Source organism: Lolium rigidum, chromosome 5, assembly GCF_022539505.1.
Source record: "Lolium rigidum isolate FL_2022 chromosome 5, APGP_CSIRO_Lrig_0.1, whole genome shotgun sequence".
Classification (NCBI taxonomy): domain Eukaryota; kingdom Viridiplantae; phylum Streptophyta; class Magnoliopsida; order Poales; family Poaceae; genus Lolium; species Lolium rigidum.
Window position 1 is genome coordinate 54,231,013 of NC_061512.1, and position 72,089 is coordinate 54,303,101.

Consider the following 72,089-nt stretch of genomic DNA (forward strand, 5'->3'; position numbering starts at 1 on the left):
AGACAAAAAAAAGTATCATAATCAATTTCTACAAAGGAAATGAACTGGAATCATGAGTGATCCAAGTACCATAGAACATGACTGAAATCTCACATGGCCAGTTTAAATTTCTGAAGATAAATAAGTAATAATATCAGAATCAATTTTCCAACGTGCAGATTATTTAACCAAATAAATATGTGACTGGAAATCCAGAAATTGAATAGTATTTCAATAGGAGAGGGGAAACAATAGAGTTCAGACATCATGAACAATAGGAACAACCAGAATCAATTTCCCAACATGCCGATCAAATGTACACCATTGTCGCACATCAAATGTCCACCATTGTCACTACCTAGAAGCATTGATAAATATATGAAACAGTGCATGATAACGACCAAGACCTCTCATCTTCAGACGATGCCATCAAGGCAGTACCATGCCTAAGCATAATTTTGAGAAGAGGGAATAAGCATGAACAATTTCACTATCTAGAATGCATTGAAAAATATGTAAAAACTGCGCGAAAAGGACTGGGCCCTCACATCTTCGGATGATATCATGAAGGCAATAGCATGCCAAGGCAGAAAGATAAAACTTTGGTCATGGTGCATTTTAAAAAGTGACGTTTAAGATAACTAACCTACATTTGTGGTTTCTGGTGCTTCTCATGGATGAGGCAAAGAGTGGCTTCAATTGCTGGATTACATGGACACTCAAATATTGTGCCTTTATCAATTTTTCAGGTGAGGGGAAAAGATGCTGCAGTTGAACACAACCAATCATCACTATGGAACTAAAACCATACTAAACAAAAGGCATGATACCGAGTAGTTTACCTTTTCTTCATTTTGCAGCAATGGCACAACCTATCAGTCATAAATCGTCACTCAGCAGTCACTCACTTATTCAGCAAGACCATCAGCAAAGCTCCATCAAGGCCATCAGCTAAACTGAGCCATAAACTCCAATTTGTATTATACCTATATTTGTGGATAGTAAGCAAGCACATTATTAAGATCCTTATTCTGATCTCCTCAAACCGCTGGACTGCAAGTGACTGGAATGAGATAACAGTATAACCAAGAAATGGCTGACTGATCATAGTAAAATATAAGATACTAATGCACCAATAGGTGCTTGCAAGGGAATTAACTGAAAATGCATTGAGTCGTCTGTCTATGAATAAATTAATAGCAAGAAAATGTTTTGTCAGGGAGATATGGCTTTGTCTAGCTAATCCTACGTGAATCAAAAACACGTTGACTTGCGTAAAAAATACTTCTGCATGATTTCAAGACACCAAGCATCAAAGATATAGTGAACCTAAATATTTCTGCTACTATAAATCATATTGCATTCTTCTGAATGAATTTTAAGAAAATTCGTTCCAAGATATGGTTAAAATACCGACCTGGAAAGCATATCGGCCTATGCTCTGACTATCAACACCGAGAGGAGATGCCATCCAAGCCCTACTATCAATCTGGAAGTGGTACCATATAAAAGTGAGTTACAAATAATGGCGTTCCTGGCAAAATCGTGAGGCTCAATCATGATTTTATCCAACCAACTTTAGACTATGATATCATATTCAACATAAGCAATAATTTTTTTTAACTAAAGCAAACTTTGCTATTTTCATATGGTCAGCTGCATTTTGTTTTAAAATCTGTAGTTGCAACATATCCTCATATGTGATGGAATTTCTATTGTTTTGTATTCTTCTTTAGGCAAGTGTAGAATTTCAATGGGTTCAGTAAACTGCGACACATAGATATTCATATCTTCCATTCTATAAGCTTGTTTTAAAAAATAGATTACCAATACGTAGGTAACCACACTCTATCAAGTAACAAAAAAAAGGCTAAATGCCAAACATACTTCTATTATATGGTTGAATAAACTGGTACCTTCATCTCCGAATGGTACTCCCAACCAGGAAAGCATCAATATTTGGAGGACACATCAATATACTGAGCAGAAAGACAACCATGATCAAGAACGAATTTACAATGTAGAAGACAAAATGAAGATGGAAAAAAGGCACATGAGGGCGGTAGCACAACCATTTTCAACATCGCCATCTACCCACAAGGTAACACTCTTACAGCTTTAGAAAAACTGACACAAATGCAGAATGAGGAAGGAGGCCTTTACCTGGGTATATGCCAACAGTGCCAGATTGCCCGACCAGCACAAGTGTCGCAATGGCGACCAACACCTGCTCCTCGTACCAATCGATCTCCAGGGCCGAGGTTCCATGCAGATATCAACTCCTTGAACACATGGATGTTGATGCCGATGCAATTCCAAGAGCTGATATGTAGGTTCACCTCTTCCTTCCGTTGCTGCTTCATATCGTCCATTGTTCCTTTGCTGAATAAGAAATGGAAGGACAATGAATAAGAACTGGAAGGACAACGTCAAAACAACATTAAGACAATGTGAAGTAGACGATTGTCACTAATTTGGTGCATTAACAATGGTAAATATAATTCTAGATAAACATATTTAAGAATTCTAAGCCTTACCTACCAACCTGTGCATATGGCAGATAAGTAACAAAATTAATTTCCAGTTGAGACACAAATACTAACAAGGCACTACTGCTAGGCAGAGATAAATAATCCTAGTTCATATATGAATTTGTCAAATTAAAATGCTCAGAGGACAACTTAGAGAAATAAACTACATACGTACATGTAAGCAAAAAGGCCCCCAATGGAAATAAGCTGTTTGACAATGATTGTACCTTCATATACTTGTATAAAATGGAATCGAATCAACCTATGCCAAAAATCCCAAGAGATCTATAACAATAATTGATTCTTCCTTATATTTTTCCCTAAATAAACAGAGCAAGAAGGAAAGGATTGTTGGTATGGTCAGAACCTAAATATACACTATGAAATTAAAAGAAGCATACGTATATGCTTATGAGAGAAAACAGAGAGAGAGGGAGTGAGGACCCTGTAGTATCTAGGGTTTCGAAATTTTGGGCACCAACGCCATGGAGGTAAGGGAATCACCTGCGGCCACCCCGGCAACCTCCACCTTTTCCCGTCACAAGGGGTTCAGAGAGAGAGAGAGAGAGAGAGAGAGAGAGGGAGAGGGAGAGGGAGAGGGAGAGGGAGAGGGAGAGGGAGAGAGGGAGAGAGAGAGGGAGAGAGAGAGAGAGAGAGAGAGAGAGAGAGAGAGAGAGAGGATGAACATGCCACGGAGATGAATTGACGGGAGGGCAGATTGAGGGAGCACCAGAGCGCTCGAGGGACAGACGCAAGAAGCTGCTAAGCAGCGGCCACCTGCAGCTCCTCCCGTCAATTTTGACGATGCGAGGTGGCGAGAACGAGCGGCGACCTGCGCTCCGTCTCCCAGCCATGGCGAGTATGACGAACTCAACCTCAGCCATGAGATGTAGTGGAGTGGCACTGGATTGGTGGAGGAGAAATATGGGATGGGATTAGGGAGCACGGACCAAATAGTCTCCCAGCCATGGCAAATAGGCGAGGCGATTGGGGAGCACGGACGAGGGAGAGGATTGGAGGAGGAGGCGCTGCAGGGGATTGTGGAGGAGGAGGGGGCGACGGGATTGAGAGCTGACGGCGGCGGCGATGGGAGGGGCGCGAGGGGGAGAGGAGGACGTGCGAGGCGGGTGAGAGCAGAGCGAACGGGCCGCGCGGGCTTTCACACGACCCGTGGATAAAACACGGGTTCGTGGGAGGGCCTCGCGCCCTGGACGAAATCGACGGCGGAGATCGCGCCACGTCAGCTCGATCTGACGGCCAAAAATCCAAAGCGTTGTGAGGCCCCCTATGGGGGGCATCATATACACCTTTAGATGTGATGTCAGCCTGTGGAAAGTATGGTAGAAAGATAATTTCAGGGAAGATAAAAATTGCAGGTCTGTAGGAGATTCCTGATCGGTAGAAGTGTTATCCACGCCTGCCAATAAAAAACAAAAGAAATGGTGAAGTTGGCGATTGCTTCAGACCACGAATGTATAACAACAAGGACGCCATTCAGAAATATTTACATTGTCAAACGAATGATGCCATTCACAGGGCCAAAGTTTATGCAATACTTGCAAAGAATTAAACAACAGCACAAACGCAATATCGTGAGAAGTTAGCCTGCCGGACCAATAATTAGTGGAGTGGGCTTCTTGAGTGACATCATCAGCGGACGATCTGTGCCTTCAGGATGCGTCTTCTCGTAGATCCAGGCCACATGCTCCCTCCAAAACACAGGAACATTTAAATAACCGCCTACATGCCACACTTTGACCTATGAACTTAGGCGAAACAGTTCGTGTAAAATCCTAGGATTCAGAGGTGCGTACCTTATGGATAGAGAGGCAACACCCATACTTCCGAATGCCATTGGTGTGCTCCGGATGTATACATCGTGGAGATGCTATTGGGGGAGATCCATAGCCACGCAGTTCCGGTGACGGGTGAACGGCGACTCAGGAGTCAGGAGCAGTTCGCGACGGTTCGGAATTGCAGCGAGGCAAAAGAGGCGATGGCGCGTAGAGAGGGTTCGCGAACAGCGCAGAAGCCGTCCTGACATGCATCGCGCCGGCGAGCTAGGTCCCGTCCATGGAGGAAGGAAGCGGTAAGGCGACGATAGGGGACGGTAAATAGGCCGCGGCGAGGGCGCACAGGTCATGGACAAGGGGAGAAGAGGCGGCGCGGCGAGATGAGCGGATGCGTCATGGCTGGGGAAAATAGTACACGAGACAGAGGAGCGTTCTTGGGCCAGATTCGTGTAGAGCGCACTACATAAAGGCCCGGTCAACGACAGGTCGCCAAGATCAATTCCCGGAGTAGAGGCCCTTTTACGTTGGCCCGTCCACTTCATGCAGAATCACACAGTAACAAAGGCCCGTGTTGGTGCTGCGGGACAACCAACAGATCCTGTCCGCCCATGAGCTTAATCGGACGGCTGATGATCCTAATTGCTGTGGTAGTTCCTAGCTAGATCCATTTTACTGTTTACTAATTCTCTTTGAAGATCTTGATGTAAAAAGAGAGAGTTGTATCCTACATCTTCTGTCGTGTTTGCATCTTTTACAGCCCTTGGCATCTGCTCGATCGAGACCAGCAACGTTATTTATTTCAGCCTTGCTTAAGTATTGCTATTCTTATTGACACTGCGAGAGAAGAAAAAATAATTTAAGGCATACCGAGGCACCACCTGATAAGGCTGATATGGACCGAAACACAAGCACCAGTTCTAGTTAAGCGTGAGATACTCGCTTTTTATTCAGAATCCCAGTAGCTGCACATACATTTCACGGTGCTAGGCTGCTAGCTATCTCCACCGTGGTCGATCGGATGGCATGCATGCTGCGTACACGAAAGTATGGATGCATGGCAGCTTGATGGATCCATCAACCGGCCGTCACTACGTGGCTTCTTTTACAGTACCTTTTACTTCTCATCTAGAAGGGAGAGGTAGGATTTTATTTAACGGTTAGGATTGAGTGTGACAGATTCGGCCCGGCAGCCCAGCAAGATGTCAAAAACGAAGAAAGAAGAGAACAATTTAGTACTATTGGGCCCAGTCCATCAATTAGCTAGTAATAGAGTTGACCAAGGAAACTTGGCAGACGAGCGAGCGCCGCCGCCGCCACACCAGCGACAGGAACGCCGCCGCCTCATCCACTCCGCCCTCGTCACACCAGCGATCGAAGCTGCCTCCGCCAAACCAGCGATCAGGGACGTAGTCGCCTCATCCCCTCCGCTGCTGCCACACCAGCGATCGTCGCTGCCTCCGCCACACGACCAGGGACGTCGTCGCCGCCACACCAGCGATCGATGCCGCCACATCGAGCAGGTACGCCGCCGCCTTATCCACTAGCGACTCCACCGCCCGCCCCATTCACTCCGCTGTCACGTCTACCAGCGAGCGACGCAATCGCCACATCGATAGGGTTAGTGTGCGCAAGCATTGACAGCGACATCAGACCTCCTTGGAAAACAGTCCATGAACGATTGTTATTACAAGCTCACATGATATGATCTGTGAAGCAGGACGTCACATGTCCTTCTGATAACAGTCCATGATTGATATAAAAAAGCTACAGCTCAACTCCCTCCTGGCTAATTCCTCTCGCGATGAAACTTCATGATTCTCGAATCAGGAAGAGCAGACATAATTGCACAGCTAATTGGAATCTGTAGCTGTTATTTCTGAGCAAATAATCTGGTATATTATAGAGCTTTTTTTTGTAATGAAGAAACAAAGTATTGTACTGATACATTTGTGCTGTGTTGAGTGGAGTATATTATAAATCTTTTTTGTAAGACATGATTTATTTGACTAGTAACATGAATTTTATTTTTATGTTTGTGGTTATCAGACATGGATTGTCAAGGCAATGGCGAGGAGGAGCAAGTATCACCTTGTGGTTAGCAAGACCTTTAGAAGTGAGGACGAAGGATATAGTTCTATAATAAGCACACAAAGGTCAAAGGTTTCAGTGTTTGGAAGGAGGAGGTGAAGTGTTTGCCAGCATACGGACTCGATTCAGGCAGCTTTACACGTGCTTTAAAGAAGGATACCGTACATTGGGGAACTTCGAAAGACCTGAACCAAAAAGAACTTCAAAAACGATCTGAGCTGACTGCGAGTACCGGAGAATGGTCCGTGAAGGATTTTGAGGAAAAGCATAACCATGCACTCGTACTTGTGGTAGCAGTTTTGCAATGTTATTACATGAGATCTATTTGTTGCTGAAACTAAATGTGCTTGCAAAAAATTCTACTTATTTAGCTTATTGTACTTGGTACTTATTTGCTGTCAAACATGACATTTGGAGCGATGTCAACCGCGATTATGTTTCACATATGGTGCTGTCAAAATAGCTTTCCTTTTTATTTGTTGTCAAACAAGACATTTTGAGTGGTTCAGCTTATATGCAGTCAAAATTTGGCCCAACTTCAGAATTTGGCTCAACTGGAACATCAGAATAGGTCAGCTTACCGAACTCCAAATTTAATTTACATATTCCCAGGCACAATGAAAATACAAAAATGAATAATATGAATTAAACAAACTTAGCTGCCAGCTTTCTATCTCAAACCGAATGACAAATTGGATTAAACACTAGTACCAAACTGAATTAAACATAAAAAAGTACCAAACATTACAAACTGAATTAAACACCGGAGAGAAGTTGTTCATAGCAAACTCCAATCATGCCTCGCCATGAAGACCATGACCTGTGTCGTCGATCTTGCCACGCCATGTCAATTTTGGTGCAAAGATGAGTAAAACGAGCCGCTCCATGCATGTCAACACAAAGGTACCTATACCTTGATTTGGCGGAACAAACATTGATGATGCGGCCACACTAGCAGACTGAATAGATGATGAAACAACAACATTTGTCACCCAACTAGTTAAAGATGGACCAGCAGGAGGAGGCTGAAATGGCTGCGTTGATGAACATACTGGATGCAAGAAACAAAGCACTGATAAATCAGACATTAACATGAAATTATTTCTAGAAACATACATGTTGTGGAAACATTTGAAAAAGAAGGAACACCAGGGCCTTCGACAACATCACATCGCCCCACTACCATCCCTACTCTTCCAAAGCCGTGTCCTCTCACCTATTTTCCTAACCACCACACGCCGCTGTGTCCGCGTGAGGACACGGCCGCCCTGGTTCCTGGCACAAGGAGCACAATTAAGCAACTTGCAGCATTCAACGGTTAAAATGATCTGCTCAGATATCCCATCACCAAGGTAAATTACAACTACTGAACTCCGTGTTTACTTCTAATTCTCTATTTCATTCAAACCATGGAGGCAAATACGCAGCTTACTACTACAGTAGTACACCCTTATCTATGTCATGCCATTGATTTTAATTTTCAATAATAATGATGAATTGGGCCAGGGCAGCAAAACCAAAGCTATTTCACAGTGTTATGACATTCGGTGACAGTGAATACTAGCGAAACAAGATGAAAAGAATATGTGGGTTCTGTTTTCATCTTAGTGTGCTTAATCCATGGAACATTTGCACTACATCACAACTATGCAAGGTACATATGGCTACTAACTCGATGCAAGGTAAATGCTCTTTAATTTTCTATACTGGACTATCCCCTGAAGTTTTGAGCAACTGTGATCTCCTCTTGGTGATACATAATTTTAGCCAAAAGGCAAAAGTACTTCAATGATCTAGCAGCATATTATTATATCGTATTCGGTATACCATGCTAGTTGACTAAGTACAACTAGTGATCACTTGTTTTTTTGTTAATAGTGTTGACGAGGATGCTCACTCAGCTACAGGTTCATTTTAATTCAGGATATACCAAATGATTGAACAATGTGATTACTGATAACAGACAAATTGCAACCGCAGCAAGCATAACAGTTCAATACTATATAATATGTAAGCAAAACGCTCTAATTAGAAAGATGTTTGTGTTTCAAACTACAATTCGGTAATAAATCTGAGGCTAATGGTACCAACCCTTGATGCTATGGTTCGTACATGACGATCACAAATCTGTAAGAGCCTAGATAAAATGGACGGATGATTAGTTGCTTACCAGGTCGTAGCTGGCGGGCTCGACGTAGCCAGGGGACCCCTCCTCCCCGGTGTGCAGCGGCGTGTCGCAGCACACGCACCAGGTCACGCCGCAGGGCCATGAGGAGCAAGAAGGACCGACGCTGGAGAAGGATAAGCATCAGCGACGCCTTCGACCACCAAAACACGCGCCGGGGACGCCTCCTCCTTCCATTCCGCTTCCCAAAGTTACTTCGTCACCCTCCTACCGTCTCCTGCGCCACCGCAGAGCCGGTACGGGCGGCTCGTCGTGATGAACGCCAAACCCCGCTCGTGGAACCGCGCAACGAAATCGGCCGCCTTCGCGAGCGAGGACGCCGTTGCCGAGGATCTTGGATCGGCTGTGAGGCAAGGACGCGCGCGGCGGGGACAGGTAAGTCATGGGGAAGGAGGCGGCGGAAGGGGGAGGTGGAGATCCCGCCAAGCATGGCGGCTGTAGGGGCCGCGGCGGCTGCGGCGCTGGAGTTGCGAAAGCGAATGATCGTCGGCGGCATCCCAACCAACGAGCTCACGGAAGAACAAGGGTTAGTGCAATCCCGTCCCCTCCAGCGCTGCCCAGGGATTGCACATGGGCTGGGGCGTCTACTGGACTGGGGCCCGGCTACGGTCTTTTTCTTTTTTGGTACCAAAATTGGCAGAGGTATGATACATACTGCTCACGTTTTGGAGAGAAGTATGAATTTTTTTAAGCCTTTAGATGGACGTAAATGGAGGACTATTATTCACTTGAGGGTACACTACAGGAATGGCTCGCTGCGCCGACGGCCGTGGCGTACGCCGACGGCCAAATGTCGGGGCCGTCGGCGTACGTCCGGTCCATGGCAGCGGCCCATCGAGCCCCTCGGCGTAGAGAGGGCTACGCCGACGGCCACCCTCGGCGTACTAAAGGCCGTCGGCGTAGCACTAGCATGTGCTCCGGTCCCGCTCCGGCCGTGACGGCCCGGTCACGGCGTCAGCGAGGCGCCGAGGGCCACCCTCGGCATAGGGCATCACCCACCTATGCCGACGGCCACCCTCGGCATACATATTTTTTTCTTTTTTTCTTCTCGGTCATTAACTTTATATTATGTTTGTTTTATTTATGTACTAGTATGAATTATGTAAAAATAGTTACTTTTTTAAAGAAAAAAATGGTAGATGGCTTATGTAGATCCCACGAGTGACGCTCTTCGTAGACGGGTCGACGGGATCCAGTAGGCCCAACATCTGCTATCGATGTACATATGTCCTAAAACAAAGGAAAAAAGTCCATTGCTAACCCTAACTCTAACCCTAACCCTAACCCTAAGGGTAGATTTGCGGGGTCCAATCCCCCTAGGGTTTCCCTAGATACAAACCACCGGAGCGTCCGAATCGCTGGAAACTCCTGCTACGGCTCATCCGGGGCCTATTTCATTCCAAACCTATGGTTTCCATGTGCATATGTCCTAAACAAAGCAAAGAAATTAAAAAAATCCATTGGTGAACCCCGGCACGAAAAAAGCTATAGGGGTAGATCCGCAAGGTCCCGGCCTAGGGTTTCCCAAGATACGGATCACCGGAGCGTCGGAATCGCTTGAAAACTTGCATTTGTCCCTAACATATGTGTACAAGTGTGATGTAAGGTTTGTCTAACCTTGCATGTACCCGGCGTTGACGATTTCCGCATACATGGGCCCACGCTTGGTAAAATCCGAGGATTTGTATGTGGAAACTCCTGCTACGGCTCATCCGGGGCCTATTTCATTCCAAACCTATGGTTTCCATGTGCATATGTCCTAAACAAAGCAAAGCAAATAAAAAAATCCATTGGTAAACCCTCGCACGGAGAAAGCTATAGGGGTAGATCTGCGGGGTCCCCGCCCTAGGGTTTCCCAAGATACGGATCACCGGAGCGTCGGAATCGCTTGAAAACTTGCATTTGTCCCTAACATATGTGTACAATTGTGATGTAAGGTTTGTCTAACCTTGCATGTATCCGGCGTTGACGATTTCCGCATACATTGGCCCGCACTTGGTAAAATCCAGGATATGTATGTGAAAACTCCTGCTACGGCTCATCTGTGGCCTATTTTATTCCAAACCTATGGTTTCCATGTGCATATGTCCTAAACAAAGCAAAGAAATTAAAAAAATCCATTGGTGAACCCTCGCACGAAAAAAGCTATAGGGGTAGATCCGCAAGGTCCCCGGCCTAGGGTTTCCCGGGATACGGATCACCGGAGCGTCGGAATCGCTTGAAAACTTGCATTTGTCCCTAACATATGTGTACAAGTGTGATGTAAGGTTTGTCTAACCTTGCATGTACCCGGCGTTGACGATTTCCGCATACATGGGCCCACACTTGGTAAAATCCGGGATTTGTATGTGGAAACTCCTGCTACGGCTCATCCGGGGCCTATTTCATTCCAAACCTATGGTTTCCATGTGCATATGTCCTAAACAAAGCAAAGCAAATAAAAAAATCCATTGGTAAACCCTCGCACGGAGAAAGCTATAGGGGTAGATCTGCAGGGTCCCCGCCCTAGGGTTTCCCAAGATACAGATCACCGGAGCGTCGAAATCGCTTGAAAACTTGCATTTGTCCCTAACATATGTGTACAAGTGTGATGTAAGGTTTGTCTAACCTTGCATGTACCCGGCGTTGATGATTTCCGCATACATGGGCCCACACTTGGAAAAATCCAGGATCTGTATGTGAAAACTCCTGCTACGGCTCATCTGTGGCCTATTTTATTCCAAACCTATGGTTTCCATGTGCATATGTCCTAAACAAAGCAAAGAAAATAAAAAAATCCATTGGTAAACCCTCGCACGGAAAAAGCTATAGGGGTAGATCTGCGGGGTCCCCGCCCTAGGGTTTCCCAAGATACAGATCACTCGGAGCGTCGGAATCGCTGGAAAACTTGCATTTGTCCCTAACATATGTGTACAAGTGTGATGTAAGGTTTGTCTAACCTTGCATGTACCCGGCGTTGATGATTTCCGCATACATGGGCCCGCACTTGGAAAAATCCAGGATCTGTATGTGAAAACTCCTGCTACGGCTCATCTGTGGCCTATTTTATTCCAAACCTATGGTTTCCATGTGCATATGTCCTAAACAAAGCAAAGAAAATAAAAAAATCCATTGGTAAACCCTCGCACGGAAAAAGCTATAGGGGTAGATCCGCAGGGTCCCCGCCCTAGGGTTTCCCAAGATACGGATCACCGGAGCGTCGGAATCGCTTGAAAACTTGCATTTGTCCCTAACATATGTGTACAAGTGTGATGTAAGGTTTGTCTAACCTTGCATGTACCCGGCGTTGACGATTTCCGCATACATGGGCCCACACTTGGTAAAATCCAGGATTTGTATGTGGAAACTCCTGCTACGGCTCATCCGGGGCCTATTTCATTCCAAACCCATGTGCATATGTCCTAAACAAAGCAAAGAAAATAAAAAAATCCATTGCTAAACCCTCGCACGGAAAAAGCTATAGGGGTAGATCTGCAGGGTCCCCGGCCTAGGGTTTCCCAAGATACAGATCACCGGAGCGTCGGATCGCTTGAAAACTTGCATTTGTCCCTAACATATGTGTACAAGTGTGATGTAAGGTTTTTCTAACCTTGCATGTACCCGGCGTTGACGATTTCCGCATACATGGGCTAGCACTTGGTGAAATGCAGGATCTGTATGTGGAAACTCCCGCCACGTTAAAGCAAACGGAGCCAAAAAATCGAGCGGAGCCGCGTGGCATCATTTTATGTGTCCTAGTAACCACTGCAAAAGACGGAACTGGGATACGGCAATTATCTTGGAAAACCCTTCACGAACAGGGCTATCTCGTCCGGAGTTCTATGGCTTTTAGGGGAAATGAGTAGGAAACGGCCCGTTTCACCACATAGTTTGTCGGAACGAGGCCATATTAGGCACGTGCGTGGGCCTTAGGATGGGAAGCAAGGCCCCGGTCGCGGATTTCCAATCCGAACCACGGGCGACGGTTTTTCCATTTTCGGGGTGCCGGAAGGGCTTTTTTTGTGAAGCAGCTACATGGTGCGCATTTCAGTATCGCGCGGGACCTCCGCGCAGCGGTAGGATACCTCCTACGCACCACCTATCACATGCCATATGCGTGCGGAAGCCATCTGGGAATCCCACCCGCTTCCTGCGGTGCCCCGCCGAATCCGCTGGAAACTGACCGGATTTTAACTGGGGCGACACTTTCCTTCGCTCAATAAATGGAGGGAAAAATGTTTTTAGGTCTAGGACGCGTCATTTTATGTGCTAAATGTTTTCCGTTTCGCGCGTTGGCGGACGGGTGCACGCGCGCGCCCGTACGGCCATACCGCATGTCCCGGTGGCCCCGTTTTGCGCAGGTTGGAAAAGCAAACGGAGCCAAAAATCGAGCGGAGCCGCGTGGCGTCATTTTATGTGTCCTAGTAACCACTGCAAAAGACGGAACTGGGATACGGCAATTATCTTGAAAAACCCTTCACGAAAAGGGCTATCACGTCCGGAGTTCTATGGCTTTTAGGGGAAATGAGTAGGAAACGGCCCGTTTCACCACATAGTTTGTCGGAACGAGGCCATATTTGGCACGTGCGTGGGCCTTAGGATGGGAAGCAAGCCCCGGTCGCGGATTTCCAATCCGAACCACGGGCGACGGTTTTTCTATTTTCGGGGTGCCGGAAGGGCTTTTTTTTGTGAAGGAGCTGCATGGTGCGCATTTCAGTATCGCGCGGGACCTCCGCGCGGCGGTATGATACCTCCTACGCACCACCTATCACATGCCATATGCGCGCGGAAGCCATCTGGGAATCCCACCCGCTTCCTGCGGTGTCCCGCCGAATCCGCTGGAAACTGACCGGATTTGAACTGGGGCGACACTTTCCTTCGCTCAATAAATGGAGGGAAAAAAAATTTAGGTCGAGGACGCGTCATATTATGTGCTAAATGTTTTCCGTTTCGCGCGTTGGCGGACGGGTGCACGCGCGCGCCCGGTACGGCCATACCGCATGTCCCGGCGGCCCCGTTTTGCGCGGTTGGCAAAGCAAACGGAGCCAAAAAATCGAGCGGAGCCGCGTGGCGTCATTTTATGTGTCCTAGTAACCACCTGCAGAAGACGGAACTGGGATACGGCAATTATCTTGAAAAACCCTTCACGAATAGGGCTATCACGTCCGGAGTTCTATGGCTTTTAGGGAAAATGAGTAGGAAACGGCCCGTTTCACCACATAGTTTGTCGGAACGAGGCCATATTTGGCACGTGCGTGGGCCTTAGGATGAGAAGCATGGCCCCGGTCGCGGATTTCGAATCCGAACCACGGGCGACGGTTTTTCCATTTTCGGGGTGCCGGAAGGGCTTTTTTTGTGAAGGAGCTGCATGGTGCGCATTTCAGTATCGCGCGGGACCTCCGCGCGGCGGTATGATACCTCCTACGCACCACCTATCACATGCCATATGCGCGCGGAAGCCATCTGGGAATCCCACCCGCTTCTGCGGTGTCCCGCCGAATCCGCCTGAAGCCGACCGGATTTGAAGCTGGGGCGACACTTTCCTTCACTCAATAAATGGAGGGAAAAATGTTTTTAGGTCGAGGACACGTCATTTTATGTGCTAAATGTTTTCCGTTTCGCGCGTTGGCGGACGGGTGCACGCGCGCGCCCGGTACGGCCATACCGCATGTCCCGGCGGCCCCGTTTTGCGCAGTTGGCAAAGCAAACGGAGCCAAAAAATCGAGCGGAGCCGCGTGGCGTCATTTTATGTGTCCTAGTAACCACTGCAAAAGACGGAACTGGGATACGGCAATTATCTTGAAAAACCCTTCACGAATAGGGCTATCACGTCCGGAGTTCTATGGCTTTTAGGGGAAATGAGTAGGAAACGGCCCGTTTCACCACATAGTTTGACGGAACGAGGCCATATTTGGCACGTGCGTGGGCCTTAGGATGGGAAGCAAGGCCCCGGTCGCGGATTTCCAATCCGAACCACGGGCGACGGTTTTTCCATTTTCGGGGTGCCGGGAAGGGCTTTTTTGTGAAGGAGCTGCATGGTGCGCATTTCGGTATCGCGCGGGACCTCCGCGCGGCGGTATGATACCTCCTACGCACCACCTATCACATGCCATATGCGCGCGGAAGCCATCTGGGAATCCCACCCGCTTCCTGCGGTGTCCCGCCGAATCCGCTGGAAACTGACCGGATTTGAACTGGGGCGACACTTTCCTTCGCTCAATAAATGGAGGGAAAAATGTTTTTAGGTCGAGGACGCGTCATTTTATATGCTAAATGTTTTCCGTTTCGTGCGTTGGCGGACGGGTGCACGCGCGCGCCCGGTACGGCCATACCGCATGTCCCGGCGGCCCCGTTTTGCGCAGTTGGCAAAGCAAACGGAGCCAAAAAATCGAGCGGAGCCGCGTGGCGTCATTTTATGTGTCCTAGTAACCACTGCAAAAGACGGAACTGGGATACGACAATTATCTTGAAAAACCCTTCACGAATAGGGCTATCACGTCCGGAGTTCTATGGCTTTTAGGGGAAATGAGTAGGAAACGGCCCGTTTCACCACATAGTTTGTCGGAACGAGGCCATATTTGGCACGTGCGTGGGCCTTAGGATGGGAAGCATGGCCCCGGTCGCGGATTTCCAATCCGAACCACGGGCGACGGTTTTTCCATTTTCGGGGTGCCGGAAGGGCTTTTTTTGTGAAGGAGCTGCATGGTGCGCATTTCAGTATCGCGCGGGACCTCCACGCGGCGGTATGATACCTCCTACGCACCACCTATCACATGCCATATGCGCACGGAAGCCATCTGGGAATCCCACCCGCTTCCTGCGGTGTCCCGCCGAATCCGCTGAGACCGACCGGATTTGAACTGGGGCAACACTTTCCTTCGCTCAATAAATGGAGGGAAAAATGTTTTTAGGTCGAGGACACGTCATTTTATGTGCTAAATGTTTTCCGTTTCACGCGTTGGCGGACGGGTGCACGCGCGCGCCCGGTACGGCCATACCGCATGTCCCGGCGGCCCCGTTTTGCGCAGTTGGCAAAGCAAACGGAGCCAAAAAATCGAGCGGAGCCGCGTGGCGTCATTTTATGTGTCCTAGTAACCACTGCAAAAGACGGAACTGGGATACGGCAATTATCTTGAAAAACCCTTCACGAATAGGGCTATCACGTCCGGAGTTCTATGGCTTTTAGGGGAAATGAGTAGGAAACGGCCCGTTTCACCACATAGTTTGTCGGAACGAGGCCATATTTGGCACGTGCGTGGGCCTTAGGATGGGAAGCAAGGCCCCGGTCGCGTATTTCCAATCCGAACCACGGGCGACGGTTTTTCCATTTTCGGGGTGCCGGAAGGGCTTTTTTTTGTGAAGGAGCTGCATGGTGCGCATTTCAGTATCGCGCGGGACCTCCGCGCGGCGGTATGATACCTCCTACGCACCACCTATCACATGCCATATGCGCGCGGAAGCCATCTGGGAATCCCACCCGCTTCCTGCGGTGTCCCGCCGAATCCGCTGGAAACTGACCGGATTTGAGCCGGGCGACACTTTCCTTCGCTCAATAAATGGAGGGAAAAATGTTTTTAGGTCTAGGACGCGTCATTTTATGTGCTAAATGTTTTCCGTTTCGCGCGTTGGCGGACGGGTGCACACGCGCGCCCGGTACGGCCATACCGCATGTCCCGGCGGCCCCGTTTTGCGCAGTTGGCAAAGCAAACGGAGCCAAAAAAATCGAGCGGAGCCGCGTGGCGTCATTTTATGTGTCATAAAAAGGCAGAGTAAAGTCACGGGGGCAGCTGTCATCGGACGCCGGTCAAAGGGGTAGATCTGACTCTCGGCATATCCCCACGCGCCTTAGCTAGATCTATTATAATTATATATTATTATTATTATTATTATTATTATTATATTGACCTATTCTTAACATATATATTAGTATATTATATTCATATGAGCAAGGGAGTCAATCTTTCGACGGGAAAAGTCACCGGGCTCAAGAGTCACGACTATCATATATGGATTGAGCGGCTGATGCCGGTGATGCTTCGAGGGTATCTCCCCGAGAAAATATGGCGAGTGCTCGCGGAGTTGAGCCATTTCTTCCGCACGCTCCGTGCTAAGCGGATATGTCCTATGGTTATTGAGAAGCTCGCAAGTTCAAGTGCCGGAGTTGCTATGCAATTTGGAGATGATCTTTCCGCCAGTGCTTCTTTACTCCGATGGCACATCTCATTGTGCACCTCGCAAACGAGGCACTCTTGGGTGGCCCGGTGCAGTTTCGGTGGCAGCTTTGTATTGAGAGAGAGTTCAAGTATATTCGGAAGATAACCGGAAACAAAGCCAAGATTGAAGCATGCATAGCTCGAGGCAACGTGCCTTCGGGAGATGGCAGATGCCGCAACAACGTACTATCCTGATGAAGTTCCCACTCCGCATAACCCGGTCTCTCGTTACAATGTCGACGTGCCCATGAATGACCCCAAGCTTCAACTATTCCAATGTCCTGGTGGCAAGGCTGGTAAAGGACAAAAATATAGATTGGAGAGGGAAGAGAAGGATTGCATAATGCTCTATGTGCTTATGAACATGAAGGAAGTGGTGGGGGGACGACGATGATGGCGGTCACGATTTCATTAGGTAACATGGTGTACAAATTACTTTGTACCTAGTTTCGATCTCCTACGTGGTCTCGGTCTAATGCTTATTGTATCCTTTCAGCGAATTCACGGATGAACAGTGGTGGCGAACGACAGATCCCACGGGCGCGGAGTTGGACACTCTACTGAAAGAGGGTGCTCCCGGAGTAAAAATAAACTTTGTGTCTTGGTTCATGAAAAAAGTAATGTCTAAGATGTCCCTCTTACCTACCAATATGTGACTTGTCCCTGTTATTCCATGTAACTAATGCACACAACAAATTTGAACCGTGCTTGTAGGGAGCTGATGCAAACGTTGAGATGACAGATGAGTTGAGATGTGTATCCCAAGGTTGTAACCGTGACGTCATGAAGTATGAAAAGTATGACGTGAATGGGTTTCGCTTCCATACAGAGACACACCGAAGGGCCGGCGAATCCAAAACGATAAATACTGGTGTCTTCACTAGAGGATCCGATACCTTTGATTACTACGGGAGGTTAGAGAATGTATACGAGCTAACCTTCAATCGTACAAACAAACAACTCAATCTCGTTGTGTTCAAGTGTCATTGGTTCGACCCAAGAGGTGGACAGAGAGTTACCAAGTCCATTGGGTTAGTAGAAGTTAAGCCTTCCACCACCTATGCCGGAGCCGATGTCTATATTGTTGCTCACCAAGCCAAGCAAGTTTATTATTTGCCGTACCCATGCCGTAAAGCGGCACTCAACGGCTGGGAAGTCGTGTTCAGGTATCGCCACATGGTAACCTACCGATTCCCTCCGAGGACGATTACAACAACATTGACCCTGTAACATATGAGGGAATTTTCTATCAAGAGGAAGAGGACTTCGGGCACTTTGAGTTAGAATGTGTTCTTGAAGAGGACCTCAGGAACGAGAACGATGCAGAACCTCGTGGTGAGTCAGTGGTGGATCTAAAGGACATAGATATGCTCGAGAAGTTACAAGTGGAAGATGATAGCGATGATGAGCCTCCACCCATCTATCAGGCTCCAACTTACTACTCAAAAGATAGTGATAGTGATAGTGACAAGGAGAAAGAAAATGAGATTGTCAATGAGATTGATGACGGCTGGTGAGGGTCTTTTATGTGTTTATGCTTCTTATATATTTTTCAACATGCTTAATAATTGTTTAGTGTCTTTATGCTTAGTATTTATATATTTTTCAACATGCTTCTTAATTGCAAAGTGTCTTTATGCTTAGTATTTATATTTTTTTCAACATGCTTCTTAATTGTTTAGTGTCTTTATGCTTACTATTTATATATTTTTCAACATGCTTCTTAATTGTTTTCTCTTTCTCAATGCAGGTGATTGAACAATATGAGCGGCGGCAAGGAGGACTCGTCGAGCTTGCTTAAGAAGATGCAACAGTGCAAGAACAATGTTAGAAGGAGTGGGAGGGAACCGCGTCGCAATCCGCGTTACGAGGACGGCGCGGAAGGAGGAGGAGGACGAGGACGAGGACGGGGACGAGGTGGTGGAGCTGGAGGTCGAGCTGGAGGTGGAGGTGGCTTGGGAGGAGCTGGAGGTGGAGCTGGAGGTGGAGGTGGCGGTTGACAAGGGATTAACTTGTCAATGCCTATGGATTGTAGGCTAGGGTTTAGTTAGAAGTAGAGGGCAAGTAGATCTCGAAGGTTTCAGCCGAAAAGTACTCGACGAATATGAAAACTAAGGTTTGCGTACAATGATTCGATGATCTTTCGTCCCTCGACCCCCCTTTATATAGGTGGAGCCGAGGGATTCGTGCTATACAAGGATTACGAGTCCGGGATGGTTTCTAACTCATCCCGCCAGATTACAAATAACACTTCCTATTACAACTCTATCTTTTCCTTAAATACATCTTGGGCTCTCGAGTCTTCTTATTCTTCGGGTAGTGGGCCTTCAATAAACCCCGGGTACTATATTAGGCAGGCCCATTTGGGATGCCTATGTCAGTAGCTCCCGAGATTTTGCTTGAATCATAGAGTCGTGGAAAATCTCTACTCGTTTATTTTTACTCGAAAGCTCTAACTTTCATACTTTTTCTCATAAAATTCTATATTGTACAGGGATATTGGTAGTTGGGGCTAGTTCATCCGACGGATCGTGTACTAGTTAACTGCTCTAGTGGCAATCCGCAAAAACCTACTTCAAAATCACGTCCCCGGACATGATTTCGGGATACTGGTGTAAACTTCGACAGGCGCCGCTTAAGGTCTTACCATTCTGTCGAGTCCCAGTCAAATTTATCGAGTACCTAACGCGTCCGTTAGGATTTTTCTTCGTATCTGTTGATACGGATAAAAGTAGCAGAGCTGCAGTCTTTGGCGATGCCACGCCCAGCAGAATAGGTCCGGGGTCTTACCTTCGCAATTTTGCGGCATTCGAAATTGATCGCAACTTCGGCGTTCTGAGAATATATTGTCGAGTGCTTTTCCGGCTGTTGGAATGGCACATTTTATCGAGTAAAATATGACTTATATTGCTCTCCCGATGGGAGTATATGTAGAGTTAATTATAACTCGAAATATACTCTCTTGCTGTTTTTATTTTTCCTTTGTGAACTTCATCGGGCACGCGAACAGCGTTCCCGATGGGAGTAGCTCTCGAGGCTACAGCCAAGAACTTGTGCTTGGTTGTAGGCTCAACATTTTAGTCCACCTTGTCGCTATATTGCCATTATCTCCTGATATTCTTTCCTCCTTCTTCTTCTCTCTTTCTTTTTCCTCTATTTTTTTTTTTTTTTATATTTGCCGGGTGCGCAAACAGCGCTCCTGATGGGAGTAGCCCCCGAGGCTACAGCCAAGAACTTGTGCTTGACTGTAGGCTCAACATTTTCTATATTTGCCATTGTCGAAATTTTACTTTTATCGAAGTAGCCCCCGAGCATTTGGGCAAAAACTTGTTTCTGACCAAAGGCTCCCGATGCATTCTAATAACTTATCCTGTCGCCATTCTCCTTTCTCTTGTCGACATATTTTCCCTTGTCGAATTTTCTTCAACTCCATCTATTGCCGAGATTTTTCTGTTTTGTGGGTCCATGGTTTCCACCATGCTGACACGTCGTGCAAGTGGGGGACACACGTCCTCCGCTTTTTCTGGCGCACGTACTGTAACGCCTATCCCAGAGAAAATACTTTTTTGCCCTTGTGTCTAGAAGATCTATTCTCACCACACGATTTCCTCATCCAACGGCACACCGCTTCACCCAATTCTTATATAAACCTCGTCTTCAACCTCCGTTCATCCTTGCTTGCGCCGCTCACCTGTTCCTCTTCGCAAAACTTCCTTGCACCCAAGTCTCTCCGATTTTTCCGCTCTCGCATACATTGCTCAATCCGCCGCCGTGGATGCCACCGCGTGCGCGTTTGACTCGCCACAAGCACTCCGCAGTCCGCGATGGCCGCCGAAGATCTTGAGTGGGAGAGATCCAAAATCTCCAATCAAGACGCCAACCTCGATGAAAAGGCTTGGCCTCGATGAAGAAGGAAGGCGCCATCCGCTTTCCCAGTGAAGAAAGCTATCCCAAGCCTCCAATGGAGTATCGGGTTAGTTTTGTTGATCATCTTATCCGCGGCCTCTCTACCCCAATCCATGATTTCCTCCGCGGCCTTCTTTTCGTTTATGGGATTCAATTGCATCATCTGACCCCCAATTCCATCCTTCACATTTCTATTTTTATCACCCTTTGCGAATGCTTTCTTGGAGTCGCTCCTAATTGGGCTCTTTGGAAACGCATCTTCTGCATCCGCCGCAATGGCTCCCACAACGTCACTTATAACATAGGTGGCGTTGTTATCCGTGATTCGCACCGATGTCGATTATTTCGACGTCAAGTTTCCTGATTCTGTCCAAGGATGGCGCAAGAGGTGGCTTTACATTCACGAAGAAAGCGCCAACTCCGTTGAGCACAACATAATTCCCTTCGACGGAATGCCAAAATTCAGCGCCGTCGCTCCCGGGATGCCGAAGCTTCGAAGAAGAGAAAAGGCGACAGAGGCGCTCATGTCTCGCATTCGTCGCCTTCAAAATACTCGAGGCAAGGAGCTATCTCGGTGTTCAAATCACCGCCTACTTCCTTAGGATTAGAGTGCAGCCTCTTCAGTGCTCGCAAAATCCCCTTTGGACGTACTCGGTAAAAATGACGCCAACAGTAATCTCCGGTGACCTTTCCACCAAGGACTTGGAGAAGTTGGTTCGAAGACTTTCTCGCTCGGGCAAAGATCCAGTTCCTTCTTCTTGTCGCGTGGAACCATACAGCTCCACCAATCCACTCCCCAAGGTATTTTGTCTTTCCGCATTTTTATCTTGTTGCACCTTTTTTCCTGCATCTCATTGTATTGTCATCTCTTTACTTTTTCTTTGGTTTCTATTTTTTCAGGACCATCCTAGTATAACTTCCCTTCCTCCTCTTCCTGAGGGTGGAGAGGTCGAAGAAATGACCATCGTTGCCGACGATACTCGTGGCTCTTCTGTTCCTGAAAGTGAAGTCGCGGGTTCTCACAAATCTGCGGCTTCCCATGAGAAAGAAATTGAATCTGAGGCCAGTGAATCAACTGAGTCCCTTCCTCCTGCTGTCTCTCCCAAGAACAAAAGGAAAAGGACTGATGCCGAGGATTCTGGCATTTCTAAGGCTGAAGAAGTTGTTCCTTCTCATCCGAGGTCAGCTTACGATCCTTATGTTGAATCCCTCATCAGCTCGTAAGTCGATTTTATCTCTCCCCCTTTTTTTTGTACTCGAAATATTTATATTGTCTTGCTTTTTATATCGTCGACTTTTTTGTTCACTAGTGATGAGGAAGAAGAAGTACCGAGCCACCGACGTGGCTCCTCGGACAAGCACGTCACGTATCGTACTTGTTTCAGATACGCTAGTTGAAGGAGATGAAACATCGCCTCCTCAACAAAACGTCGTCACCACTACTCCACCGTCAAGCCCCCTTGTCCTTTCGCCAAAAAGGGCAAGGGTTGAAATGATCGTTGAGCCTCCTCCTCAATTGGGCAGCTCTTCCTCGCAGCTCTTGGATGATGTAAGTTTATCGAGATCTATATTTCCTCTATTTTGCTTTTGTGGACCCCTACTTTGTGTAATGCCGAAGTTTTCCCCTTCTTTCCTTCTTCTTTGACAGCCTATGATCAAGGATCTTATCCGCATCGGGTCCCAATTTATTGGGTACCGCGAGTATGCCAGCAGAGCCGAAGGTAACGAATTTTATACTTGCTGTTTTTCCTTGGTTTTTTACTCCTGCTGCTTGTCGCTATTTTTGATCTTTCTTCTCTTCCTTTTCTTTTCTCAACAGAAAAACTTGCGGAGGCTAACCAGCGTGCCGAGACACTTGCTCGAAAACTCGAGCAAAGTGAAACGGCTCGTAAGAAGGCTGAGCTTGCCGCTAGCGAAGCTAGAGCTGAAGCTGATGATGCTAAAGCAAAGGCCGCTAGTGTCGAAGAATTGCAGCAAAGGCTCAAAGATGCTGAATCTGCCTTACACGAGCAGAAAACTGCACAGGCTGCACGTGAGCAAGGGGTCATCAAGCGTTTGAAGTCGCAATGTCGACGTACGCTGAGTAATATCCTCAATTTCTTCTATTTTGTTGCATTTCCTGTGTCTTGGTTTTCGACTAATATGTTGTCTCGTGTGTCAGCCCAAACAGGCCAAGATTATGATCTGGAGAATCCCGTCAATGACTCTCTCCTTGACGCACTTTCTCTTTTGGAGCTCCATGGACGCGAGATTCGTGAAGGCGTGGCCAATGCCAGTGGGGCTTTGTCGGCGTTGTTCCCCTACTTCTTCCCGAAGAAAGAGGAACCGTCGACTTTCCTTGAAATTGCCAAGCTTTTCAATACATCAGAAGATCTTGGGCTGAAGATGCGCCATGAAAATATGAAGGTAGCTGTTGAAAATACTGTTGCTCTGGTTGCTGACAGTCAGCAGACTCTCGACTGGATGAAGGTTGGCGACACCGATCAGATAGAGCAGTCGAGGTGGAAGTCACTGATGAAGGCGGCCAAGCCCAATACGAAGAAAATCTTGGCGTATCTCGGGATCAAGCCAACGTCGACTCCTAGTTCGTCAAGGCCGGAGGTCTAGTTGCATGCCTCTGTTTTTCTTTTGCTTCTTTTGCTCTTGTCGCCAAAGTAGTCTTTTGGCGACACGTATTTCCTTAGCTCCACCGTAGTGCCCTTGTAATTATTCCCAAGAGATTAATGAAGAACTCTATCTTTGCCTGTTTTTTGATGTTGTTCTGTTTAAATTTCAGTTGATATTTGATAACTATACTCCAATTCCTACTCCTTCCAATGCTTCGCCTTCTTCCCGCGGAGAGAACTGCAGTACTGATACTGCACTCGTCGAAGATACCTTGTCGCAAGAATTGAATGATCTTCGACAACAACTTCAGTGATGCGAAAAAGCAAACACTTGTGATGATGGAGCAGTCTCGTAAATCATCCGAAGCCGAAAAGTTGCCCTTCAAGCAAGCCCACGAGGCTGTGGCTGCTAAGGAGATTGCTGTTTCTGAAGCTGAAAAAGCGGTCACTCGAGAAAATTTCATGCTCGAGTTAATGAATGAAGCCAGTGCAGATATGTCGGGTATGTTTGTCTCGTCTTGTGATATCTTTCATCTTCATGCTATTGTCTTCTAAAGGTTGTCCCTTCGTTGTGTTGATAGGTGCCTTTATTGATGTCACTGCTGAGGAAGAGAGGGTAAACACTAGGACAAACCTCCTTGTCAATCTTTCCTTGGACCATGGTTCTTTGTTTTGGGCCACTCCGGAGAGGACTCGCCAAATTACCAGATTTCAGGATCGTACCTCTCAAACCCGTGATTTCCTTCACTTCTGTACCAAAACCTTATCCATGGTTTACAACTCCATGTTTCCTCGGAATGTCCAACCAAAAACTCTTCCTGAATTGATGGAAAGGTTCAAGGATGCTCGCAGTATCCACGATTTTGTCAAAGCACAACTGGTAGCTGGTGCCAGATTTGCTCTTATCATGCTCCAGATCTGCCACTCGAAGCTTGACCTTGCCCAAGTTGTCGAGAGGGTTCATCAAAAGGTAAAACGTCGGAGAGTTGGTGTTGATAGGATTAACACGAAGGTTACGACCTATAGCCGAAGAAATGATTGAGGACCTTCTTCGGATGGATGCCGACTTTTTGCCGATGGCCATTATGCCGATTTTCTTGGTGCTACTCCTGAAGAGAACAGAGTTACTCTTGATGACATACTGAATCAAGACTAGTTATTTTCTTCTTGTAGAAATTTCTTCTTTGTAGTCCATGACTATATTGTAAAGCAACCATTATACTTCTATGTTTGTCTAGCCCCCGAGTGTTTCGGTGACTTTTTACTATATTTGTATATTTGCGAGGTTGTGGACCAAGGCATTTATATATTGAAGGCAAATATGAGCCCCCGAGCTTTTACTGGAGTACTATTTTGTATTTTTATTGACTCACGAGGTATTTGAATACCAAGGCAAGGTTTTTTTCTTCTTTTATCGATGAACTATATTGAAATTCGTCTGAGCGATGACTTTGGTCACGTTGATAAAGAAAAAGGTGATATAGCCACTATCTTTATTATATTGCAGCACCGCGAGCCCGCCTCATTAAAAACCTTCTCCGGCCCCACTCGGTGCCCCGAAAAGGAAAAGAGTGCGTCTCGAAAACTCGCGGGCGTTTCAGTACATTGAAGTTTTACAAGGACTATATTTCGACTCTAGGCGTAGAACCGCCCGAGTTGCGCCACGCTCCGGGGGTTTGGCTCCTCCACCCCTGTCTTCTTGTCCTTTATCCCGTATGCTCCTCCTCCGATTACTTCCGTGACGATGTAAGGGCCGAGCCATGGTGACTCGAGTTTTTCATGACTTTTTGCGTGAGCCGAAGAACTAGGTCGCCCACTTGAAAAGATCTTGGCCGCAAACGTCGACCGTGGTAATTCTTCAAGTCCCGTTGATATTTGGTTACTCGAGACAATACTTCATCTCGAGCTTCATCAAGTGCGTCCACATCATCTTCTAGCGCTTTTCTCGACGTTTCTTCGTCATACTCCGCGACACGTGGAGAGTTGTGCTCTATCTCGATTGGCAATACGCTTCGCTCCATGTACCGAAAAACGGAGTTTCCGTGTCGCTGTATTTGGAGTTGTTCGGATGCTCCACAACACACTTGGTAGTTCCTCGTGCCATGTATGTCGAGCTTTTTCTAGTGGTCCTAACAAGCGCTTCTTGATGCCATTGCAGATGATGCCATTGGCTTTCTCGACTTGCCCATTGGTTTGAGGATGTGCAACTGATGCAAAGTTCAGCTTGATACCCACCTCTTCGCAATAGTCTTTGAATTCATTGGACGTGAAGTTGCTGCCGTTGTCTGTGACGATGCTGTTGGGCACTCCAAATCTGAAGACGAGGTCTTTTATGAATTTTACCGCAGATGCTCCGTCTCGGTGAATTTATCGGCTTCGCTTCTATCCACTTTGTGAATTTGTCGACAGCTACTAGCATGTATTCCTTTCCTCCCGGCGACGATTTGTGTAACTTGCCTACCATGTCGAGTCCCCATTGTGCAAAGGGCCATGACAAAGGTATTGGTGCTAGCTCTGCTGCTGGAGAGTGAGGTTTTGCGGCGAACCTTTGACACGCATCGCAAGTTCGTACTATGTCCTTAGCATCCTCAATTGCTGTCAACCAGTAGAATCCTGCTCGAAAAACCTTGGCTGCGATAGCTCGACTACTTGCGTGGTGGCCACATATTCCTTCATGTACGTCCTTTAGAATTATTCTTCCTTCTTCGGGTGTAACGCACCTTTGCAAGACGCCTGAAATACTTCGCTATATAATTCTCCCTTAACCACCGTGAAAGCTTTGGAGCGTCGAATTACTCGCCTTGCCTCAACTGGATCATCGGGTATTTCTTTCCTGAGGATATATGATATGTATGGCTGCATCCATGGTATCTGTATTACTAGGACCAGGTCTTGCTCTTCTTCTTCTTCCTCTTGCTTCTCCTTGATAGCCCCCGAGGGTTTCTTCTCCTTCTTTTTGATTTTGTCGTCTCGATGGATCTCTCTGTTATCTCCTCCCAAAATACACCTGGTGGGACCGCAAGGCACTCGCGACCCGATGTTTGCAAGAACGTCGGCTTCGTCGTTGCTCAATCTGCTAATATGATTTACTTCGCATCCATCGAACAATTTCTCGAGCTCATTGTACACCTCCTTGTATGCCATCATGCTATCATTGACTCCGTCACATTGGTTCATAACTTGCTGAGCTACCAACTGTGAGTCGCCAAAGATTTTTAGTCGAGTTGCTCCGCAGTGCTTTCGCCATCTTCATCCCGTGTATGAGAGCCTCATATTCCGCTTCATTGTTAGATGCGTTAGGGAACGACTATCCGAAGGATGTACTTCAACTTGTCGCCTTCAGGTGATATGAGTACTACTCCTGCGCCAGCCCCTTCTAGCCTCTTGGACCCATCAAAATTCATAGTCCAGGTTCTCGATAAACTCGGGGTCTCAGTATTTTGCAACTCCATCCACTCGCGATGAAGTCCGGTAGTATTTGCGACTTTATTGCTTTTCTTTTTCATACGTGATGTCCCGAGGGGAAAGTTCTATTCCCCAAAGGGAGACACGACCCGTAGCTTCCGGGTTGTTCGAGTATATTTGATAAAGGAGCTTCATTGACCACTATGATCGTGTGCCGAAAAATAGTGGCGCAATTTTCGTGCTGTCGTGAACACTCCATATGCTAGCTTTTGGTACTGAGGGTACCTTTGTTTTGAGGGCGACAAGACTTCGCTCACGAAGTATACTGGTCGCTGTACTCCATGGATTTTTCCTTCTTCTTCTCTTTCGACAACTAACACCGTGCTAACCACTTGGGGCGTGGCTGCAATATACAGCAGGAGAGGTTCCTTTTCCTTAGGAGCCACCAGGATTGGTGGTGTCGATATTTTTCGCTTTAGATCCTCGAAAGCTCGATCAGCTTCTTCGTTCCACTGGAATTTATCTCCTTGCTTTATCAGCGCATAAAATGGTAGCGCTTTTTCTCCTAACCTGGCGACGAATCCGCTCAAAGCTGCGACTCGCCCAGCTTAGTCGCTGTATTTCTTTCAACTTCGTTGGCTTCCTCATTGTTACTATGGCTTGTATTTTGTCGGGATTTGCTTCAATCCCTCTTGCTGAAACTAGAAACCCCGTAAGTTCTCCCGCTGGGACGCCAAAAGAACACTTCGTCGGGTTCAGCTTGAGGCAGAATTTGTCGAGGTTGTCAAAAGTTTCTTTGAGATCCTCGATCAGCGTTGTTCCCTTTTTTGATGTTATGACGACATCATCGATGTATACTTGCACGTTTTTCCCAATCTGTGTTGCTAAACACTTCTGCATCATCCTCTGATATGTTGCTCCCGCATTTTTTAGACCGAAGGGCATTGTCTTGTAGCAAAACACGCCGTAAGGTGTAATAAACGCTGTTTTGGCTTCATCATCTTCTTTTAATCTGATCTGGTTATAACCAGAGTATGCATCCAAAAAGGAAAGACGTTCACAACCTGCCGTGGAGTCGATAATTTGATCGATCCTTGGGAGGGGAAAGTGATCCTTAGGGCAATGTTTGTTGAGACACGTAAAGTCGACGCACATGCGAAGGACCGTCGTGTTTTTCTTCGGCACCATCACTGGGTTAGCTACCCATGTGGCTTCGTAGATATCTCTCTCGATAAAACCAGCTTCCTCTAGTCGATTTATTTCGATAGCATGGCTTTGCGGTTTGGTTCCGAAAACGCCGCAAAGGTTGTCTGATTGGTTTCGCTGTTGGATCCAAATTTAGGTGGTGCTCGGCAAGTTCCCTGGGTACTCCTGGCATGTCAGCTGGACACCATGCGAAGATTTTCCAGTTCTCACGGAGGAACTCGACGAGCGCGCTTTCTATGCGATATCCATGTTGTTTGCAATGGATGTCGTCTTTTTTGGATCTCGTCGGGTGAATCTGCACCTCCTTAGAATTTTTCTCTCGTGTTGAAAGTTGATTCTTTATTTGGCCTTCCGACGTCTGGCAATACGTCGTAATCAGTCATGCTCTTCGACGCCAAGTATTCAGCTTGCATCCCGAAGGTTTCTGATAACCGATGGAAATCCTTGTCGCACTTATCAGCTAAGGCAAAACTCCCTTTGACCGTGATTGGTCCCTTGGGTCCGAGCAAGTCTCCATAACAGGTATGTATAGTGTGGTACTGCCATAAATCTAGCGTATGCTGGTCGTCCCAACAAAGCGTGGTATCGCGATGGGAAATCCACGACTTCAAACTCCAGCTTCTCGATTCTATAATTTTCTCGGGTTCCAAACTGAACGTCGAGGTTGATCTTCCCCAATGGGTAACTTGGTTTCTCTGGTGTGATGCCATGGAACCTTGTGTCTGTTGGCTTCAGGTTTGCTAAGGATATGTTCATCTTCCTCAATGTATCTGCATACATGAGGTTTAAGCTGCTGCCACCATCTATGAATACTCGAGAAACGTCAAATCCTGCGATAACTGCCGGCAGAATAAGTGCTGACTGCCCTGGTCGAGGAACTTGCTGCGGGTGGTCCGCTATGGTGAAGCCGATGTCTTGCCCTGACCAATTGAGGTACTCAACTGTTGGTGGAGGCATTTTCTCTGCCATGAACACCTGTCGCGAGATTACTTTTTGAGCTCTATTGGATGGCCTTCCCTTCTGAATCATCGACACTGCTCCGTTGGAGTTAGGATCAACATAGGGTGGTGGTGCAGGTGCTGCCGCTATTCTGAGCTGGTGTCGATTGTCCTCTGTAATCGCGGGAGGTGGCGGTAGGTGAACTTCGCTCCTGGGCTCCCGAGGATTTCTCTGTGCTGCTCGAGCGTGAGCATTTTCTGCGCATCTGAACATTGCCTGAAAATTTCGACAGTCTTTCTGCAGGTGTCCTGACTGTCTTTTCCCGTTGCTGTCGAGGAAAAAGTGCATCTGGCACGGTCCGTTCAGCATTTCCTCGGGGGACACAAAAGGTCTTGAAAACCTTGGCCCACTATTTTGTCTGTTGCGGGAGTCGTCCCTATTATCGCTTCGCTGCTCATTGCTTCTCTGATAATCATCTCTGTTGTTTCCTCCTGCGTTGGCTCGGAATCCAGCCGAGATTTGCCCTGGGGCGTCGTAGTTCTGGTACTGTCGAGGAAATCGTCGCCTTGACTGATAATTTCGACCACGGTCCTCCTCTGGCGACCTGTGTCGTTTATTGTGGACAGCGTCTTCTCCGTCTGCCCATTTATTTGCTATTTCCATCAATGCGGATACTGTTTTTGGATTGGTCCTCCCCAAATCCTCAACAAAATCTCCGCGCCTGATTCCTGCGACAAACGCATCTATTGCTCTCTCGTCAGATATATTTTCTGCCGAGTTTTTTATGATGTTCCACCTTTGGATGTATTTTCTCATTGACTCATCTGGTTTTTGTCGACACGCCCTCAGCTCTTCCAACGATGCAGGTTTTTTGCACGTGGACCTGAAGTTCTTGACGAATACGTCCTCGAAACTTTCCCAGCTGTCGATGGATCCTGGCGCAAGTTTTTTGATCCAAGATCGTGCGGCTCCACTTAAGTGCACCTGAATACTTTGCATGGCTGTTGCTCTAGTTCCTCCAGTTAGCTTTACCGTCTCGAGGTAATCAATTAGCCAGTCCTCCGGGTCTTGCAGGCCGTCGAACTTTTGAAGTGATCGGGTAACTTGAATCCCGAGGGGACTCGAGTTTTTCGGACTCTTCTCGTGAAGCACGGTAGACCGCACATATCCTCGTCATTAAGCTCCGGGACTGCCGATGATCTCTTCTGCTTTGCCTTGCTCTGTCGACCCTTGCTTGTACTCCTGTGTCTCTTGCTCCACTTGGTCCTTCCGGAGCTGCCGCCGTTATTGCTGCAGGTCGTGGACTATTTTGCCTTGCTGCTCCTTCGGGAGGCGTTGCTACGAATGCTGTCCCCATAGCTCCAACTCCTGCCAATGCCATGTTGTATAATGTTTCCCTTGGATCTCCTGGGGGTGGCTTGGATGCGAGGATGTAAGCTTGAGTCGCCATATACCCAGCTTCTGGTGTCCTAGGGATAATATTTCCTCTTGTATCTATCGACATAAAGGACATGTCGAGGTTTTGAACCAAGTACTCTCTGTCTGCTTCGGGTATGTGTTGTAGCCTTGATCTTCCTCTCGTTCCGAGCCTCCCCGTGGCTATCACCCGAAATTCTAGACTCGTCCACTTAGATCTGCCCTTCTCCTGCTGGATGCAGAAGCTGCCGCCTTTCTCCTGTTCAACTCAGCTGTCTGTTTTTCTATTTCTCGGGCAGTTCGTGCGAGCATATATTGATAAGCTTGCAGTTCTTGAGCTGTAGCTGTTGTCGTCATTGGTTCTGAACCATCTATGGCTTTTGCCGCTCTATCCCAGGCTGCCTGGTGGAAGTTGGACTCTGACGCGTGGTGTGGGCCCGACATATTTAGTGCCCATACCTCTCCTTAGATCTGAGGGATCGACAAAAGGATTTCCCAATTGGTCGAAAGCCTCCGATGTTTCCTCTTGATCTTCGATAGCATAAATCTGATGATATTTTGTACTCAGATCTATGTTGGGTTCGGTGACATCATTGTTGAGATTGATGAAGACCTTGCCCACTGTGAGAGATTTGTCGACGAAGTCGTAACTGTCGACATCGCTTGAGCCATCGCTTATATATGAGTCCGCAGATGACTCAAACGATGCGTTGCTGAAGATCTTGGCGAGTTTCTCTCTTGCTCTGATGTTGACGTAGTGTGTTGCCGAAGTTTCTTCTTCTGACTCAGTTGATGATGCATAGCTTGAAAATTCAGAATCGACCGCCGACGATCCCGACGAAATCGGAATTTCGACACGATACGATCCTTCCTTCTCGACGCGAAAGTGGAACCTTCCGAACGTCATCTCCAGGGGCTCCGCCAGATACGCATATGCATCCAAACGGGAGGGTGGGTGAGGAACAAAATCAACAGGACCAGTAGCGATCTGTTTACCTCGATCCATAGTGTTGCTTCCGGTTGACGATGTCGAAGATGTTGAACGTGCCATCGAGATCAGATCCTTACGCCTCTAATTCCCACAGACGGCGCCAATTGACAAGGGATTAACTTGTCAATGCCTATGGATTGTAGGCTAGGGTTTAGTTAGAAGTAGAGGGCAAGTAGATCTCGAAGGTTTCAGCCGAAAAGTACTCGACGAATATGAAAACTAAGGTTTGCAGACAATGATTCGATGATCTTCTCGTCCCTCGACCCCCCCTTTATATAGGTGGAGCCGAGGGATTCGTGCTATACAAGGATTACAGAGTCCGGGATGGTTTCTAACTCATCCCGCCAGATTACAAATAACACTTCCTATTACAACTCTATCTTTTCCTTAAATACATCTTGGGCTCTCGAGTCTTCTTATTCTTCGGGTAGTGGGCCTTCAATAAACCCCGGGTACTATATTAGGCAGGCCCATTTGGGATGCCTATGTCAGAGGTGGAGGTGGAGGTGGAGGTGGAGGTGGCTGGGGAGGACCGGACTTTGAGCCACCACCCTCGGCTTCAGGCGACGTTGCTTCCGGGTTCTTTTTGGAGGGGCCGTCTACAGAGGAGGCGGAGACGGAGTCTAGAGCCGAGGAGGACTCTAGCCGCGGGTTTGAGACTCCGGAGGAGGATGGGCGGCCAAAGCCACTGAAGATTCGTGGGGAAGCGAGAGTCCCCGACGAGAGGAAGGAGCCTAAGACCCATGAGGCGAAGACCCTTATTATTCCTGCTGGCCCTGAGTAAGTGTACTAATTTGGCAATTTCGATTTTCATGTACTAATGTTTGATTTTCATGTGCTATTGTTTGATTTTCATGTGCAGCAATTGGACATTTCCTCCGGGGGTCAAGGGGCGCCAGCCTAGCAAGCATGATTGGAGCTTTGCTTAGGAAGTTCTGGCCGGGCAAGTACTATCCCCTCGGGACCGTCCCAGCCTGGCGAGAAGAAGCTAGCCACTACTTGGACGGACTATGAGAGTGCCCCTGGCGTAGGCTTCCCGACGGCTGCTCAGGCCGTGATGAGAAAGTTTTGGGTAAGACATATTTTCTCGAGCTTCGTTCATATTTGATGACCCCAATGTTCTAACTCATGACTCTCACAATTGTTTTTTTGCATGATTGAAGTGTTTTTATCGTGTGGCGCCCGAGGTTGAGGAGACGGCCGCGAACAGGACTTTGCGGGCGACTTGTGAGAGGTTGACACCGCAGGTGTGGTACAACCAAAGGATCACGTCCGCGGGTCACTTCTGGGCACAGAGAGGCGAGAGGGTCCAGAACTCGGACATTGTCGGTAAGAATGCTAAGGCCGAGTACGAGATGACGGTGGAGGACTACATGTCGGTGAGTAAAATGTCAATGAGATTGTACATTGCTACTAAGTTGCAATTGCATTAGATTGAGTTGAGTATTGCATTTTCAGGTTATCCCCGATTGGGCCGAGCCGCATGCCGAGGCATGGGAGGAGATGGTTAGGACGAGGTGGCTCAAGATGGACGAGGACTTTGCAGCCGTGGCGAGGCGGAACGCGGAGAACCGAGGCGACGGTGGCACACACCGTGGGGGAAACCTCAGCTACGAGCGCTACAAGGGGAAGACGGTATGTATACATTTTATTTTCCGTCGGGTTCAAAGTTGGTACTCACAACATTTCCTTTCGCGATGCGAGAGGGCCGAGTTAGGACCCGACGAGGAGATTTCCGACCTCGAGATATACAACAAGATGCGGCTTAAGAAGCCCGATCTCTCGCAGCCTCAGCCCTCGCTCCCTGAGTACTTCGGCACCTACGCCGAGGACGCCGAGAACTACTGCGTGATGGTGAGGCATCGTCACCCGGAGGTGGATGACCCCATGAGCGTGGAGGTCGACGAGGAGTCGTTGGTCCTGTCGTCCGGAGGGTTGCCGCATGGCCGTCTCGCCATGATGAACAAGGCCGTGAAGCATAAGCTCACCACGACCTTCACGCGTCTCAAGGCGGGCCTCACCAAGGACAGCCCCCTCTCCCGCCTCGTCGTCGGGCTCGGCAACCCGCATACGACGTAAGTTTCTCTCATTTCCATCCTCTTTCCGACTTTCGTTCATACATTGCTAAGTGCTAACGAGACATGAATTTGTGAAATTGTAGCCTGACTTCGAGGCGGCCTACGTGGCCGCTCATCAAGAATATCAGGTGGCCTTCAACCAGCAGCAGCAGCAGTTCATGGAGTACATGGCATATGTACATGTAAGTTCCAACCTTTGTTTTCGCAAATGATGACAAGTCCCACTTTCCCCTAGTTTGATGCTTCATTTCTGCAAAGACTGACATGTAAACTATCTTGCAGGCGTCGATGGTGGCCAATCAAACTGGACGGACAGTGGATTTAGGGCCGATGCCTCCCTTTCCGGGGCCGGCGCCAAACATGCCATCGAAGGAAAATTTCGCTGCGGAGTACTATGGGAGAACAGCGGTAAGTTCTTCGCCAAACCAAATACTACGGCTTTCCTTTGCCTCGCAAATTGCTAACATCTCGGGAACATGTGTGTAGGGAACGGGATGTTCCGGAAACCAGGGTGGTGGGAGGGAGATGACACCGGTTCATCATGGTGGTCCTTCTCCCGGTGCTACTCCCGGTACTTCTCCCGGTACTTCTCCCGGTCCTTCTCCCGGTGGTTCTTCCGCAGCTTCTACTGGAAGGAATCGGCCCGGGCCGGTGTTTAACGGCGACGAGCTCCTCTAATTGTCCCATGTATCTTATCGACACTATGCCACCATGTATGCACACTATGGCACCATGTATGCACATTATGGCACTATGTATGCACTATGACACTATGTATGCACTTCATGTTATGTGTATTTGCACTTCATGTGAAGATCCTGTGAATTTTATGTGAATTTTATGTGCTTTTATTATCTGCCAAATCTGGAAAACAGCAAAAAAACCCAAAAAAATGACCAAATGGTCCAAGCTACGCCGACGGCTTCCCCCTCGGGGTAGCGTCGACATGGACCAAATGGTCCTGGCTACGCCGACGGCTTACCCCTCGGGGTAGCTTGCGCCAGGCGAGCCAGGAGATGCCGCGTGGCATGCTATGCCGACGGGCGGCGCTCGGCGTAGACGCTCGCCAGGCGAACCAGGAGACGCCGCGTGGCGCGCTATGCCTACGGGGCGGCGCTCGGCGTAGAGGCGGCGTTGATGCTACCAGGGAAGCCACGGGCACGCCACGTGGTGCGCTATGCCGACGGTGTGCCCCTCGGCGTAGCACAAACGACCGTTAGACGGACGGCTCCGGTCACTCTGCTACGCCGAGCGCCGCTACGCCGACGGGTGGTGCCAGCCGTCGGCCCTCTGCGGCTACGCCGACGGCGACGTCTACGCCGAGGGGCGCCTGTGCTCTGCCGAGGCCGACCTTCCCCGAGGAGCTACGCCGAGGGGCACCGTCGGCGTACCTTGTGCCGAGGGCCACCCTGTGCTACGCCGAGGGCCGGCGGCCGTCGGCATATCCCCAGATTCCTGTAGTGGTACCACAAAAGAACTGGGTGTATTTAAGTATTTTGATAATACTAGTGGATATTAGCCTTTTTAAGGTGTTTCTGTTGAAGCTCTATGTGCAATCTTTGCTTCTTGTAATTAAATTATATATTGGAAATTACTTATGATGCGTGTATGAAGTTTTTCAATGAATATCATCCTAGCTGAGTCATCTTCGTCTCAGAAGTCAGAATGCATGATTATAGACTGGTAGAATGCATGTCCAGTAGAAGCAGCACCTGTTGACTGTTGTGGTATACAAATTTGCAACCATGGCCGGTGTAGGGTTGTCCATGGCCAGCGCAAGGGCTCCCGCACGCCTGACTGTCGGGTGTGAGGGATTCGGTACTAATGTGGCCCTGGGCGCGAGCTGGAGCGGCAAATGCCACAAGGAGAAGAACGGCGATGACGAGGCGAAGGAGACGCACGCCGGCCGGCCGGTTCCCTTGCATTGTGCTATCTATCGTGTGGATTCTTGTCGCTGGGCAACTATCTTTGGTGCTCGGTGTGTGCCTGATTACAGGAGAGGACACCCGTGTTTATAGAGTTTGCAGAGGAGTGGTGGGTGTAGAAGGATAGAGAGGGAGAGAGATATGCGGAATATGATGGATGTTGTATTACGCCTCATGGGCGAGTATATATAGAGTACAAGATTTGGAGGCTAAGAAGCTCTCCTAGAGATAAGGCAGGAGATGAATGACAAATCCTATACAAATCCCGTGACATCTAATACTACCTAATATATCTCTAACACCCCCCGCAGTCGTAGCGGTAGCGACGTGAACAAGAGTAGCGTCGCGGACGGTCAGACTGGAGAAGAAGCTGGTGAGGCGCAGGCGAGGTGGTAGCCCTTTGTGCCAATGTCGAGGTAGCCGAGAGCGTGGGTGCTGCAACCTTGGTCGAGGGAGCCGCGCGAGGGATTGCCGTGGTCGATGTCGTGGGCGGGTGCCGGTGTCGATGTAGCCGCAAGCGCGTAGTGCGCGAGGAGAGTGACGGAGACGCGTCGAGGCAGTCGTGGAGGTTGTCGATGCCGAAGTCGATGCAGTCCGAGCCGTCGAGGACGATGATACGTCTCCAACGTATCGATAATTTCTTGTGTTCCATGCCACATTATTGATGTTATCTACATGTTATATGCACACTTTATGTCATATTCGTGCATTTTCTGGAACTAACCTATTAACAAGATGCCGAAGTGCCAGTTCTTGTTTTCTCGCTGTTTTTGGTTTCAGAAATCCTAGTAACGAAATATTCTCGGAATCGGACGAAATCAACGCCCAGGTTCCTATTTTACCCGGAAGCATCCAGTAACACACGAGAACCGCCGGAGAAGGGGGCAGGGCCACCACACCACACCCCGGCACGGCCAAGGGGGGCGCGCCCCCTAGGGTGTGGGCCCCCCGCAAGCCCTCCTCGCGCCGCCTCTCCGCCTATATAAAGCCCCTGACCTAAAAACCTCGGGGCTTTGGACGAAAACCACAGAAACTTTCCAGAGCCGCCGCCATCGCGAAGCCAAGATCTGGGGGACAGGAGTCTCTGTTCCGGCACCCTGCCGGAGCGGGGAAGTGCCCCCGGAAGGCTTCTCCATCGACACCGCTGCCATCTCCACCGCCATCTTCATCACCGCTGCTGCTCCCATGAGGAGGGAGTAGTTCTCCATCGAGGCTCGGGGCTGTACCGGTAGCTATGTGGTTAATCTCTCTCCTATGTGCTTCAATACAATAATCTCATGAGCTGCCTTACATGATTGATATTCATATGATGATGCTTGTAATCTAGATGTCATTATGCTAGTCAAGTGAGTTTTACTTATGTGATCTCCGGAGACTCCTCGTCCCACGTGTGTAAAGGTGACAGTGTGTGCACCGTCTGGGTCTCTTAGGCCATATTTCACAGAATACTTATTCACTGTTGAATGGCATAGTGAGGTGCTTATTTATATCTCTTTATGATTGCAATGTGTTTGTATCACAATTTATCTATGTGCTACTCTAGTGATGTGTTATTAAAGTAGTTTTATTCCTCCCGCACGTGTGCAAAGGTGACAAGTGTGTGCACCGTGTTAGTACTTGGTTTATGCTATGATCATGATCTCTTGTAGATTGAGAAGTTAACTATTGCTATGATAATATTGATGTGATCTATTCCTCCTACATATGCATGAAGGTGACAGTGTGCATGCTATGCTAGTACTTGGTTTAGTCTATTGATCTATCTTACACTAAAGGTTACTAAAATATGAGCATTATTGTGGAGCTTGTTAACTCCGGCATTGAGGGTTCGTGTAATCCTACGCAATGTGTTCATCATCCAACAAAAGTGTAGAGTATGCATTTATCTATTCTGTTATGTGATCAATGTTGAGAGTGTCCACTAGTGAAAGTGTAATCCCTAGGCCTTGTTCCTAAATATCGCTATCGCTGCTTGTTTACTGTTTTACTCGCGTTACTACCGCTGCGTTACTACTGCTTGTTTATCGTCCCGGGCAAAGCACTGTTCGGTGCCGTTGCTACTACTTATTCATACCACCTGTATTTCACTATCTCTTCGCCGAACTAGTGCACCTATTAGGTGTGTTGGGGACACAAGAGACTTCTTGCTTTGTGGTTGCAGGGTTGCATGAGAGGGATATCTTTGACCTCTTCCTCCCCGAGTTCGATAAACCTTGGGTATCCACTTAAGGGAAACTTGCTGCTGTTCTACAAACCTCTGCTCTTGGAGGCCCAACACTGTCTACAAGAATAGAAGCTCCCGTAGACATCAAGCACTTTTCCGGCGCCGTTGCCGGGGAGGAAAGGTAAAAGGCACTCATACTACGGTCTCGGGTAAAGTATTTTTCTCGGCGCCGTTGTGTGTGTGCTCAAAGCTATTTCCTTTAGATCCTGCAATTGCATCTTGTTGTTTCTTGTTTACACTAGTTTGGCATAATGTACAAGAGTGAGCTTCTTATTCTATTTCCTGATTTAAAACATGGATTGTTTGATGCGAAAATTAAAAAACCTATGAAATCTTCTTTGCATGCTGGTAGTAATATTAGTATGAACGCTTTGAACACCATTGTTGACAATAATATAGAAAGTTCTAAGCTTGGGGAAGCTGGTTTTCATGATATTTTTAGTCCCCCAAGCATTGAGGAGAAAATTTTCTTTGATGATACTTTGCCTCCTATTTGTGATGATAATGATAGTGGTCTTTTGGTGCCACCTACTATGGAGAGTAAACTTTGTTGTGATTATACTATGCCTCCTACACTTGATGAGAATAATAATGATAGCTACTTTGTTGAATTTGCTCCCACTATTACTAATAAAATTGATTATGCTTATGTGGAGAGTAATAATTTTATGCATGAGACTCATGATAAGAATGCTTTATGTGATAGTTATGTTGTTGAGTTTGCTCATGATTCTACTGAAAGTTATTATGAGAGAGGAAAATATGGTTGTAGAAATTTTCATGTTACTAAAACGCCTCTCTATGTGCTGAAATTTTTGAAGCTACACTTGTTTTATCTTCCTATGCTTGTTACTTTGCTTTTCATGAACTTGTTTATTTACAAGATTCCCTTGCATAGGAAGCATGTTAGACTTAAATGTGTTTTGAATTTGCCTCTTGATGCTCTCTTTTGCTTCAAATACTATTTCTTGCGAGTGCATCATTAAAACTGCTGAGCCCATCTTAATGGCTAAAAAGAAAGAACTTCTTGGGAGATAACCCATGTGTTATTTTGCTACAGTACTTTGTTTTATATTTGTGTCTTGGAAGTTGTTTACTACTGTAGCAACCTCTCCTTATCTTAGTTTTATGTTTTGTTGTGCCAAGTAAAGTCTTTGATAGAAAAGTAAGTACTAGATTTGGATTACTGCGCAGAAACAGATTTCTTTGCTGTCACGAATCTGGGTCTAATTCTCTGTAGGTAACACAGAAAATTATGCCAATTTACGTGAGTGATCCTCAGATATGTACGCAACTTTCATTCAATTTGAGCATTTTCATTTGAGCAAGTCTGGTGGCCTAATAAAATCCATCTTTACGGACTGTTCTGTTTTGACAGATTCTGCCTTTTATTTCGCATTGCCTCTTTTGCTATGTTGGATGAATTTCTTTGATCCATTAATGTCCAGTAGCTTTATGCAATGTCCAGAAGTGTTAAGAATGATTGTGTCACCTCTGAACATGTTAATTTTTATTGTCCACTAACCCTCTAATGAGTTGTTTCGAGTTTGGTGTGGAGGAAGTTTTCAAGGGTCAAGAGAGGAGGATGATATACTATGATTAAGGAGAGTGAAAGCTCTAAGCTTGGGGATGCCCCGGTGGTTCACCCCTGCATATATCAATAAGACTCAAGCGTCTAAGCTTGGGGATGCCCAAGGCATCCCCTTCTTCATCGACAAATTATCAGGTTCCTTCTCTTGAAACTATATTTTTATTCGGCCACATCTTATGTACTTTACTTGGAGCGTCTGTTTGTTTGTTTCTATTTTTGTTTGTGTTTGAATAAATTGGATTACATCATGCTTGTGTGGGAGAGAGACACGCTCCGCTGGTTCATATGAACACATGTGTCCTTAGCTCATAATATTCATGGCGAAGTTTCCTCTTCGTTAAATTGTTATATGGTTGGAATTGGAAAATGATACATGTAGTAATTGCTATAAATGTCTTGGGTAATGTGATACTTGGCAATTGTTGTGCTCATGTTTAAGCTCTTGCATCATATGCTTTGCACCCATTAATGAAGAATACATAGAGCATGCTAAAATTTGGTTTGCATAATTGGTCTCTCTAAAGTCTAGATAATTTCTAGTATTGAGTTTTGAACAACAAGGAAGACGGTGTAGAGTCTTATAATGTTTTCAATATGTCTTTTATGTGAGTTTTGCTGCACCAGTTCATCCTTTGTTTGTTTCAAATAAGCCTTGCTAGCCTAAACCTTGTATCGAGAGGGAATACTTCTCATGCATCCAAAATACTTGAGCCAACCACTATGCCATTTGTGTCCACCATACCTACCTATACTACATGGTATTTTCCCGCCATTCCAAAGTAAATTGCTTGAGTGCTACCTTTAAAATTCCATCATTCACCTTTGCAATATATAGCTCATGGGACAAATAGCTTAAAAACTATTGTAGTATTGAATATGTAATTATGCACTTTATCTCTTATTAAGTTGCTTGTTGTGCGATAACCATGTTCACTGGGGAACGCCATCAACTCATTGTTGAATTTCATGTGAGTTGCTATGCATGTTCGTCTTGTCCGAAGTAAGGGCGATCTACACTGAGTTGAATGGTTTGAGCATGCATATTGTGAGAGAAGAACATTGGGCCGCTAACTAAAGCCATGATTCATGGTGGAAGTTTCAGTTTTGGACAAACATCCTCAAATCTCTAATGAGAAAAGAATTAATTGTTGTCAAATGCTTAAGCATTAAAAGAGGAGTCCATTATCTGTTGTCTATGTTGTCCCGGTATGGATGTCTAAGTTGAGAATAATCAAAAGCGAGAAATCCAAATGCGAGCTTTCTCCTTAGACCTTTGTACAGAGCGGCATAGAGGTACCCCTTTGTGAAACTTGGTTAAAGCATATGTATTGCGGTGATAATCCAGGTAGTCCAAGCTAATTAGGACAAGGTGCGGGCACTATTGGTACACTATGCATGAGGCTTGCAACTTATAAGATATAATTTACATGATGCATATGCTTTATTACTACCGTTGACAAAATTGTTTCATGTTTTCAAAATCAAAGCTCTAGCACAAATATAGCAATCGATGCTTTTCCTCTATGAGGACCATTCTTTTACTTTCAATGTTGAGTCAGTTCACCTATTTCTCTCCACCTCAAGAAGCAAACACTTGTGTGAACTGTGCATTGATTCTTACATATTTGCATATTGCATTTGTTATATTGCTTTGCATTGACAATTATCCATGAGATATACATGTTATAAGTTGAAAGCAACCGCTGAAACTTCATCTTCCTTTGTGTTGCTTCAATACCTTTACTTTGAATTATTGCTTTATGAGTTAACTCTTATGCAAGACTTATTGATGCTTGTCTTGAAGTGCTATTCATGAAAAGTCTTTGCTTTATGATTCACTTGTTTACTCATGTCATACACATTGTTTTGATCGCTGCATTCACTACATATGCTTTACAAATAGTATTATCAAGATTATGATGGCATGTCACTCCAGAAATTATCTGTGTTATCGTTTTACCTGCTCGGGACGAGCATAACTAAGCTTGGGGATGCTGATACGTCTCCAACGTATCGATAATTTCTTGTGTTCCATGCCACATTATTGATGTTATCTACATGTTATATGCACACTTTATGTCATATTCGTGCATTTTCCGGAACTAACCTATTAACAAGATGCCGAAGTGCCGGTTCCTGTTTTCTGCTGTTTTTGGTTTCGAAATCCTAGTAACGAAATATTCTCGGAATCGGACGAAATCAACGCCTGGGTTCCTATTTTACCCGGAAGCATCCAGAACACACGAGAACCGCCGGAGAAGGGGGCAGGGCCACCACACCACACCCCGGCGCGGCCAAGGGGGCGCCCCTAGGGTGTGGGCCCCCCGTAAGCCCTCCTGCGCCGCCTCTCCGCCTATATAAAGCCCCCGACCTAAAAACCTCGGGGCGTTGGACGAAAACCACAGAAACTTTCCCGCAGCCGCCGCCATCGCGAAGCCAAGATCCGGGGGACAGGAGTCTCTGTTCCGGCACCCTGCCGGAGCGGGGAAGTGCCCCGGAAGGCTTCTCCATCGACACCGCTGCCATCTCCACCGCCATCTTCATCACCGCTGCTGCTCCCATGAGGAGGGAGTAGTTCTCCATCGAGGCTCGGGGCTGTACCGGTAGCTATGTGGTTAATCTCTCTCCTATGTGCTTCAATACAATAATCTCATGAGCTGCCTTACATGATTGAGATTCATATGATGATGCTTGTAATCTAGATGTCATTATGCTAGTCAAGTGAGTTTTACTTATGTGATCTCCGGAGACTCCTCGTCCCACGTGTGTAAAGGTGACAGTGTGTGCACCGTGTGGGTCTCTTAGGCCATATTTCACAGAATACTTATTCACCGTTGAATGGCATAGTGAGGTGCTTATTTATATCTCTTTATGATTGCAATGTGTTTGTATCACAATTTATCTATGTGCTACTCTAGTGATGTGTTATTAAAGTAGTTTTATTCCTCCCGCACGTGTGCAAAGGTGACAGATGTGTGCACCGTGTTAGTACTTGGTTTATGCTATGATCATGATCTCTTGTAGATTGAGAAGTTAACTATTGCTATGATAATATTGATGTGATCTATTCCTCCTACATATGCATGAAGGTGACAGTGTGCATGCTATGCTAGTACTTGGTTTAGTCTATTGATCTATCTTACACTAAAGGTTACTAAAATATGAGCATTATTGTGGAGCTTGTTAACTCCGGCATTGAGGGTTCGTGTAATCCTACGCAATGTGTTCATCATCCAACAAAAGTGTAGAGTATGCATTTATCTATTCTGTTATGTGATCAATGTTGAGAGTGTCCACTAGTGAAAGTGTAATCCCTAGGCCTTGTTCCTAAATATCGCTATCGCTGCTTGTTTACTCGTTTTATCTGCGTTACTACTGCTGCGTTACTACTGCTTGTTTACTCGTCCCGGGCAAAGCACCGTTCGGTGCCGTTGCTACTACTTATTCATACCACCTGTATTTCACTAACTCTTCGCCGAACTAGTGCACCTATTAGGTGTGTTGGGGACACAAGAGACTTCTTGCTTTGTGGTTGCGGTGGTTGCATGAGAGGGATATCTTTGACCTCTTCCTCCCTGAGTTCGATAAACCTTGGGTATCCACTTAAGGGAAACTTGCTGCTGTTCTACAAACCTCTGCTCTTGGAGGCCCAACACTGTCTACAAGAATAGAAGCTCCCGTAGACATCAGACGACATGCCGCCCTAGTTTTGCCAGAACCAGGCGCACGTCGGGGACGAAGGCATACTTCGGTTTTGCCAGAACCGAGTACACATAGAAGAAGTCGGTGACGCAGTCGAGGCAGTCGTAGAGGCGATGCCGAAGAAGACGTTGTCGAAGCCGATGAAGACGAGACGTCCGGCGCGAGTTTGCCAGACTCGGGAACGTGTCGGGGACGAAGGCACTTCCGGTGTTGCCAGTACCGGGCATGCGAGGGTAGGGAACATTACAAAGTGCGCGCCATGTCAGAGTAGACTGGTAGAGGAGGTCTCGACGACAGGTGTCGGAGAAGAGGAGCAGGTGGTGTAGGCGGGGAAGAGGCGAGTCTCGACGACGGGTGTCGGAGTAGAGTAGCAGGTGACGTAGTCGGGGAAGAGGCGAGGACGCTGGCGGCGAAGCTGTAGTGTACGAAGACGTAGAAGGCGACTAACCCAGCGGTGACCAAGGGTGGTCATGCTGGACGCCTAGACGGGCGTTGCGGTGGTCGGTGAGCTCAGCGCGACCTGGAGCGGTTGGCGAGCCCAGCGGCGACCTGGGGTGGGGGCGCGGCGGCGGTACACGAAGTAGGCGAGGAAGACCCAGCGGCGTGATGAAGACCATGCGCAGACGGAGGCGACCCGCGCCAAAGGGGCGGCGCTGTGGTAGCCTCGAACGTCGATGCGCGGGGGACGGCGAAGGTGACCGCGTGCGGCGACGCCACGGCCTGAGGGGCCGGCGTAGCTGCAGGGCGCGAGTCGGTGCAGCGGCGGAACGCCACCAGCGACGTACGCGCCTCAGAAGGCACGTCGTCGGCTAGCAGCGGGGACCAAAGGCGGCGGCGCTGCGACCCGAAGGGGCGACGCAGCGGCAACCCGATGCTCAATCGGTGGTATGCGCGTGCTCGGAGACGTGCTTGGCGGAGACGTGCGCGCTATCGGTTGATCAGACCGACGGCAACGCTGTACGCGCCATGGCGTGGACGACGCGCAGATCGGAGTCGATGGCGGCGTTGTCGATCTAGTCCCGGTGATGACGGCGAAGATGAACCGGCGATGGAGACCGTGCGGTGCGAAACAGCCTCGCTGCATCGCACGTAGGGGCGCCCCGTGTGCGGCGTGTGCGGCTGTGCCGTGCGGTTGATGGCCGGTGCATGTCGATGCCATTGTTGGAGTAGAAGCGCAAGTGGACGACGGCGATGGGCGACTCAATCCGATCTATGATCGGTAAACCGAAAAAGAAAACGCCGGTCGAGCGACCGGCGACGCAAAAAGAAAACCAATCTACGGATTGGAAAAAAAAGACTCGAGGGCAGCGGATCAACGGATCGGCGAACGAACCCTCATACGGATTGCGCGGCCCCCGGAGTAGATCATGGAGATTGATCTCCCCGGGGGCGGCGCGGCGCGGAAACCTTGCGGCGGCTAGGTCAAGGAGCGTGCCGCTCTGATACCATGTAGAAGGATAGAGAGTGAGAGAGATATGCGGAATATGATGGATGTTGTATTACGTCTCATGGACGAGTATATATAGAGTACAAAACTTGGAGGTTAAGAAGCTCTCCTAGAGATAAGGCAGGAGATGAATGACAAATCCTATACAAATCCCGTGACATCTAATACTACCTAATATATCTCTAACAGTGGGTGCGGATGCTCCAAGCTTTTGTTAAAAAAAAAGATGCTCCAAGCTCTCACGCACATAGGATACGGCAGGCAGATAATAATACAAGAGAGATTTCGCCCGATGTGCTAGAGGGACTGGACTGTTGCAATTATTCATTTGGTGTGGCTAATGGAAACAAGCAGCGGGCGCAACGCTGATGCATGCATCTCACCTATGCAAGTGCGCGGGCGCCGACATAGGCTACCACGACCAGATCATTTGCAGTGTCCTGTGATACTACTATCTGGCAGAAGGAACCAGTCGACGATCTACGTAATCTTTCCATGCTCAATATGATTATTGAGAGCAAACGTGACACACTTATAGATGATGATCAACAATTTAATTATCAAGAACCTCTTGCTCAAGTTGAGCATGTACCTCAAGAGTCCACGGCTTTTCTTGACATGCATGCAGACATCCAAGATGCAGATGTTCATGCTCAACTTCAGGCGGATCTGGTTGTGCATCTGTGTGTGAGGAGAGAAGCCGCCAACACATGATTTAAAATTTAAATTATTGTATGAATAATTCCATTTGTATTTGTATGAAACTATGTTAAATTATTGTATGAATAATTATTGTTTCAATAAAATTTAAATTATTATTGTATGAAAAAATTTGGGGGACGCCCGTGTGGGTCGGCCGTCCCTATAGTTCGAGAGGCCGTGCCGGCGCCCCCAGAAACACGTGTCGGCGCACCTGTCGACACCTATTTGGAAACCGTCGGTGGACACGCCTACATTAATGTGTATTAGAGCTAGCTAGCCTGATTTATATACTACTATGTATATGTTATTGTGTATGGCACGATATGTTGTGTAAAAAGAATTAATTCTAGTTTTATTATACGCACCAGACAATACGCCTAGCACCGCATCCTGAAACCTAGCATCTCCTTCACCTTCGTCGCCATGATAGATTGGTTCCCCCTCCTCCGGCCAGCCTCGCTGGCGTCAGGAGGGGTGGGGAACCCGATCTATGTGTGAAGTTTTTTTTTAAAGTAGTATTTTCATATATTAGATTAGAGTTTGATTGCTTTCTTCTTCTTGGTCTCTACCCCAATGAAGATGACTACAAGATAACCACCACGACAGGTACAATTAAAACGTACCACACATGACGCGCTACGGCTATACCGACTAGGTTAGATAGGATAATAAGTATACGCTAACTACCTATGCTTATCGCTTAACACTTTGGACCATATGGATATTTCTAGGCCGCGCTAGCGGCGAGCGGCAATTTGGGGGAAAATCTCCATCCCACGCCTGATGGGTCCCATTTGGCCATTCGCCCATGCATACTCTATCAACGCTGCATAAATTGATCGTGGACCCCAACAACGTTGAAGACAAAACTCAATGCAACAAAATTTACCACACCAATAAACTTCATTTTTATCAAAAACAGTAACAAATCCAACATTAACCCGACTTGAAAAATCTCTTTGCAGCATATTTTAGAGTCATTTACAACAATTGTTACGAGTGTTTTCAACAAGATCAACATTAATCCCATCTAAAAACTCTTTGCAACATATTAGAGTGACTTACACCAACAATTACCATTGTTTTCAACAAAATATTAATAAATCCAAACATTAACCCACTCTAAAAAAATCACATAAATTCCGTACTTTTTCAACGAAAACATGTACGTAGTATATTACAATAATAACCACAATTCGTATATTGCAGTTTTGCCGAAATCAATTTGCAACATATTTCATGCCTGCTTTCGTTCTCTGTTGATTTACTTGTGTTATTTCAGCACAAGAACTTTCAACCGCAGTATTTCGGGCCGTTCAGATAATGCCCAACCGGTCGCGTCTCCGGCCGGCAGCCGACGCTGGAACAAGGCCAAGTGAGACAGTGTGAGTAACAAGCTGCTGCTGAACACGGCCATCAATCCTGAACCTTAGTTTCGTTCAGAATGGACGCAGTGTTGCAATATGTGCAGGGGTTTCTGATGTCAATTTACTTATCCTAAACACTGATTATACTGGTGAGTTCTGATATTCACTTGCCCCAAACACTGATTCTTTTTCCTGGTGAAAAAATGATAGTAGTAGTATGTTTTTTGCAAAGCACAAGCCAATCTGAAGAGGAAGATGCATGAAACTCAAAGATTATGGCTTGATTGGATTGGATGCTTGCGTTTATTCAGAGCCCGAGCAGTTGCATGCACTACTGTACATCAGATCGTGCTAGCTACCTCCACCGCATCCGTAAACCTTTTTGCAGCCGCGGGTGTAGGGCTGATACCGATCTTTTCCAGCGCAAGAGCCCCCGCACGCCGGCTTCTTCGGGTTGAGTGGGGGGCTGAGGCCGCCGCCGCCTGCGAGGCTGGCCGCCCAAGTCATCATCTCCGGCGCCACCTCGTCCTCCATGCGCCTCGTGAACGCCGGTGCGTCGAGATGAGCACTATCCCTCGCCCCTGCTGCGGCGAGGCTGGTGGCCACCCGGCCGCTGTACGAGGCGGCGGCAGCGGCTGGAGTGTCAAATGCCAGGAGGAGAATGGCGGCGAGGACGAGGAGCACGCCGGCTAGCCGGTTCCCTTGCATTCTGCTATCGATCGTGTGTATGCCGGCCGCTGGCTAGCAAGTAATCTTTGGTGCTTGGTGTGCCTGATTACACGGGAGGACAACCGTGTTTATAGTCTTCAGAGGAGTGGTGCTAGCTAGTGTGTGGATGCGGATGCTCTCACGCACATAGGATACGGCAGGCAGATAATAAAAGAGCATGTCTAACGTGCCCCTAAATTTCTGCCCCATATAACACGAGTAGAGGGCCCTGTATTCGATTTCAATCGGCCGAAAACTCGTCCGAGCTAGCAGACTCCGCATCCCTAAACTGTAAAAAGGCATATTCCTAGAATATGCCAAAAAATTCTTTTTTTCCTCTTCTTTCTCTCTCCTTCTTCCTCCTCCAGCCCCACCCCGCCCGGCCGCCGCCCCCCGCCGCCACCCCTGCCCGCCGCCACCGGCCGGTGGAGACGGGGGCCGTGGCGGGCGGGGGCGGCCGGCCCATGGCCGCTGGCTCGGCGGGGGCCATGGCGGCGAGGCGGCCGGCCCACGGCCGGTGGCGACGAGCGGGGCGGCGGCGGGGGGCGGCGGCCGGCCGGGGTGGGGCAGGGGCAGGGACAGTGGGGCTGGAGGAGGAAGAAGGTGAGAGGAAGAAGAGGAAAAAAAGAAGAAAAAATGATTTGGCATATTCCTTTTTATAGTTTAGAGATACGGTATCTGCTAGTTCGGACGAGTTTTCGGATCAAAATCGAATACATGACCCTCTACTCATGTTATACGGGGCAGAAATTTAGGGGATCTATTAGACATGCTCTAACAATACAAGAGAGATTTCGACCGAGGTGTTAGGGGGACTCGACTGCTGGTGGCTTGGTGCTATTATTCACTAGTAAACTGCACGTGCTTTGCACGTCAATATGTATCTTCGGCGAAAGACATTATCTTGCATTACTATAACATGATAACAATAACCCGTGTATTTCAGATGCTAGGCACAACATGTGGTCAATTTACAAACAAAACAAAGATTTCTATGGTATTTAGATGTTTCAACTACTCTGACTATTCGATCTATCACCCATTATATGTAAACACTATTGTTTAGTAATGAAATAAAGGCCATATACATCATTGAGGCGGATAGCATGGTTGCCCCCCTTATATAACATAAAGGTAGCAACGACTCTGACTGTTGGCCTTTAGAATTTTGTTTTCGTAATAATCACATTTGTGGTCCAGGCAAAGAATGCACATATATCTCTCAACGAACATGGATTTCAGCACTTTGCCGGTATTGCATCATCCTGTGATATCATGGTCTCATCATATTTATTGGTTTGTAGAATCTTAACTTAAATTTGTGTGTATGATATTTTTTTAATTGTCAAGGCCTACGTTTTATGATATGGTATCATATTAGGTACCACTATCATCTTTCTCTTTATTAATTGTTTTGAATTATCGGGTTTTGCTACTCTAGCATGCATGATATTATTACTAATGTTGCTTTGGCTGTAGTATCTACTTATACTACATAAAGCTGCATTAAACTACCATTATTTCTAATGGAACGACCTGGAAAGAGTTGTGACCATTTATGTTGTATCTAATCTAAAAATATTTAATACATTTTCATCAGGCGGAAGATCACATGGCACAATTTCTTTTGTCATAACAACTAATAATATTAAGTATATCTCATATAAGAACGGGGGATTTTATATTGTCTTTTTTTTTTTTTGAAGTAGGAACACTTTATATATAAGAACAGCAGGCCGCCTCATTAAAAACCTTCCAGTCCCCTTCGGTACCCTGGTAAGGAAAAGAGTGCGTAAGAAACCTGCTGTTCTGGGATTACACAATGTTCATACAATCAAGATCGACCAAGTCCGAGACGCAGCTCGGTGGTGATCCCCAAGATATGCCACTAGAACCTGCTTTTCCTAGTTGTCCTAAAGCATGAGCAGGTCTATTGTTCCTACGATCAACCTTACAAATCGAAATATGATTATAAACCCTCAGAAGCTCTTTAAATTCACTATATAAAGCCCAGTGCGTAGATCTGTCAACGGATTCCTCCTGGCACGTATTGACAAGCCGATGGCAATCAGACTCCAAGGTGGCTGGCCCTTTACTCGTAGAAATGAGGAGACGGAGGCCAAGTAAACCAGCATGAATCTCAGCTTCTTCCGGGCTGAGACACCCCTCCACCGAGTTCCATGCCGCCACAACCACCTGTCCGCCATGGTCCCGGATAATAGCCGCAGTACCAGTCTTCTTAGTCAACGGGTCCCATCCAGCGTCCACATTAGCCTTCAGCTCACCTTCCCTCGGCGCGATCCAGGCGGGCTCCTTCCGCCGCTCCGGGTTAGCTTGAATAGGGTGCATCGGTGCCTTCCCCTTAGGATCAAAGGAAGTAGACGAAACTGCATGAAATGAGTTCAAATAATTAACCAGGTAAGGCGCCGACGCCGCGACAGATGCCTTCCCGTCTCCATGAATAATATCATTCCTGTGGTGCCATACTCTCCAAAGTAAGAAAATAATTTGCGCCCGCCTCGTAGAAGAGGTGTTGGCCAAAAGATGAAACAGCCACTCACGACCAGTATGATAGAAGCTCTCCTCTGGCGGTAGATCCCAACTCTTCCGCAATTCATCTCGAAGGGCTCGAGCAATAGTGCATCGGACAAGAGCATGATGGTCATCCTCGCCTTCAACACCACAAATGGGACACATGGCATCCACCGACACAATGCGGCGGTGGACATTCTCGCAAACAGCCAGGGTTGACGTGGCTACCTTCCATGCAAAAACTCTCATCTTATGCGGCACTCGAGCTTTCCAGACCAAGTCCCATATACTACGATCACCATTCGGTTCAGAGCTTGACTGTCCCCGGCTCAGAGCCTGAAGTGCAGGCTGCATGCCCAGCCTATAAGCCGATCTAACTGAGAAAATGCCATTGCTCTCAGGGAACCACGCGACAAAGTCATCACACCTTCTAGCCGGTAACTTTATAGCAAGAATTGCCGTCGCATCCCAATGGGAACAGGAAGCTCGGACCATAGTTTCGTTCCAAGTCATTGTATCCAGGTTGATCAACTCAGAAACCCACCGACGTCGACAGTTTGATCTTGGTCTAATTACCTTCATCCCATCCGATCTTGGGATCCAGTTATCCCGGTATATTTTTATCTGAGAGCCGCACCCCACTCTCCATATAGCTCCTTTTTTAAGCAATTCCAGACCATGCATTACCCCTTGCCACGACTGAGACGTGTTCTGGATAAATGCCGTGTCCAACAGATTGCCAGCCGGATAATATTTTGCTTTCAAGACTCGAGCACACAAGCTTTCTGGAAAATGCAACAGGCGCCAAGCTTGGCGCGCAAGGAGAGCTTGGTTGAAAACCCGCAGATCACGAAAGCCCATGCCGCCATGCGATTTTGGTCTAGTCATTTTCTCCCAGGACATCCAGTGAATGTGCCTCCGGTCATGCTCGTCGCCCCACCAAAAATCTCTGATAATATGTGACAATTCATCAAGCAACCCTACTGGGAATTTGAAAATGCCCATGGCGTAAGTAGGCAGGGACTGCAAGACAGATTTTATAAGGATCTCCTTTGCTCCTCCCGACATATATTTCTCAATCCAATCGGAGGCCCGCTTGAGGAACCTCTCTTTGTGAGATTGCAGCTTTCCTTTCTTCAGTCTGCCCTCAGGAACAGGGAGGCCTAAATACTTCTCTTCAAAACAGGTTGTTTCATATTTCAAAATACCTTTAATAGCATTCTGGTTATCCGCAGTGCATTGATCTCCATAAAGAATTGAGCATTTACCCAAACTCACCATTTGGCCCGTGCTTCTCTCATATCGGTCCAGTATTGATTTCACAATAAGAGCTTGCTCCGTGGATGCCTCAAAGAAGAGTAAACTGTCGTCCGCAAAGAGGAGGTGTGAAATTCCCGGGCCATTCCTGCTGATATGCAAATCTCGGAGTGTGGCATCTTCAATTTCCTTCCTGATCAGACAAGACAAGCCATCAGCTACAAAGAGGAACAAGTACGGGGAAAGAGGATCGCCCTGGCGTAAACCTCGCGACGGAGTGAAAGGATCCAACATTTTTCCGTTAAAGCGAATCGAATACCGAACGGTGGTAACACAAGCCATAACCCACCGAATCCAAGTACTGTGAAAGCCCAGCTTCGCTAAAACCCTTTCTAAGAATCTCCAGTCCACGCGGTCATAGGCCTTGGCCATGTCCAACTTATACGCACAGAATTTCTTCTTAGCAACCGAACCAGTCTGGATTGAATGTATACACTCAAAGGCAATGAGGGCGTTGTCTGTAATTAATCTTCCTGGTATAAAGGCACTTTGAGTAGGTGAAATGATGCCATCCAACATCGGCCTCAGTCTATTGACAAGACATTTGGAGACCACCTTAAAAATAACATTGCATAAACTGATAGGGCGGAAATCTTTAATATCTTCAGGGTCATTCTTTTTTGGAATAAGAACAATAGCTGTATCATTGACCTCCTCCGGCATTACTCCATCCGTGAAAAAACGCTGTACAGCGCGAACCACATCATCTCGCAGAAGCTCCCAGTTTCGTTGGAGGAATCGGGCGGGAAAACCATCGGGGCCAGGAGCCTTGAGAGGGCCAATCTGAAACAATGCATCGCTGATCTCCTTCTCCGAGAAATCTGCGCAGAGAGTGTTGTTCATATCATCATCCACAAGTTGCTGAAGATTGTCAGTAATGATCGATGGATCAATGTCATCATCACGTGTGTACAGCCCCTGGAAGAAAGTACGGGTAAGCTCCTCCATCTCAGTGGCGTCCGAAGTAAATGAGCCATCAGTCCGCTTTAACTTATTGATTCGGTTTTTCTTCTTCCGCTTAGTAGCTTGGCGGTGGAAATATTTCGTATTTCTATCACCCTCCCGTAGCCAGGCAACACGTGATCTCTGGAGCCACATAATTTCTTCTCGATACAATAATTCATCCATCTCCTTTGATAGTTGCAGCTTCTTACATTCACTTTCAGGATCCTGGAGTTGAGACACAGCTTCCAACAGCTTCCTTTTCTTTTCAATTTCTTTGGGTACAGAGCCAAAGTGTGAGGCCTTCCAAGAGTAGAGATTGTTCATTACCATACGCAGGGAAGTGTGTACATCACCCAAATTTGCAGTAGGGATACGCCTTGACCAAGCTTCCTCAACAGCCGATGCGAGAGAGTCATCCCGTTCCCACATAATTTCATAGCGCCTAATTCTTGGTGGGTAGTCCTTTTTCTCTTCAGCTGATAATAACAGCGGGCAGTGGTCCGAGCGAGGAGACACCAGGTGCCTCACGCGCATATCTGGGAAGGCCGAAGACCAGGCAGGGCTCGCCACCGCCCTATCCAACCGAACTTTTACATTCCGATCCCCTTTTTGCTTGTTATCATATGTCCACGGGGTACCAATAAAACCTAGATCATGAAGATCGCAGTGAGATAGAATCTCCCGGAAGTCAAGCATTAACCGCTCCGCTCTTCGTGATCTCGAGAAGTGTTCTTCTTGCCACATTGCCTCATTAAAATCCCCAATCATCAACCAAGGCTCGGCAGATCTTGGCTTCATTCGTCTCAGCTTATCCCACATGAGATGACGGTCACTTGCACGAGGCTCACCATAGACAAAAGTACCTCTCCAAAGCCGTGGGAAAGATCCACCACTAATATGTGTATCAATATGTCTCGAACTGAAAGACAGGAGGTCCACAGAAATACCCTCGATCGCATACAGGGCAATACCTCCTCCGCTACCATCTCCCTTGACATGAAAGCATTTGTCCATACCCAGACGGTGGCGCAGGTTTCGCACACGATCCTCTGACAGCCTAGTCTCACAGATGAAGACTAAGCAAGGCTTATGGGTCAGAACAAGGCTGACCAGCTCATGAACAGTCGCGGGTTGCCCCAGACCCCGACTGTTCCAGACTAGGATACTCATTGGGCCCGGCGGTCCTCCTCGAGGGAGGCCGCCGATGATGCCATTGTATTTTTGCTTGTACCAGTTTTTTGGATTTTCGCCCGAGTCCTTGACTTAACATAGGGTGGAGGAAGGGGAGGAACTGTGGGATCCACCGTCCCATCTTCTTGCACCTCCTCAGGTAAATTCGCAGTATTCTCATCAGCAAAATCCAGCTTCAACGCCAATGGGTTTTCTTCCCGGATAACTTCAGCACTTACATTTGGGGGTTTTATCGGACTAGTACCTGTGTCAGTCAGGTCATCATCCTTATCGAGTTCAGCATCATCCGATGATCTTTTCCGGGGACGATACGGATCCCCAGCCCCATTGCCACCCCTACCACCACGGTTTGGCGCTCGAGGGGTAAACCGCCGAGGGGCAGGGACAGGTTGGGTAGCTCTACGTGAGGCCATAAGCCAGGATCCCCACTGCAGCTGCTTTTCCTCCCAATCTCCATCACCGCACTCCTCATGATTATGTCCCAGAAGCCCACAGTGCTTACAGTAATATGGGATCTTCTCATACTTGATCATCAGACGCTTCTTCCCCTCCGGGAGATTTAAGGTAACAAACCTCATCAGAGCTTTTGCAACAGTTATTCTAACTCTGACCCGAACATAGTTTCCTTCGAAAAACAACTTTGGGGACAGCTGTGTCTCCCTAACGTGGCCGATCTTGCGAGAGAGATCATCAACAATAGTCGGCTTGCGGTAGAGCTCTGGTATGCCATGAATTTGGGCCCAGACATACATACCATCAAAGATGACAGATTCAGGAGTACTCAGGCCATCATAATCTTCAATGAGCACCCCCCATCCAAGAAAAGTCCATGGTCCTTGGTGTACGACCTTCTTCCAATCCCCCAGGCAATGCATCTGGAAGATGAAGAGATTTTCACCCACCTCCCGACAGATTGGATCACGGGACAGGTTCCAGACAATTTTCATCTTCGCGAAGAGAGCTTCAGCACTAAAGTTCCGAGAGGTGAGGACACGGCCGATCGCTAACCACCGGCCAGCCTTCTGGTACTCCTTGGCCTCGTCCACAGATATGACCACCTCATCAAGCTCCTCCTCATTGAGCTCCAGATGGCTAAACATGTCTTCGATCTCCGCTTCCTTTCCTTTTGCGGGCCCCGAGCCGCCAGCCTCTTCCGCCATGGATCAGCAAACCCCACGGAGGCTGCACCGAAGCGTGGGGAAGGACGTGAGGGAGCGGAGAGAACACGCAGGTATCGGAGCGGAGCACTGCAGCCGAGGGTGCGCGAGCGAAGAGAAACAGCGGGGATCACGGTCACCACGGGGGATCTCAACACGGCGTCGCCGCCGCCAGAGCAGAAAAAACCCTAACCGAGAGGGTACAGTGTTTTTACTTCGATGCTGCAAAAAAAAATATCTATTTTTAATCCTGAACTCGTGGGGGATTTTATATTGTCAAGTACGCGTTTTTATAGTTTTTGCTAAAATATCCATACCAAAAAAGCTATCGGAGTACATAGTACACACTGGTGGAAAAACAGGCTTCCGGGAAGCCCCATAAGTCGCGAAGGTAAAGGAACCGCGACTAATGGGGCCTTTAGTCGCGGTTCGTGTGGCGAACCGCGACCAAAGGCTCGGGCCCGGGCGCACGGTGGCCGGCTGGTGCACGTGGGGGCTTTAGTCGCGGTTGGCCAGCCCAACCGCGACTAAAGGTGCCCGAAGGCCTTTAGTCGCGGTTGGCCGAGCCAACCGGGACTAAAGCCCCTCCCCTATATATACCCATCCAGCAGCCAACACTTAGCCATTTGGAGCCATTCTCTTCACAAACTTCACAAGTGAGTGTTAGGTTTGCTTTTGGTTCCTCTTATGCACATAAGGTGTTTGATGAAATGCCCCAAGAGCATGAAACAAACATGATATGAAGTGTTGGAGTCACACTTGAGCTTTCTCATTTATTTTTTCCTCCTCGATCGCGGTTAGCAACTTGAACCTTTGATATGTGTCATTGATAAAATATGCATGTGTGTGTAGTTCATTAATTGTTTAATTTATATTGTTTGTAGCTAGTTAGTTTAACAAATGCATGATGGTTAATTATATATTTTATATTATAATAATGCGAGATGAATCGGCAATGGATGTACGGTAACCGACTCTCCGGCGAGTTCAGTACGGGTTTGAAAGATTTCCTCGTAGTGGCTAATGCGAACAAGCTGTGGGGGTTTTGTTATCTCGTCCATGTGTTAAGTGTAAGAATCGGAAGGGTTACTCTTCCTCAAGAGATGTTCACATGCACCTGCTTCGGCACGGTTTCATGCCAAGCTATAATTGTTGGACCAAGCATGGAGAAAGAGGGGTTATAATGGAAGAAGATGAAGAAGGGGATGATTTCAATGATGAAAGCTATCTTTCTCATTTCGGTGATACTTTCATGGAGGATGCTGAAGGTGAAGGGGAAGGTGAAGAAGAGGCACGTGATGATCCCGTTGATGATCTTGGTCGGACCATTGCTGATGCACGGAGACGCTCGCGAAACTGAAAAAGAGAGGGAGAATTTGGATCGCATGTTAGAGGATCACAGGAAGGCGCTGTACCCCGGATGCGATGATGGTCCGAAAAAGCTGGGCTGCACACTGGATTTGCTGAGATGGAAGGCACAGGCAGGTGTAGCTGACTCGGCATTTGAAAACTTGCTGAAAATGTTGAAGAATATGTTTCCAAAGAATAACGAGTTGCCCGCCACTACGTACGAAGCAAAGAAGGTTGTCTCGCCCTCTAGGTTTAGAGGTTCGAAGATACATGCATGCATCAACGATCGCATCCTCTACCGCGGTGAATACGAGAATTTGAATGAATGCCCGGTATGCACCGCATTGCGTTATAAGATCGAGGCGATGACCCCGGTGACGATGTTGAGGGCCGGAAACCCGGGAAGAGGGTTCCCGCCAAGGTGATGTGGTATGCTCCTATAATACCACGGTTGAAACGTCCGTTCAGGAACAAAGAGCATGCCAAGTTGTTGCGATGGCACAAAGAGGACCGTAAGTCGGACGGGGAGTTGAGACACCCCGCAGATGGAACGCAATGGAGAAAGATCGACGGAGAGTTCAAAGATTTTGCAGCTGACGCAAGGAACATAAGATTTGGTCTAAGTACGGATGGCATGAATCCTTTTGGCGAGCAGAGCTCCAGCCATAGTACTCGGCCCGTGACTCTATGCATCTACAACCTTCCTCCTTGGTTGTGCATGAAGCGGAAGTTCATTATGATGCCAGTGCTCATCCAAGGTCCGAAGCAACCCGGCAACGACATCGATGTGTACCTAAGGCCATTAGTTGATGAGCTTTTACAGCTGTGGGGCAGACCTGGTGTCCGTGTGTGGGATGAGCACAAAGAAGAGGAATTTGACCTACGAGCGTTGCTTTTCGTAACCATCAACGATTGGCCTGCTCTTAGTAACCTTTCGGGACTTTCAAATAAGGGATACAATGCATGCACGCACCGCTTACATGAGACCGAAAGTGTACATTTGCCAAATTGTAAGAAGAACGTGTACCTTGGGCATCGTCGATTTCTTCCGAAAGGTCATCCAAGTAAGAAAGAAAGGCAAGCATTACAACGGCAAGGCAGATCACCGGCCGAAGCCTGCGGAACACACCGGTGCTGAGGTATTTGATATGGTCAAGGGTTTGAAAGTCATCTTTGGAAAGGGTCCTCGCGGACAATCGGTTCCGAAGGGAGCCGACGGGCACGTAGCCATGTGGAAGAAGAAATCTATATTCTGGGAGCTAGAATATTGGAAAGTCCTAGAAGTCCGCTCCGCAATCGACGTGATGCACGTTACGAAGAATATTTGCGTGAACATCCTAAGCTTCTTGGGCGTGTACGGGAAGTCAAATGATACAAAGGAAGCACGGCAGGACCAAGCAAAGTTTGAAAGACCCCGATGACCTGCATCCGGAACGGTTTCAAGGTCGTGCCTGCCTACGCTCCGACCAAAGAAGAGAAGGTCATCTTTTTGAATGCCTGAGCAAGTATGAAGGCCCCGTCAGGATTCTCGTCCAATATAAAGGGAATAATAAACATGGCGGAGAAAAAGTTCCAAAACCTGAAGTCTCACGACCGCCACGTGATTATGACGCAATTGCTTCCGATTGCTTTGAGGGGCTCCTGCCGGAAAATGTTCGAGTAGCCATTGTGAAGCTATGTGCATTCCTCAATGCAATCTCTCGGAAGGTAATCAATCCGGAAGTTCTACCACGGTTACAGTAACGATGTGATCCAATGTCTTGTCGCTTTCGAGTTGGTGTTCCCGCCATCCTTCTTCAATATTATGACGCACCTCCTGGTTCACCTAGTCGATGAGATTTCCATTCTCGGTCCTGTATTTCTACACAATATGTTCCCCTTCGAGAGGTTCATGGGAGTATTAAAAAAATATGTTCGTAACCGTGCTAGGCCGAAGGAAGCATCGCCAAGGGCTATGGAAATGAGGAGGTAATTGAGTTTTGTGTTGACTTTGTTCCTGACCTTAAGCCGATTGGTCTTCCTCAATCGCGGCACGAGGGGAGACTAAGTGGAAAAGGCACGATCGGAAGGAAATCAATGATATGTATGGACGGCCATTCTTCGACCGAAGCACACCACACGGTTCCGACCAATTCCAGCTTGGTGGCTCCGTACTTTGAGAAACACAAGAATATTTTACGCTCGGACAACCCCGGGAAGCCTCGAATCCTGGATTAGGAAGGCCCACATGGAGACTTTCGGCGGTTGGTTGAGAAAACATTTAATGAGTGACAATAAGGTTGTAGATCAGCTGTACATGTTGGCCAAGACACCATCTTCGACTATAACGACTTTCCAAGGGTACGAGATAAATGGGAATACATTTTACACGATCGCCCAAGATAAAAAGAGCACCAACCAAAACAGTGGTGTCCGCTTTGATGCAAGCAACCGAGAATGGGCAAAAGGTCACATATTATGGTTACATAGAGGAGATATGGGAACTTGACTATGGACCCTCCTTTAGGGTCCCTTTGTTCCGGTGCAAATGGTTCAAGCTAACGGGAGGTGGGGTAAAGGTGGACCAGCAATACGGAATGACAATGGTGGATTTCAACAATCTTGGTTATCTTGACGAACCATTCGTCCTAGCGAAAGATGTCGCTCAGGTTTTCTATGTGAAGGACATGAGTAGCAAACCGAGGAAACGGAAAGATAAGAAAACGATCAGTACATCATGCGATGATCCAAAGCGCCACATTGTTCTTTCGGGGAAAAGAAACATCGTGGGAGTGGAGGACAAGACGGACATGTCGGAAGATTATAATATGTTTGCTGAAATTCCGCCCTTCAAAGTGAACACCGACCCAAGCATTAAGTTAAATGATGAGGATGCTCCATGGATACGGCACAACCGTAAGCAAGCGGGGACACAAGGGAAGAAATGATGTGTAATAATTTATTGTACCAAACTTTGTTGAATGAATCATGTGAATTATATTACCCGTGATGTGTTTGGTGTCCATTTTCGAATGATTCAATTGACTCGAGATAGCATCGATGATACATGAAATTTGGAGTGACTAAGTCATACTCCCGCATACATGAAATTTGGAGTGACTAAGTCATACTCCTGCATATAGGAAATTTGGAGTGACGACTAAGTCATACTCCACGCATACATGAATTTTGGAGTGATTTAGTCATACTCCTGCCTAGGCGTATAATATGCATACTCGTAGTCTTCATAGCCGCCGCCGTTGTACTGGTAGTCGTCGCCTTCTAAGTTGCCGGCGTCGTCGTCGCTGCTGTCATCGCTGTCGTCGGGCGGCGCTCGTGGCTCGAACTGAGGGTAGCGCAGGCGAGGGATATCGCCGGCCGTGATGTAGTCCATGACGCTCTGCAGAGTCCGGCCGTACCACCATAGCCGACGGCCGGCCTCGTGGAAGTTTCCGGGAGGCAGACCGTCCTCCTCATACTCGGCGAGCGCCCTCTCACGCCGATTGATGAAGAAGGCGTCCCAAGTATGCTGGTTATCGGGATGCCGGCAGGGATTCATCCGCTGCTCCGGCGTGAGGTCGAGGTAGTAGTGGTTCGTGATGGCCGCCCGCGCGCAGTACCACGAGGGACGGGAGGGACCGGCACGCCGCCGGCGCTAGGCTCCAGCCGGCGAGGGACGCGGTAGCCCGGAGGGCAAGGGTAGTTCGAGGCGCAAAGCTCCTCCACCTCGCTGGTAGGTTAGAGTGGGTGCGGTGGAAGCCATGAGAGAGTGATGAGAGATTGTAGCATACTGCCAAGCCGGGCTACATTATATGTAGTGAGAAATGGCGGGAAAAATGGGAGCGGGAAGACAGGAGGCGGGAAGAAAGTGGCGCGAAGAAATTGGCGGGAAGAAAGAGGCGGGAAGAAAGAGGCGGGAAGAAATTGGCGGGAAGAAAGTGGCGGGAAGAAAGTGGCGGGAAAGAAAGAGGCGGGAAGAAAGAGGCGGGAAAGAACTGGCGGGAAGAAAGTGGCGGGAAATGAATTAGTTTTATTTTTCTGAGTTTTTTGATATATTATTTGTATTTTTAACATTTTGAATTGAATTAGTTTTGTTTTTCTGAATTTTTTGATATATTATTTGTATTTTATGATTTTGAAATGAATTAGTTTTATTTTTCTGAATTTTTTGATATATTATTTGTATTTTTAACATTTTGAATTGAATTAGTTTTGTTTTTCTGAATTTTTTGATATATTATTTGTATTTTATGATTTTGAAATGAATTAGTTTTAATTTTCTGAGTATTTCTGTATTTTTAACATTTTGAAAATCAAAAAGTAATTTGAAAAACACCTTAGTCGCTGTTAGCCTCGCCAACCGCGACTAAAGGTCTGTGCGTGCGGAACGAAAAACCCGGCGAAAAAAGCCTTTAGTCGCGGTTGGTCCGGCCAGCCAGCGACTAAGGGTGCCTTTAGTCGCGGTTCGCCTCCCCAACCGCGACTAAAGGGGGGGGGCTATAAATATTTCGCCCGAACCGTCGCCCCTCCACATCGTCTTCTCCGCGCGCCCGTCTCTGCAGATCGTCTCGCCGTCGCCTCCATCTCGCCGTCGCCTCCGTCTCTCCGTCGCCTCGCTCCGTCTCGCCGTCGCCGCCGCCCTCTCGTCGCGCCACCATCCCGTATGTCGCCGCGCCCGCCCCTACCACTGTACGCCGCGCGCGCGGCCGCCGGCGCCGTTCTTCCCCACCGCCGCCGAGACGCCGCCCTACGCCCTCCCGCTCGACGCTCCGCTGCTGCTCGACGCCTCGCTGCCGCCAGCGCCGTACGTCGGCCGTCGTCCGCCGCCGTCGCCGCTACTGTCTCCCGCTGGCCGCCGCGCGCCTACCGTCTCCGGCGCCGTTGCCCACGAGAGAGAACGAGAGAGATGAAGAGAGAAAGGGCCGGGCCGGCGCCAGGGGCGCCTGGCCGGCCCATTTTTTTTTGGTTTTTTTGTTTTTTACTTTGTAACTATAAGTTTTTTTAATTAAAAACTAGTAAAAATGCAACTACAACTACAACTTAAAAAATTTGACTTAATAAAAATGAACTAAAATTTTGACTTAATAAAAATGACTAAAATTTTGACTTAATAAAAATTGACTTAATAATAAATGAACTAAAATTTTGACTTAATAAAAAAATGAACTAAAATTTCACTTTGTTTTATATTTGAACGGCGATGCCGTCAACGCGCCAACGCGCCAATACCAACGCGCCGTCAACGCGCCAACGCTACCTCTATTCATAAAAATGTAACGCCGTCAACACGCTACCTCTATTCAACGCGCCAACGCCAACGCCGTCAACGCGCCAACGCCAACGCGCTCGTCCTCGCCTCCCTCTTCCGCGACACCCTCTCCCACCCCTTCCTCGCCCCTCCTTTTGCCACCGCTATTTCACCACCGCCACCGGTCTCTCGGTCACTTTTAAAATAACTTATCAAAAGTTTGTCACTTTTAAAATAACAAAAATAACTTAACCACCACGCGTATACGGAGGGGGCACCGCCATCGCGAGGGTTATATATGTGTCCTCGGCACCGCCACCGCCCTTTCGCCACCGCCACCGGTCTCTCGGTCACGCGGTCACTGCGAGGTCGATCGTCCGCATATACACATCTAATACACGCGTCCCCTCTCTCGCCTCCCTCGTCGCCCTCTCTCTTTATATGTAGAAGAGATGTGATAATGCTGGCATATACACAATTAATTTGTTTTGACTACATGTTTTCAGGATCGACATATGGCGGGCGATAGAGCTGACCCGATTCTCGGACAACTATGATCCGGACGCTGAAGACCATATGTTCGGCATCATAAAAGGCGATATTCCTTTTGTGCCGACCGGAGAAGAAGAAGATGATATCGCTTCTTATCTGAACCTTGAGTGTGAAGATGAAGGGCGCCGTCGACAAGCGGATGATGCCGAAGAAACGTCGATAAACGACGATCTTCAATTGGAAGTAGCAACCACCTCCGGCGCCGAGGTATATATATATATATACATATTGAGCGTCCGGTGATACAACTAACCGATTTGAATAAATGTGTGTGTACTAACGCGCGCGACTCTCTTTCTTATTTTAGCCCTCGGCCGGATCGTCGAAAAATCGAGTACGTCGTCGTCAAAGCGTGGCGCAACCAAGACGATGAAAGCAGGAGAAACATGCACCATCGATGTTGTCGACGAAGCAACCGGCAGGCCGCGGGAGCCCAGCAAGAACGCCACCAAGTTTGTCAGCCAATGCGGAGCCGTTGTTAGAGACAACGTCTCGATCACCCGCCAGGAGTGGAATGAGCCAAAGAAGGCACGTGTTGGTTTCACTTTTGTCGAACAGAGAGAAAAAAAGATTGCTTCAACAAGCTTATGGAACATTTCGTTCTACCTCCGGAATACCGCAAATACGATGAGGAGGGTAACAAGATTGCGGAAAACAAGAAGAGGCGCAAGCTAGTCAAACAGTTCGCTCTTTCTAGGATGGCCAACGCATTCCGGAAATACAAGCAAAATCTAGCCCATGACTTTGTCAACCAGGGCAAGACTCCGGATTTCAAAGGACAATATGAGAAACTGCAACATGATTGGCCAGAATTTGTGAAGCAAAAGAAATCGGAGCAGTTCCTTGAACTATCGAAAAAAATAAGGAAAATGCGGCCAAGAAGGAGTACAATCATAAAATGGGGCCAGGAGGGTATCGCTTTTGGCAGCCTAAGTGGGAGAAGATGGAGAACGAGCTGAGGGCGCGAGGAATCCGTCCAGGTACGGAGGGATGGGACCCAAGGGCCAAAAGCTGGTGGTACGGGCATGGGGGATCGCTGAACCCGGAGACGAGGGAGTGTGTTTACCAGGGCAAAATAATTACACCCACCCAAAACCTTATTGAGGCAATGAGGGATGCTCAAGAGGGAGGATCAGGTTCAACGGAGAGAACGACGCCTCGACAAAAGCCCTCGGGAATCCCGAACACGGAGGACGTGTACGAGGCATGCCCGGGGACATTTCGTGGAAACTAGGGTTCCCCCGTAAAGATGACCCGTACGGTTACGAAGCCGTAAGAGAAAGATGGATCGGGATGCGGATGTTGTGGCGAAGTTGGTAACGGAAATGGATGTGATGAAGAAAACCGTGAGTGTACTAGTCGCCGAAAGAGATGTAGCTCGGGCGCAGCATGAAGATCATCCAATGGATCTCGGAAGCCGCAGCGGAGAAGAAGCAGCGTGGCTTCCACGGAGGCCTCACCGGCTGGTGCACCGACGATCGAAATTACTGCACCGGAGCCTCGGCCGGTGGTCGGGTTATTGCACCGGAGCCTCCTCGCTACCCCGTGGACGATATAAAGGAGATGAAAGCATGTCATCCGTATTATCCTATCGGGAACATGTCCATGAAGGTAGCCATCGGCGAGTGCTTTACCACTGGAGCACTCCACCACAACAACCCCATTCAAGATGGCTATGCTCGTGTGACGGTGGAGGAGATAGTCCAAGGGTTTGAGGACCCGGACATTGACATTGCTACACCCGAAGGGGTGAAAAGACTTGGAGATGTCAAGCGCCGGTTCATTCTATGGCGTAAGAAATTTATCAAGTTTCCAGGCGAGGCGCCAACAAGTCCACCCCCGTACGGTGGTGGTGGTGGCGGTGGCGGTGGCGGTGACGGTGGCGGTGGCGGTGGCGGTGACGGTGGCGGTGGCGGTGGTGCTTCACCTAATACACCTCATTCACGTCAGCAGACGCCGCCCCCCAGTCCTCGTCCGGCGGGTGATCAGACACCGGTACCGCCCCCCAATCCACCTCCGGCGAAGAAGCGTAGCAGTCCTTGGTTATTAACCCGGACCCTTACGTACCTAAGAAAACAAAGGTACCGGAGGTATCACCGAAGCCTCTCCCCGGGAGGTCTTGGGAAAGTAGTGCCGAGGAAGTCGAGGCGGGCGCGGCTGCTGATTTAGAGAAATGGAAGGCAAGCGTCCGTGAAGAAAATAGAGGGCGAGCCCAAGCCGGTATATTCGACAAGGAAAAGCGATGGGCTAAGTCATTTTTGAACACACCGTCCCAAGCCGCGAAGAATCTGCTCGACGACTATTTACGTGAACTTCGTAGGCAAGCACTCGCGTTCAAGAACGAGGAAAGAGTTGGCGGAGAAGAAAGCCTTGAAGGACGAGGCCGAGTCAAAATTAGAAAGGGGGAAAGAAGTTGCCCAGCTCGGGGAACAAAGTAAACAATCGATCGCCCCGCTCATAGTGCAAGCCGCCGGTCCGGATGCCCCCGATATCATAGCAGCTGCGGCAGCACATGGATTGACCGTAGAAAGTGCCGGAAAACAAGCGGCCGACTTAGGTATCACTCTTCGTGCGGTGTTAGGCCTTGATGAGGCGCCAATGAAGGACGTAGTATTTACATATGTGAAGAATGGCCCTCTCATCGAGCCTGCGCAGGAAGAGGATCTACCTCGACAAATGAAAGGTCTGCTAAATTGGTACAAGGGTTACATAAAACATGAAAACGCCAAAGACTATATCTATGCGGAAGTTAAATATGAGCATCACTTCAAACGTTACTCGGGTACAAATTCCTCCGAGTGAATTGTTCCAGCTGTTCAATCTGCGCGACCTCGACAAATCTATCATCGGTTGCTACGTTCGTAAGTGATTTATTAATTTCTACCCCATCTCGTTCATTGCCTCGCACTATATATATATATATATTGTCCTAACTATCTTGTTGTGTACGCTATATATTATGCAGAATGAAGAAGCGGGAAATGCGAATAAGGAACATCCATGATGTTGGGTTCATTGACCCACACATCGTTAATTCATATGTGTTAGAACACCACCCCGCCGACGTGGAGGAAGACCTGTGGCGGTTTATTAGAAAACAGCAACAGAAAAGTGATATTATATTTCCTTACCATTTTGGGTGAGTGTTTCTGTCTTGAGCACATTCTCTTTTGTTTACTCCATGCATGGTATGTGGCTAATCGATGAGTTATGCATGATCGTGCATGTATCGTGTCCGCAGGTTCCACTCGGATTCTTATGGTAATTAAAGTTCAGACCTCCTCGGTTCTCGTCCACGACTCTCGAATATGGATCCGGCGCTTTGGGGCGACATGAGAAAAATGATGCAAAAGTAATTATTTTCATTCATTTGCGCTCTATATCGATCGGCCTATTTCGTTCATCATTTCCTAATATCAAGTAACTAATTAATAACTCTCTTGTTTATTTAATTTTCTTTGCCTCGTAGGGTTTGGAGACGGTTCGTAGATACCAAGGTCGGTGAATTCAAAAAAGAGCTACATTTTAAAATGGCGAGTGCCGACGACTCGGGGATACTCAGCCACCGGGGACCAATCTATGTGGATACTATGTTTGTGAGAGGATCCGGAGATACCGCAATGAGCGGGACCGGACGTGTGAGAACAACATCCCGAGGAATAACCTCCGGAAGACGCTTAGTCCGAAGCTCGCTTCCGACCACTTCAAGAGGAACTAGCTGGATGGTTGGCGAGGAAGTCATCGATCCTAGAGGAGAACACTATTACGATGACGTAGATCTTTATAGGCACCGGAATTTGTAACTAACTTGTTCAAAATTGTATATGGTCATCCGATATTGAATATATATTGTATATGGTCATCCGATATTGAATATATATTGTATATTACTCTTGAATTCTTTTTGGTTCTAATTTCAAATTTGTTTGAAATTGTACATTCATATGCATGTATGTATACAGTACCGTAGAATATGTGAAACTCCTTCAAAATTAAAACCCAAAAGAAATAAAATAATACAAATTAAAAAGAAACCAGATTTAGGGGGAGGGGGGGGGCTAAACCCTAAACCCTGCAGAGGCCTTTAGTCGCGGTTGGCCAGAAGAACCGCGACTAAAGGTCCTCCGCCCTGGCGCTCGCCTGAGGCCCACGTGGATGGGCCTTTAGTCGCGTGAGGAACCGCGACTAAAGGGGGGGGCCTTTAGTCGCGCTACTTTGGTCGCGGTTGGACCACCGCGACTAATGGCAGTTGCCAACCGCGACCAAAGCCCCTTTTTCCACCAGTGACAATATGTTGTATTTCTATGTCAATGGACTACATCGTACAGTCCATAATTAACATTCTAAAAATTAGCGTATATAGGGGCTACCTGGTGTCTAAAAAATCATGTGTCAGGTGGGAGGACTTTAACACGTTAATTGTACAACAACTAATTGATGGATGGATGATTTATCCTGACGTGCTAACCTGCAAAATGCTCACTTTAGGGCATCTCCAGCGGCGCGACGCAAATGGTCGCTGAGCGACCGTTTACGTCCGCCGTGACCGGAAATGCGTCTGGGCCCTGCTCCAGCGGGGCGACGCAAAGTGACCGGCCCGTCCGCGGAGACGCAAACCTGGCCCAAATATGCGCCATGTTTGCGTCTCCGCGGACGCTCGGCGGTCGCGGAAAATGTCCGCGTTGGGTACATCCGGCCCGGTCGGCGGTGACTAGATAAGCAAAATATTTTTTCATTACTATTGATTGGCCAAAAGGACCATCTTTACAGAGATGGTTAGTCGAGTTAACCTAAAACTACAACGGCCGTACCTACTCGCCGTCGCGCGGCCTACACCGGCCTCGGTTACTCGCAGTCGCGCGCCCTACTACTGGCCGCCGGATGGGCCGGCGCCGTCGTCGAAGCGGGAGCGGTTCTTGCACTCCGCGCGCCGCGCACGGCGGCGAACGGACATCTCGTCCTGCCACAGCGCCGTCACCGTCGCAAAGGCAACCTTCCTAGCCGCCGCCTCCGCCGTCGCCCGGGCCTCCTCCTCTGCCGCCGCCTGGACCGCCGCCGCCGCCCGGGCCTCCTCCTCCGCCTGGATCGCCGCCACGTCGGCGACGAAGCGGGCCCTGTCCCTAGCCGCCGCCACAGCTTCGTCCCTGGCGGCGATGGCGACCTCCAGCTCCCGGTTCTCCTGCTCGACCCGCGCGGGAGAACGGCCCCCTACGCCGGAGCGAGTCCAGGTCGGAGCACATTAACCCCCTAGCCATGGCCGTCGCATAGCTGGCGGCTTCCTCCTCCGCCACCAAAGCCTGGCGGCGCTGGGCGTCCCCTGCCAGGGACTCGAAGGACGCGAGCAGAACCCGCTGGTCACCGGCGCACTCGAAGCGCACGGGGGGGTCGTCGTCCGCGATGTCGTGGATGACGGCGTCGGCCGGAGGGGCCGCGAGGGCCGCCCGCGCCTCGGCGAGCTCGGCCCTAGCGTCGGCGAGCTCGGCCATGGCGTTGGCGATCTCCGCCCTGGTCGCCGCGAGGCGCCCTTCCGCGCGCTCTGCCGCCTCCGCCTCCGCCTCCGCGACCTCCAGGTCCAGCTGCTGGGCCTCAACGCCGGTGGCAGCTACCTCGTCCTCCTCCTCCTCCGGGTGGAGCTGGCGGCAAATGTCAACAACTTGCTCCCAACTCATGTGGTCCGCCATGGATGGATGGTAGTGTGAGGTGTGCCCGTCGCACCCGGCGGTGTCCACCGTATATAGCCACGGCGGGGCGGGAAACGGCGTTGGCGCGCAGGGCGTTTCCCGCGCACGCGAAACGCCGGCGAAACTTGCGAATGTATTGGGCGCGCGCGGGAACGATCGTCGTCGCGCGGGAACAGTTAATCGCCGGTGGCAGTCCTCGACGGGACGTAAAACGCCATTAGCGACCTTGACGCTGTCCCCGGATAAAATATGCGTCCGCACCGCTTGAGCTATCCTAACGCAAACGGTCGCCCTGGGCCACAACGCGTCCGAGGGTCGACGCAAACGGATATTTCGGACGTTCAAAATGCGTCGCGCCGCTGGAGATGGCCTTAGTTAATGGTTGCAGCAGTCCGCGTGCAGACCGCGAAGCGGGACAACGGAGTGGACACATGCACATATGGGACCCACAACGACTGTCTACCAAAGGAAGTCCAGCTTTTCTGCTCAAGCGGTGGATTAGTCCCGAATCCTCCAGAAACAACAGCAGCGGGAGTCACGACCGCGGGACGGCGCGAATACAGGGTGGCGAATCCAAGCGATGATAACCGTCAGATCAAAGGAGTTTTGGCCCGATGAACGGCATATAGAAGCTCCAGTGGGCAAATCAACGGTCTAGATTACTTTTAGGGTGCATTGGCGGGAACTGAGTGGTAAATCCAAATTTAAAAACTCGTGTACTATATAGTGGTATAGATTTGGTGTGGCTAATGGGAACAAGGAGCGGGCGCAACGCTGATGCGTGTGTCTCACCTATGCAAGTGCGCGCGCGCCGACATAACCTTCCCATGCATGCTTTATTCCTCTCTTGATTTACCTGTTACTTCTACACAAAGTTTTTAATCTCGGATACTTCTGTAGGAGAAGAGTATTTTTTTGAACAAGATAGGTCCGGAAGGACCTGGAGCATGCATTAAATCGTCGGTGGGAGCACAGTCACATAGAGGACCTCGAGGAAAAGGAAAAATACAAACAAGTCCCTATATTTTGCACTAAGCACCCCGCAAAGATTCGTGAAAACGCGATCGGGAGTCCATTGCCGACAGTTGCTGATTTTCCGGCGCAGCCGCCGCTTCCATCACCGGGGACGAAACCACTTGGGGAAGGAGCGACGCTCATCGCCACGCCGTAGTCGGATAAGATCCTCCAACGATGGAGGAGAAAGCTCGAATCAAGTCCGAGCGCAGCAGGGCCAACCCTATGGCCGAAGATAGCGACGGCCGGAGCTAGCCGACGCTTGGGGACTGCCCCGAGGTTGCATGCTCCAGGAACCTCGAGCGCCTCCTCTATAGGGTCGTCGCGGCCATACGCCTCCTCTCCTCCCCCTCGCCACCGAGGCCGGCCAAGAGGAGATGGAGACGAACCGGGCCACCCAAGCAGAGATGGCGAGGACGCTTATTGAAGCAGGGGCGCGCCAGAGAAGCAGACCTCCCCGTCTTCCACCATGGAAGAACAGCAGAGCCTGTCAGAGGCGCTGGCCTGACGCGGCGTCGACGCGCCAGGCTTGGAGGAGACCCCTGCCTACCTCCAGATGCGCATTTACTGGCACCATCCTTCCTCTTCTCCTCGCCTCCATGGCCGGCTAGAGGAGGAAGAGATGGAAGCCCAGCAGCGCGGATCCAGGGGTAGCAGGGCTGGATCTTATACATGGAGATCCCTGGGGTGGCGGATCTCGCCGTCTCCGACCACCGGAGCTCGAGAAGACGGAGCCACGAACACAGGCTGTTCAAGATCTGATCCAGAAAATCTTGAACCCTACTCCAAACTACCGGCATACAGCCAAAAACTAAGAAACTAAACCTAAAAACTACTCCGACACCCCTCTCTCGCCATCTCCGGCCGGCAAAGCCGCCAGAGAAGACTCGGGAGAGGCCCGGCCTCTCGCTCGGAGCTGTCAAGGAAGAGGAGAGGAGAGAGAAAGGGAAGGGGGAAATGAGCGCTCCTTGTAGGAGAAGAGTAAGGAGGGCTGTTTATTTTTCTGATCAGGAAAAATAAAAAATTATGTCAGTTATTTTGAAGTTATTCTAATCTCGTACACACAAAAATTTGCAATTATTCATCTACTGCTGGAATTTGGATTTATTTTATCGATGCAAATTAGATTTGGATAGAAGAGTACATTCTTTCTAATATTTTAGATAGAAGAAATTCTTCTATCTAAAATATTAGAAATAATTTTGCTGATTTATTTATTGCTATATCCAATTTATAGAATTGACACAGTCTGACATTTACAAATTCGTACGTACACTCACCATGCACGCACACCCTACAACTATAAGCATCTTCCAAAGACTTAGCCTGAGAAATTGATTCGATTGGTCTTGAGATTGACGATATCACCACATGCGTCTAACGAGACTAAAACGTCGCCTCCCACTAAAAGAATATTTCAACTTTTTTTATGAGACATCAAAGCGTCAAATCTAAGGTATGATTCCTAGAGGTTGGGTATCACTGCCCTCCTAACCTTCTAAGGGCATCTCCAGCGGCGCGACGCATTTCGGACGTCGAAACGGACGCGTCGTGTCCGTTTGCGTCGGCCGAAATGGTCGAAATCGTCCGGGCGTCCGTTTGCGTCGGGGGTGGCTCCAGCGGCGCGACGCATAATTTTTTTTTTCATTCATGCAACCATAATTTACGTTAAAAAAAACATAAAAACGCCATAAAGGCGTGCTAAAAGTTGCTGCTGCCTACTGGTCGTCGTCGCTGACGAGGTTAATGAACTCCGGCGTCGGCCATGGAAGCTCGTACGCCGGCGGTGGAGGAGGTACTGATACGTCTCCAACGTATCGATAATTTCTTGTGTTTCATGCCACATTATTGATGTTATCTACATGTTTTATGCACACTTTATATCATATTCGTGCATTTTCTGGAACTAACCTATTAACAAGATGCCGAAGTGCCAGTTGCTGTTTTCTGCTGTTTTTGGTTTCAGAAATCCTAGTAAAGAAATATTCTCGGAATTGGACGAAATAAAAGCCTAGAGGCCTATTTTCTCACGAAGCTTCCAGAAGTCCGAAGGAGAGACGAAGAGGGGCCACGGGGGGCCAAACCCTAGGGCGGCGCGGCCCCCCCTTGGCCGCGCGGCCCCGTGGTGTGGGCCCCCGTGCCGCCTCTCGACTTGCCCTTCCGCCTACAAATAGCCTCCGTGACGAAACCCCCGCACCGAGAGCCACGATACGGAAAACATTACCGAGACGCCGTCGCCGCCGATCCCATCTCGGGGATCCCGGAGATCGCTCTCCGGCACCTCGCCGGAGAGGGGATTCATCTCCCGGAGGACTCTACACCGCCATGGTCGCCTCCGGAGTGATGTGTGAGTAGTCTACCCCTGGACTATGGGTCCATAGCAGTAGCTAGATGGTTGTCTTCTCCCCATTGTGCTATCATTGTCGGATCTTGTGAGCTGCCTATCATGATCAAGATCATCTATATGTAATTCTATATGTTGCGTTTGTTGGGATCCGATGAATAGAGAATACTTGTTATGTTGATTATCAAAGTTATGCTTATGTGTTGTTTATGATCTTGCATGCTCTCCGTTATCTAGTAGATGCTCTGGCCAAGTAGATGCTTTTAACTCCAAGAGGGAGTACTTATGCTCGATAGTGGGTTCATGCCCGCATTGACACCTGGGACAAGTGATGTAAAGTTCTAAGGTTGTGTTGTGCTGTTGCCACTAGGGATAAAACATTGATGCTATGTCTAAGGATGTAGTTGTTGATTACATTACGCACCATACTTAATGCAATTGTCTCGTTGCTTGCAACTTAATACCGGAGGGGGTTCGGATGATAACCCGAAGGTGGACTTTTTAGGCATAGATGCAGCTTGGATGGCGGTCTATGTACTTTGTCGTAATGCCCAATTAAATCTCACTATACTCATCATGATATGTATGTGCATTGTCATGCTCTCTTTATTTGTCAATTGCCCAACCGTAATTTGTTCACCCAACATGCTGTTCGTCTTATGGGAGAGACACCTCTAGTGAACCGTGGACCCCGGTCCAATTCTCTTTACTCGAAATACAATCTACCGCAATACTTGTTTCTACTGTTTTCTCGCAAACAATCATCTTCCACACAATACGGTTAATCCTTTGTTACAGCAAGCCGGTGAGATTGACAACCTCACCGTTTCGTTGGGGCAAAGTAGCTTGGTTGTGTTGTGCAGGTTCCACGTTGGCGCCGGAATCTCCGGTGTTGCGCCGCACTACATCCCGCCGCCATCAACCTTCAACGTGCTTCTTGGCTCCTCCCGGTTCGATAAACCTTGGTTTCTTTCTCGAGGGAAAACTTGCTGCCGTGCTCATCATACCTTCCTCTTGGGGTTGCCCAACGAACGTGTGAAATACACGCCATCAAGCATATTTTCTGGCGCCGTTGCCGGGGAGATCAAGACACGCTGCAAGGGGAGTCTCCACTTCTCAATCTCTTTACTTTGTTTTTGTCTTGCTTTATTTTATTTACTACTTTGTTTGCTGCACTAATATCAAAACACAAAAAAATTAGTTGCTAGTTTTACTTTATTTACTGTCTTGTTTGCTATATCAAAAACACAAAAAAATTAGTTTACTTGCATTTACTTTATCTAGTTTGCTTTATTGTCTTGCACTCTATATTAAAAATACAAAAAAAAATTTTAGTTACTTTTGTTACCATGTCTAGCTCTGAACCTGTTACTTCTTCGCCTGAAGAATTAGTCTTCACTTTTAAACAAGGGGATGAGGAGAGTTTTAAGGATGCTTGGTCTAGAATTTTTACTTCTTATCGTGAAACTCGAACCTCAAATGACTCTAAGTTTGCTCCTTAGTAATTTTTATTTTGGTCTTATGGTTCGCTATAGATATGCTTTGGATACTTTAGTGGGAGGAGATTTCCTTCATTGCAATGGGGATCAAGCTTTTAATGCCATAAAGAAGTTGGTTGCATCATATGATTCAGCTAATAACTTTGATTCAGTCCTCGCTAGCATATATAGTAGATTAAATACTCTGGAGATAAGTACATCTCGCTTGAATGATAACTATTGCCACGTTCGTAATCGTCTTGAACAAGTCTTAGTGAACTCTAAACTCTCATTGTGGGATCCTTCTGTTAAAATTTTTA

General features: G+C 48.1%; 2 long non-coding RNA genes across 2 annotated transcripts; both read right to left on the reverse strand.

Moving 5' to 3' along the window:
* Nucleotides 1–1,722: 1,722 nt before the first annotated feature.
* Nucleotides 1,723–2,773, reverse strand: LOC124658382. The gene is made up of 3 exons (XR_006989158.1): nucleotides 2,738–2,773; nucleotides 2,143–2,361; nucleotides 1,723–1,958 (listed from the first exon to the last, which is right to left on the reverse strand). It is a non-coding gene; the product is annotated as an uncharacterized LOC124658382 (long non-coding RNA).
* Nucleotides 2,774–5,267: 2,494 nt separating this feature from the next.
* LOC124658181 lies at nucleotides 5,268–35,112 on the reverse strand. Its single transcript, XR_006989042.1, has 3 exons — nucleotides 35,036–35,112; nucleotides 7,838–7,840; nucleotides 5,268–5,399 (listed from the first exon to the last, which is right to left on the reverse strand). It is a non-coding gene; the product is annotated as an uncharacterized LOC124658181 (long non-coding RNA).
* Between the last annotated feature and the right edge of the window lie 36,977 nt (nucleotides 35,113–72,089).